We start from the raw sequence: 72,089 nt of genomic DNA, 5'->3' as shown, positions 1-72,089 counted from the left end.
GAGTTGACTGTTGAAAGCTCATCCCCCCCCAAATCTTGTTGGTCTTTAAGGTACTACTGGACTGGAATCTAGCTGTTCTACTGCAGACCAATACAGCTACCCTCTGAAACTATCTTACTTTCCTGTAGACTTTTCTTTGCCATCAAGTCACAGCTGACTTATGGCGACCCCATATGGTTTTCAATGCAAGAGACATTTGCCATTGCCTGCCTCCACGTCAGGACCCTAGTATTCCTTGGAGGTCTTCTGTCCAAATACTAGCCAGGGTGAGAGCTGAGAGTGTGTGACTGGCCCAAGGTCACCCAGCAAGCTTCTATGGCATGAGAGGTGATTTCAACCTGGGTTTCTCAGGTCCAAGTCTGACACCTTAACCACTACACCATTCTGGTTCTCATAGACTTTCTTCCCAGCTCTATTCTTTTTGGGCTACCAGTAGGCCTATTTATCCTTGTATTACCCAGATAATCTCCCTGTAGTATGAATTCTGTCCACAACTAGATACTTGGCTGTGCTTAGATTACAGACTTGCTCATGAAACATTTACCTTTCTTCAATGCCAGCCCACCACACCCTGTAGACAATGCTGACTACTCAGGACACACAAATAATATCATCTAAATCAGGAATGTCTTTTTCCTGAAAAAGAAGCCCTGAAAGGTGCAACAGGTCAATTATATTTAACGGATGATAAGTGATCTATTGATTGTGACATTGTATGTCCTCAAACAAAAGAGTTCGTACTAGAAAAGAGCCATTACAGAGGTGTTACATAGCACTGGATAACAGTACCAGACCTTGTTCTAGGGTTTCCAGGTCCCTCTTCGCCACTAGCTGGAGATTTTTGGGATGGAGCCTGAGAAGGGCGGGGTTTGGAGAGGGGAGGAACTTCCATGCCATAGAGTTCAATTGCCAAAGCAGCCATTTTCTTCAGGTGAACTGATCTCTATTGGCTGGAGATCAGTTGTAATAGCAGGAGATCGCCAGCTAGTACCTGGAGGTTGGCAACCCTACCTTGTTCCTATTGCAAACTTTCCATGTTAGCAGGCAGCAGATGTAATGCTGAATGTTCAGTTTTTACCACCACCCCAGCATCAGGGGAATACTGCAATCCTACCCTGGGATTCAACAGTAATGGATTTTATGAACCTTAAATTCTAAAGTATCTTTGTGAAATTTTCTTGATGGATTCTACAGAGAACAAAATTACAGCACAACGGTGTACGATTTTTATGCAGGAATGGAACAATTTGGCAGGTTCAAGCAGGTGAACTTTAAAAAAGGGAAAACAACCCAATTTATTTTATTTTCATGAAAGTGATGAAAGCTCTTCAGTCAAAACATACATACAGCTCAAATGACACACATATACAATCTAGGAAATACTTTTTACAGATAAACCTGCTCTTTCAGTATTGCAACATTTAACAGGCTAACATCATTGGCAAATTACAGAGAATTTTTGTAAAGACTTTGATAATAAACAATTTTTATGGAAAAAGTATTAAAATAAGGAAGGAAACTAGAACATATTAACTTCTATAAGTGGACTTTGTTTCCTTCATGTACCATACCAGCTTAGATTATTTAATATAAAATTGATAAAATTAGGATGCAAAGTATCACCTTGAAAAATAACAGGTAAAATTGCATTGGATGATAGGTTGGAAAAAAGTGTGAAATCAAGGTAGAGTTGGTATACTGGCTGTTGATTCTGTGTATATATAAAGTCCAGTCAAGTCACTGCTGACTTTTACTTAGACCTAAGATACTTCTTACTAAGCATAATACCATCTGACCTACCTACTAGATTTAAAGAACTGTTCAAATATGCTACAACGGCTGCAAGAGTTGTTTTGGCAAGAACTTGGAAACAAACATCTATACCTGGCATAGAAGAATGGAAAGACAAGATGCTTGAATCTGCAAATATTGCCAGAATGACTTTCATGATGAATTTAACAGACAATGAGTCTGTGGAACAGTTCAATGAGAAATGGCAGCCATTTAATAGTTATATATCAGTCAACTTATAGATGAACATCGTATAAGAAACTAGACAATATAACCAGTTATATGAAAATGTAAAAGGTTTCTGAATATATTTGACCAATAAGAATGCTCGTCTGTTGCAGTATGATAATGTAAAATGTTTCTGAATATATTAGATTAATAAGAATGCTCATCTATTGCAGATGGATTGCTTTTACCCCTCCCTTTATTTCCTTTCCTGTACCCTATATATACAATAAAAATTAAAAAAAGTCACTGCTGACTTTTGGTGACCCCCAAAAAGGGGCTTTCAAGGCATGTGAGAAGCAGAGGTTGTTTTCCATTGTCTTCCTCTGCAGTCTTCCTTGGTGGTCTCCTTTCCAAGTACCTACCTTGCTTAGCTTCCGAGATCTGATGAGATCAGGCTACACCATGCCACCTTCCCTCCCTTTGTTAATTTTACAAAGGTATTAATGGTTTCCTAGTGTTGAATGGCCCAGGCTAGCCTGATCTCATCAGATCTTGAAAGCTACGCAACATTGGCTCTGATTAGTACTTGCATGGGAGACCACCAAGGAAGTTCAGAGTTGCTATGTACAGGCAGGCAATGGCAAACCACCTCCATTTGTCTTTTACCTTGAAAATTCTATGAAGTTGCCATAAGCCATCTTTGACTTGATTCCACTTTCTACCAGATCTGGGAAAGCAAGCATGTCTTTGCCTGTGTGGTGTCCAGTATTCCTTATTGGCTAGTAGAAATTAAACTGGAAACAACAATATCTTTTAAGGACAGCCTACTCATTTTTCTTACTTAGATGAACACCAAAGGGTAAGATTTTATTGAAACGCATCACTTATTGATGACTGATTCATACAGTTTGTGAGTGAGCAATATGTCTATTTAAACAATTGTCTGCTAAGTTGAGCAGCTATGCAGAAAGGATGGGGAGGTAGTAGACCACAATTGGGCTGTGTCAAAACGTGCATGTGCAAAAAACAAAACAAAACCCAGTTGTGATGTACTGCATAGTTTGAAAGGAATACAGTGAATGACCCACAAACAGTTTGACAAACTTTCGAACATCATCGAAAAATCATGCCTGTGTTCTCAACTGATGAACAGGGCACAAGCCAAGCAGTTGAGTGTTTGTGCATCCCTAGTGCTGGATGGCAATGAAGCCACACTTGTGCTCATGACAAACCCCTGCCTCCCCATTCCATCCAGAAGAGCCCACAGAAAAGCATTATTTAAAAGATGCTTTACTTTTTTTGTTCAGTGGTTGCCTGCCTTGTCCGTTTTGCCTGCCTGAATACCAATTCTTCCAAGTGGAGGGAAGAGAAACCAAGTAGTTATTGTTTTGATTTGCATTGGAAATAACCTGAATATGCACATTCTTTCACTGTTGCTTGCAAAACGTAGTTCATGCATAGGGGAAGACGTTGTGGTGCTTGAGGTATTCTGCAATGTTCTGTTTATGTTATGTATCACAGTGCCCAGTGAGGTCTCCCCTTGAAGTCTGGTAATCTATTCTATTCATGTTTCTCACTTCCTCTTGCTGTATGAGAAGATCAAGCCTAGAACCAGAACAGCAATATTTTCTCGAGGAAAACTGGAAAAAATTCACAGGCAAAGATAGGTGGTTTTTGACACTGCTAAAAAATGTTTGCAAAAAATAATGAGCAGTTTTATAATAAGTTCAGGCAATTGGATGAACCTGCTTCCAGCTAGTTGGAGAAAAACCTTAATAAGGACCTTACCTTCCTGAAGGTGGCTAACAAAGGCCAGGACTAAGTGTGCTGTCAGTTTGGAGCCATTGAAGGTGTTGCATGGAGGTGCCAGTTAAGCATTTATAGAACTGGGTAATAGAATTTTCGGAACAGGCTTGTGCCATGAAATTGAAGCCACATGTTGAAGTAATAAGCTAGTTGCAATAGAATTTATGGTTTAGCTAAAAAATAAAAATTAAAATCTCTGAAACATATAAGTTATAGTCATTGCCACAAGGGTTTGTTCTCTCTCTGATATTTTTTTATTGTGTATTCTGGACCACTGCATTTGATATTCCACAAATTTGGGGTTGGATGTTATCAATATACTGATGACACCCAGCTCTGTATTTCAATAATCAAGCCTCCACAAACTGATGTCTGGGTCCTGGGCCAGTGTTTGCATGCAATGTTCAAATAAAAATCCAATAGAAGAAGAAGAAATGGTTTTATATGCCAATTTTCTCTACCTTTTAAGAAGAATCAAACCAGCTTTTAAGAAGAATCAAACCCCACAACAGACACCTCGTGCTGTAGGTGAAGCTGAGGGACCTCTGAGAGAACTGTGACTAGCCCAAGGTCACCCAGCCGGCTTCATGTGGAGGAGTGGGAAATCAAACCTGGTTCTCCAGATCAGAGTCCTCCGTTTCTAACCACTACACCTTGCTTGGAGGACAAACTAGAATGGAACTCAGAGAAGACAAAGTGATTCCTAGATGGGTTTGCTTTGCCCACCCGGCATGGGGGGCATCTTTCGTACAGATTTTATGAAGAGTTTAAAAGAGCTACCGGACTCAGCTTCATTTTGACAGAAGCAATGGCCACAAATGCTTTCTTACACCTGTTTCTTCTTTGTAAAATATCTTCCTTTCGAGACTCAGCAGTCATGGCTTCACTTAGCCATGCTATAATAACTTGAGGCAAGACTATTATAACACGTCACATGGGGCTGCCCTCAAGACATCTCAGAATTTCAGCTACCTTTAAAGGATTAGGTGTAGATAATGGTGGCTGTACTGGTAGGAAGAATCCAAAGTAAAACTAAGTGTTGCACGGTGATGGTACTGTTGATGCATTTTTAATATATGGTGTTTTAATGAGGTGGTTTCTAATTATATCATTGGAAGCCATCTTGGTTCCTTCACAGGTGAAAGGTGCCCATCAATGCTGTAAATAAATAAGGGTCAGACCAAAGCAACTTCTTTTATAGGGCAAGACAAAACCTGCTCAGGGTCAGGCGAAAAAGCCTGGGATGCTATTTTTATCATTCAATATTTACTATTGTCTATCAACCAACTACAGCAACTACAGCAAACAGAATTTAGCCCTGACCTGGATAACCCCAGGCTATCCTGATCTTGTCAGAAGCTGAGCAAGGTCAGCCCTGGCTAATATCTGGATGGGAGACCTCCAAGGAATACCAGGGTCATCACATGGAAGCAGGCAATGGCAAACCACCTCTGAACATCTCTTGCTTTTAAAACTCTAAGGGGACATCATAAGTCAGCTGTGGTTTGATAGCCTGGAGTAATATCAGAATATTTGCTCTGATTGGGGGAAAGTTAGAATCCTGGCTGTCATTGTTTGCTTTGGATTTTGTAAAGGTAAAGGAGAAGATGGCCAAAAATGAGGTAGGGGGGAATGATGGATGACAAGGGAGGCAATGGGAAGTCAGGATTATTGAAACTCCTGGATCTGATGAATGAGTTACCTGAGTGGCAGGCCTGATTAACAAAGGCTAGGAGATGGCTGATGGCCCCTCACTTCACTTATGTTTCCCCGCCCCTGAAAAGGCTGCATTATAATGCAGGTACTTGGATGGTCCTAGGAGTTGGATCACTGTTCTGTAAACCTCTATAGTTAATCATGGCCTAAATTTTGATAAGCCCTCACAAAGCCAAAGGATAGACCCATTAACAGAGGAGTCTCCAGGCCCCCAAAGGCACCTGGCTACTTCCTCATAAGTTTAATACCCTGATTGCCTGCACCTTATCTTAATTTCACAACCTTCATATCAGATATGGAACCTCTTGCAGATAGTCTCAGTTAGTTTATGGCCCGAGAAATCATAAAGGTGACCCAAAAACAAGCCAGAGTTGCCTTTGGGATTACAGCAGGGTTTCTAACTGCTTACTGAAAAAGGTCCTGTCCCTTTAATAGAGGCACATCTTAACGCAGTGAGGGGGTTTGTGTGTGTCAGCGAAGTTGGGAGCAATACCATAAGGGGTCTAGACTCTGCCAAGAGAATAAACTCCTAGCAGAGTCACTCAAGGCAGAATGGCTACAGGCAACCAAGATCAAGTTAATTCGTTCCATAGTATTGCTATGTATGGGTGTGAAAGTTGGACAGTTAAGAAAGCTGACAAGAAGAAAGTAGATTCCTTTGAAATGTGGTGTTGGAGGAAAGTTTTACAGATACTGTGGACCACCAAAAAGACAAATAAGTGGGTTCTAGATCAAATCAAGCCCGAATTCTCTCTGGAAGCTAAAATGACTCAACTGAGGCTATCGTACTTTGGCCACATTATGAGAGGACAAGACAATAATGATAGGAAAAGTCAAAGGCAGAAGGAAAAGAGGAAGATTCAACATGAGATGGATTGACTTTATTAATGAAGCCATGGCCCACAGTTTGCAAGACCAGAGCAAGGCTGTTAACAATAGGATGTTTTGAAGGGCATTAGAAAAGAGTAAGAGTCTAGTAGCATCTTAAAGACTAACAAAATTTCCGGCAGGGTATGAGTTTTCATGAGTCACAGCCCACTTCTTCAGATACCCCTCATGATCTATCTTGAAGCACTTTGATTCATAGGGTCACCATGAGTTGGAAGCTACTTGACGGCACTTAACGCACACACAATGGGGTATTATTTACCAGGTGATGCTATTTACTTCCATGCCATGAGAAGTTTCAGCTGCTCATTTCCACACATTTAGCCTCTGTTAAAGGGACAGGAGATGGACTGACTCAATAAAGGAAGCCCCAGCCTTCAGTTTGCAAGATCTGAGCAAGGCTGTCAAAGATAGGACATTTTGGAGGACTTTCATTCATAGGATCGTCATGAGTCGGAAGCGACTTGACAGCACTTAACACACACACACACACACACACACACACACACACACATACACAAAGGGAGAGGACATTTTTCTCTAGGCCTAATGAGAGAGTATGTTTATTCCACATTGACTCAATTTGTTTCATGGCAGAGTGGGAATTTTAATCTCTGTGTCCCAAATTTTAGTTCACCATTCTAATCACTATACCACGTTGGCTCTCGTTTTCCATTTTTCAGAAGATGAGCAACTTATCTAAATGAGTTCAAGAATTTGAAACCAGGTCTCTAAGTTCATAGCTTTATCCATGGTGCAGCAGTAGCACTATCTGTCTATACACTGTCTAATGCGCTTGCACATTACTATTTATTATCAAAAAGCTCTGAGAACCACACTTGCTCTTGTGAATAAGCCAAGCATCTTTCTTCATCCATATGTACATACAAATGCACATTTGTTCACAGATGGAATGTAAAGAAAACTGATGTATTGCTGTAAATATAGGACAAAATATACATAATCTTTTCGACAAAATATACATTATTTTGTAGAGGATGTCACAAGCATTGCTGTTTATTACTCTATACTTTTTGGATCTGCCAAACGATTGCTTGAAAGTATATTCTACCATAGTAATGCAGAATTAAACCCCATTTCATTCAGCAGAACTTACTTCCAAATAAGTGTGCATTGGATTGCAGCCTTCTTTACCCAGAGGAATCCTACAAATCATTCCCATCTGTTCTGGTCTATCCTGTTATTCTTGTCTAGCTCCTAGATTATTGTTCCAGAAGAAACTAAAAGATCCTTTGGAGACATGATAGTCTGTCATACTGGTGTAGCAGCTGTGCCTATTAATTCCTGACCCCCCACTGCTGAAGTTCTATTGACTCATCATGTGAAAAATGAGTTTCCGCTACATGTTTACGCTTAAAATCCTCCGTTTTCTAAAGTGCGCGCTATTAGTGCTTAAGATGAATAGGTGGATTCTATCATCTGCCTGTCATAAATCCTTATTAAGATTTACGGGAAAGGCCAGCCGTCCTCTGAACACTCACACTATATTTTATCTATTTTAACATTGTCAAATGGTGCTTAGCTTTGTTATGGACATGCTCATTTCCTTTTCTAGTTCGGCTTCATTTCGTATTTAAAGGAATACTCAGCAACAGCAGATGGATTAGCACTTCCTTAATCTTACTCCTGAGTGTGGTGCATGATAGACAGCAATAAATTCCCCTGACTCTTCCAGAGCACTTCACAAGTTTAAGGAACTGCAAGCATAGAAAGGCCTTCAATAGGGCACGCTTAGAGGTTTTACCGCTCGCAGTCTCGAAAGGCCCTTTCAATGGGATCCCATGTAGGAAAAGAGTACCATATTTTTTGCTCCATAAGACACACTTTTTTCCTCCTCAAAAGTGAGGGGAAATGTCTGTGTGTCTTATGAAATGAATGCCGGCTCTGTGAGCCCAGCTGGCTCTGTGCGGCCCCGCCTGCCTCCCAGCTGGCCGTCCAGGCGGGGAACGCCGGCTCGCGCCGTCCCGACATGCATGCATGGCTCTGTGCAGCCCTGCCCGCCTCCCAGCTGGCCGTCGGGGCGGGGAATGCCGGCTCGCGCCGTCCCACAGCGCGCGCGGCCAGCCGGCATTCACTCCATAAGACAAGTTTTCAGAGGAGGAAAACAAGATTTTTTTGTTTGTTTTCCTCCTCTAAAAACTAGGTGCGTCTTATGGTCAGGTGCGTCCTATGGAGCGAAAAATACGGTATGCTCCTGTGATCAAAAGTCTATTGAGGATCTATCCCACATCACATACCAATGTCCAAGACAGGAGGATGAGTGTAACCAAATTTTGCAGACCATATTATTCCGCTTCCCAGGAAGGTCCGATCAGGAGAAATTAGCCACATTATTGAAAGACACAGACAAATTCACTACTTTCCAAAAGGCAAGATTTTCTGCCGCCATCATGAAGCATAAAAAGATGATGGGGCATGCTGACCATAATATCTCTTACCCATAATGGCTCTACTCTGGGTCACTTGTCATGTTTCATTTGTCTCTGGATTGTAAGATCTTCCCTTCCGATTATTAGATATGCATTTTAATGATGAATTTGTATTTGCATTTAAATATTTCATAGGAAATGTTTAATTTTTTAACTTATGTTAAATTATGTCATTATTTTTAAAGTGGTTGATTTTATTGTGGCGGAATTTCCCACCTTATTCTGTATTATTGCTATGGCATTTTGTTTTTGCTAATGCAATGAAGACTTGATGATGATGATGACAGCCATAAACTGGGGAGCCCAGGACTTAGATCCCTGCTCAGAGAGATTTGACTGTGTTTGATTGTCCTTAAGGCTGCTGTGGCGCAACACCCTTTGAAGGCCCCTTGTTTTACCAAGGGAGATGTGCAGTTTACCCAGGGGGTCCAGGTCCCAAACCATTCAAATTTACTCCCCAGCTTTGTTCCACCCACACCCCATCAAATAACATTCCTTTTCTCACCAGCTTCATCACCAGAAGGTTTTTAGAGGAGGGCCTGTTTAGTCTTCTGGAAACTGAACTGTCTGTTTTTCAGCCCATTCCTGGGGGTGGGGGAGGAGGGGTAAGATCCACGGTGGCCGGGAGCGGCGCAGCCGTGCCACCTCCTCAGTGGCTTCCTGGAGGCTTTGCAGAGAAAATAAAAGAAATCAACAAAAAAGAGAAATGGGAAAAGGGGGGGAATGCCCCATTGCAACGAACAAGGCTGTGCTACTGAAAAAGATGGTGCAGCCACATCGCAGCTTGAGGGGGCGTTCCCACAGTGAAAGGGGTTTGGAAGTTGACTAACATCAGCTCTGCCTCCGGGAACACACCGGGAATGCCTCCCTGATGCTGGTGCCTGCTGCCTCTTCTGGGATTACACTCCCAGCATGGCTGCGCTGGCAGCGGAGGCTGGTGCAGCTCCATGGGTCCCAGAAAGTGGGATTATATTTAGCTTAAACTCTTTTTTTCCTTCACAGTGCAGATAACTGAATGAAGATAATTGATTCCTATGTTGCAATTTTCAGTGCATTAGTTAGAATATATAGCCCAAATTGAAGCCGTCCATCAAATAAAATGAAAGCATGTTCTCTCATAATGTTTTGTGATTTCTAAAAAAGAAAAAGCCACTATTATTGCATCAGATGCAGCGACGATATAAATATTTCAAGTTCTGAAGCAATAAATAATAAACTTCCGACATGAACTGTCTGATTATGGCCAAAGTCTAAGTCTAAGAAGTGGTTAGTAAAACCTGAATAGTTGGAATCCATTCTGAAGCCCTGATGAGGACAGCTCTCCTTTCTTTTTCAGTATCCCCTAATTTCCATCAGTACTGTTTCCCTCTAAACCACTCCCACATATTATTGCTTTTCCTTCATATTTCTCTGAGTGTCTCACAAGATCCCACACCTATTTTTCCACACAGAATCGATCTGCTTCTATTTTCTTATTCAAGGAACTTTCCATGTGAATGAGCTTCGAAGTTAACAGCAGCTGAACTGAGGCAGGGACAAACCCTGATTGCTGAGACTGCTCCTTGATGTAAAATATAGCATTAAAGGGCACATTTAATTAACACCTCAAGCCATTTGATCCTGGATAGATGCTTGAGGTTGTTAGTAAGTCAGAGGAAGCCCCTCCCTCCTGCTCCCAAATACTAGTATGGGGTGAAAAAACACTATAAACTCTTTAATCCCAATAGCAGCGCAGTATATAAAAAGCCTACAAATAACTGCCATTCTCATTAGTGTCAATTAAAAAGGTTCCATTTAAAATAATCTAATGAGTTCTTACTGTGAAACTGACAGGCTAATTGACAGAAATGATTTTAATGGACAATATTTCTGCTGCTGGCCAATCCAGACTATTAATAGCAGCCTGCAAATTAATACCTGCAATTTTCTAAGCTAGGTGGCTGGTTCAATGGAAGGTATAATTAGGGTTTGTCGAACTGTGCTTGGCCGTGGAAGCACCATGAATTGTGGGGCATTTATTCTGGAGTCTAGTGATGCTTTCAGAATCGGAGGCTAGAATTCAAAAGAGCATAGCTTTTTGACCTTCCCAATAACAATTCATAATCATGGGTGTCCAGCCTCCGCTAGAGGCTCAAAACCCACCAAGGATTAGAGGGGTGCTCAGTGAACAAGGCTTCTTCGCTCTCAAGGTTCTCCTTGCCACAGGGAGACTTCAGCTGTGGCACTGAAGCAGGGGGAGAGAAAAAGTGAAAGACCTCTGCTTTTGGTGTATAAAGAGTGGCAGAGTGACAGAACAGAACCTTGGTGAAAATCCTTTCCTCCCTATATATCGTAGTGCCCAGCAACTGGTTGGACAATATCTTGCACAAGCAGAAATGCAAGAAGGGATACCAGATCTAGCGCAGTCTTTTTCATGTGTTTCTTCTTGCTCAAGAGTTCCAGCACAAGTGGAAATTTTGCACTGAGTCCAACCCAATATTATCCCAGTATCAAAAGCAGGGATATCTGCCTATGGAAGAAAGTGAAAAAGTGTGTCCTGGATCTGTGCACTCACCCTCACTTGTGTGTGGGCTTCTTTGCTTCTGGAAACGCTGGTTGTTTTCCTCCTCAGTGCTGCTTTCATGGACATCCCGTCAAGACAGGTAACTATCACCCTTCCTAAATGCTATCCAACTTCCTCCCTCTTCTCTAAGTCAGCTCTCATTTGCTTTGCGTGTGTACATAATTGGAAATATATTTCTTATTTCTATTATTTTTCTTCTTTAATAAAACCAATTTCAATTATAAAACTGCTTGCTCATTTAAGAGTTCTCACCTGGGACAATCCTGGTATACATAGGTTATCAATCCCAGTTATCCCCTCTTGCTCTGTCTTCAGCTAATTCCCCCAATTTAAGTGGAGACTGCCTGCCAATGGTAACAACACTTCCAAACTAAGCCAACCTTACACCATTAGGAATGGGACCTGAACATTGCCCAAGTGTTTATAACAGGTTTATGCACCCATTGTTCTGTTCAACTTTTCTTTTTCTCTTTGGTCCATGCAAGGTCTGGCTTCCTGACATGGTGATTTTAAGCCAAATGCATGTGCTTTGCCCAACACCATGCACTAATATATACCATAGAAAAGTAAAGTGGGAAATCCTCAGCACTTGGAAGAGAGGTTCAAGAGCTGTATTTGGATTAAAACATCACCATTTGATGTCAACATTTCTGATAAAAAAATATCCACCCCTCTGTCCAAGCCCCTACAATCAGATAAGCCATCAAACAGTCAGAGAACCTTTTCCAGAGGGGTTCCTCTGTGTATTTCAATTTCATTTCGCCTTCCGTGTTTGACAGAACAGTAGTTGCCACCTCAGAGACCAATTTTTATGTTTATGAAAGGTGTGTAGGGCAATACAGTCCCAAATGAAGGAAAAATTGTTCTATTTTTATTTTCCTAGTAACCTATAGGGGTTTCAGTCATAAGAACACTTTCGTGTGAGCAACCACTATTGAATAAAATGGGACTTACTTCAAGGAAGTAAGTTTGCTCCCAAAGACATTTGGATATTACTTTGGAAAAGATAATCCATAGAGAAGAAATTGATATACATTTAGTATACTGGCAGTGTAATCCTAAGGGGGGGGGCAAAGCGCAAAGGGAGCCAACTGAGCTATACGCCAGTGTAAGGCTCAGTTATGCTGCTCTTAGGCACTGACACAGCACCGCAAGTGAATGTCTGTTGGAAAAACCGAAGCCCAGGCCCCTGTGCTAGCATGAAGCCTGACTGCATTTAGTCATCTTTCAAAGTGTTTTGAGCCTGGGAGTGCCCCCTGTCAGAGGCCAGTTGCGCCATAAAAAACACAGGACCAATTGAACTAAGAAATCAAGTGCCCCCCCCCCACTGTCGCGGGCATGACCATGAGGCTCAGAGCAGCTCAGCATGCCGACTACAGGTGCAACCAATCAACTCCCTCCCCTATGGTGACCAAAGCCCTGTGCCCAGCATCCCACCAGTCCCCCAGCTTTACAAAAACCCTGGCTAGGACATGGCATGAATTATGACGTAGAAAGCATGGCACAGAACTGTCTGACATTTCCCTGCTATGCAGACTTGGAGCGAGTGCCAAGGCACTATGGTGGCAGGAAAAGCACAGAAAGGGCACTTTGTGCTACTGGGTGAGCCCTTCGTGTCAGCTCTCCAAAGGGGAGAGCAAAATCCATACTATGTGGCTGATCTCTCCCATTTCACAACCCTTAAAGGGACTCCATCTCCGTAGACAGGACCCAAAGGGGCAGGTGAACTCTGACAGGTAAGCTGGGGCCTGATTACAAAACGTGCTTGGCCGTTCCCTTTGCTTGTTGCCTGGAGTCACCCTGGTGATGTCACCTCCCACACCTGAGCCCAGCAGCATCGCAGTTGGGCTGGGGCAACAGGAGCCACCGCCTCCCGGCATCATGGCCCCTCAGGCACAATGGGGATTGGTGCAAGGTAAGTGCTCCGGGAGAGCTGCCGGCGAAGGGGTGCCCAGTTTTCACTAGGCTGTAAGCTCATTCATAGAATCATAGAGCTGGAAGGGGCCATAAAGATCATCTAGTCCAACCCCCTGTTTAATGCAGGATCAGCCTAGAGCATCCCTGACAAGTGCTTGTCCAGCCTCTGCTTAAAGACTGTCAGTGAGGGGGAGCTCACCACCTCCCTAGGTGGCTGATTCCACTGTCGAACAACTCTTACTGTAAAAAATTCTTTCCTAATCTCTAGCCAGTACCTTTCTGCCTGCAATTTTATCCCATTATTGCGAGTCGTATCCTCTGCTGCCAACAGGAGCAGCTCCCCGCCCTCCTCTAAGTGACAGCTCTTCAAATACTTAAATAGAGCAATCATGTCCCACCTCAACCTCCTCTTCTCCAGACTAAACGTTCCTTTGCCAGACTCTGCCCCAGACAGGGTGTTTTGTTGGGGATGGGTGTGGTGGGTGGTGAAGCCCCTCCGTATTAAGTGGAGTAGGTTGCCATGCAACCCTTGGATTCATTCTCTTGCAGTAACAGAGCCCCGTACGGCAGTCACGGTGGATGGATCATTAGTGGTCGCTGAGCACTTCAATGCAGGACAGGTAGCATAGTTGGGATGGCATCAACCTTTGAGGGGGGTTGTGGTAGCATTTCGTCCCATTGGCCAGAGAGTGAAGTCCCTGGCAGACCATGATGGACATGACTGCTACCAGCAAGGCACTTGTTGCCACTTGTCACTGCAAGTGTCTGTTTTGCTTTTCTGCAGGTGAAGATTCAACAGAGCAAAATCTGGCTCAGCTCAGTACTCCAGCCCTACACTCTGCTCAGCCTGCCTTCTGAAGTCGATTGTTGTTCTCAGCCTGCCGCTCCATATGAGGCTCCACCCCACTTGGATGCCTGCTGGGCCAAAAGAAGTACAGTCCATCAAATCATAGAATCAGAGATTTGGAAGGGGCCACACAGGCCATCTAGTCCAACCCTCTGCTCAATGCAGGATCATCCTAGAGCATCCCTAACAAGTGATTGTCCAGCCTCTGCTTAAAGACTGCCAGTGAGGGGGAGCTCACCATCTCCCTAGGTAGCTGATTCCACTGTTGAACAACTCTTGCTGTAAAAAGCTTTCCCCTAATATCCAGCTGGTACCTCTCCACCTGCAATTTAAACCCATTATTGCGAGTGCTACCAACAGGAACAGCTCCCTGCCCTCTAAGTGACAGCTCTTCAAATACTTAAAGAGAGCAATCATGTCCCCCTTCAACATCCTCTTCTCCACACTAAACATTCCCAACTCCCTCAGCCTTTCCTCACAGGGCTTGGTCTCCAGGCACCTGATCATCCTCGTCACTCTCCTCTGTACCCGCTCCATTCCCTATCCACCTAACCATCATGGGCAACCCTGTCAAAAGTCCATTTCCCTGTGGCTCATTTGAAGTGGTCTCTGGAGTCCTCAGCCCCTTCCCCCATTTGATAATCAATGAAGTCTTGTTTTGCACCACAAGTTGTTCTCTGTTAGTGTGAGGCATGCATGTTTGGTTAATGACATTCCAGAACTGTTTTGGGGAAACACCTGGGAGTTGTTCTTCACATAATTGCTGCACACCTGACTATATATGACAGTTCTATGGAGTGTGCTAAGGTAGTCCCTGGACACTGCCAGAATATCGGGATTCATCAGAATCCAATGCAATCTGTGAGTGCTTGGGTCCCAGTAACCTCCAAGGTCAACTCTGCTTAGCCTGGGCATTCAGGGTTCCTTGTCGGAACTCTACTACACTGAACTTCCACATGGGGGGTTGGTGGAGTTCTGAACACCATGGCGTATCATCACACGTGATTACAGAATTACATGAATACAAACATAAAAAAACCTATATATACAAAACTGTAAACTCATGGATCGTTAGCAGCTCTAATTAGTATCTGTGAGGTGGCATCTCCTTAATGAATAAAATACATAACAAAGGTTCCAGTAAACACACAAAAGGCTTTCCATCTTTTACTACTCTCCAGTTAAAATGACTTTTGCTTGCTTTAATCTCCTTTTTCAATCTCATCAAGGAAATAGATTAACACAGAGGTACCGAATTCATCTTGTACAAACCGATTTGTTTAATTTTGGTTATTTCTCTGAAATAAAGTCTAGCGACTGCAGGCTGATTATGTATCACTTTATTTCTCTACATTTGATTACGAACGCTAATGGAAGAACTGTTTCCACTGAAAAAAAGCACTACGTGTGAGATGATATGAAAGTTCTGCCTCTGGTGTTACATTTGTGATGGTCCATTTACATGGGTAGACCAACTTTCAATATTACACTCATCAATTGATGAACCTTATTTGTACACTAGGCCTAACTTCAGCAAAAGGCCTTCATTTCTTCTTTATTTCAATTGAAGTTCATTTAGAGTTTCCAGGTTCCTCTTCACCACCAGCCGGAAATTTTTGGGGCGGAGCCTGAGGAGGGTGGGGTTTGGGGAGGGACTTCAATGCTATATAGTCCAATGGCCAAAGCAGCCATTTTCTACAGATGATCTGATCTCTATTGGCTGGAGATCAGTTGTAATAGCAGGAGATCTCCAGCTGGTACCTGGAGGTTGGCAACCCTATGTTTATTTCATATATTCATCTGGTGTATAAATATATTAAACATATTAGAAAGTAAGTAAGTTTAAATAAATTATGAAGAACTCACAGAGAAAGCCTGTAACCAAAAAGTAGTATTATTAATGTTCTGTGGGGAACACTACAAAGGAGCCCCTAGCCTGCAACTTTTCATTTCTTGAATCTTCACAACTACAGAGGACTTACCACACAACTCAATACAAATTTCAAACCAGCAGAACATATATTTACAGGCTGCTTGAGGAACTGGAAATCTGCAGAAGGCATAGACTAAAAAGTGTTGCAGAACTGCTTGCTAATGGTTAATAAAATAATAAGTTCGTAGCATTCACTTGCCATAATTGCAATCTTTCAAGGCAAGATCACAACAGTAAGACAGAAAAGTGGTCTGAATAATTACTGACGGTATAGAAAAACCTCATTCCCTATGAAAAGTGATGTACTTATTACAGTGAAGAAAATATATATGCAGTAATATGATTATAGTAATCTGCACCCTATTTACGCAAAGATCAAAGGGAACGTTAAGTAGAAAATAGACTAAAAAGTCATTACTACATCAAATAAACACAAAAATCAATACCTGTCTCAATATGTAGAGCCAGACATGTATATTGTGTTTGAATCCCAGATCTTTACAAATCTGTTTATCCACCTGTCTGTCTAGCTGTGGGGCAGATTATGCCTGACCACTGAATGGATGAAGGATGAATCTCAGTGAGAATACTAAATAGGTGTTTCACCCACAACTTACATGTATGCTTCAGTCAGAATCTAATGCAATCAAGTCCTTAGTATTCTCAATCAGCCTTCTCTTACATTTGTCAGATGGCTGGAGTTTGCATGGGGGTGCTGTGGCTCAGTGAAAGAGTCTCTGCTTCGCATGCAGATGGTCCCAGGTTCAATCCCCAGCTTCTCCACTTAAAAGAACCAGGCAGTAGGTGATGTGAATGACCTCTACCTAAGACTCTGGAGAGCCACTGTCCATCTAAGTCAGTGGTTCCCAACCTTTTTTTGACCAGGGACCACTAGGACTTTTTTGTTCGGTGCAGGGACCCCAAGGTTCAAAATAAAAATTCAGAGAATTTGAAAATAAACTTTAATCATAACTGTTAGTTAAACATTAAACTTAGAATAAAATTTGAATATATATTTTTATAATAGAGAACTTTTAATTGAAAATATTAATGTATTATGGGTTTATAACTTTGTTTCGTGGAACTTAATTTAGTTCTCGCAGACCCCTGGGGGTTCACGGACCCCTGGTTGGGAACCAGTGATCTAAGTAGACAATACTGACTTTGATGGACCAACGGTCTGATTCTGTATAAGGCAGCTGCATGTGTGTTCATGTGTGGACAACATCCTGCTTAGAATTATGCCTATCTTGGCAGGGCAAGCCCCAGAGAAGTGAAGTTAATGGACTTCTGATTAGGTGCATAGATGCTTCATTTGTGAAGGGCTTTTCCTGTTTTAAAGGATTTCAATGTTTGTCTGCTACTTTAAAAAGCTACGAGGAGGACCCAGCTGTTACTAGATTGGTGCCTTATCTCTAAGGATTAGGGCTGTTGAAAATTTTTTTTGGGTAAAATTTGGATTTGGCAAAACCCGGCCCATTTTGATCCGGGAAATGCCGAAGTCCGACCTCCCCCGCTTCGGTTAGGTGGAATTCGGGGCGAGATTTGAGTTAGGGGAAGAAATTCGGCTGAATACCACCGCCAGCATTCTCAGGAGTCCCTGGAAGGGGGGCAGGGGTGTTTAAACTGCTCCGTGCTGCCAGCCTGGAGCAGTTTAAAAACTCCCCGCCCAGCTTCCAGGGAGTCCCTGGAAGGGGGGGGAGAAATGCTTAAACTGCTCCACACCTCCCGGGCTGGCAGTGCGGAGCAGTTTAAGCATCCCTCCCCCTTCCAGGGACTCCTTGGAAGCCAGCGGGGGGTCTTTAAACTGCTCCGCGCTGCCTGGGCCGGCAGTGCGGAGCAGTTTAAAGACCCCCCTCCCGGCTTCCAGGGACTCCAGGGAATTCAAAAAAAGGCGGGAAAAGGCAGGTTCAGGGAGCCGAACCTGCCGAATTTATTCGGTGATCGCCCGAACTCGCCAAATTCGGCTCATCATTTTCCCGCCTTTTTTTGAATTCAGTTCCTCCCAAACTGAAAACCGCCGAATCGGGGGAAATTCGGCTGTTTTTCGGTTCAGGACGAACCAAATCAACAGCCCTACTAAGGATACTGATTTTAGTATTTGGTGTTAGAACAACTCCAGGCATTTTAGATGGAACAATCTTCCTCAGTTTCTTTCAGTGTGGCTTGCGACTTGGTTATGGGATGAAGGTGGCTTTATTATCCCTGGTAGATAATCTACATCTACATTGACAGGGGATGACACCTCTGATGATCAGAATAGATCTTCCAGTTGTTAGTAATATTGTAGAAAGCCACATTCTCATGAATTTTCTTTGGAGGCCATGGTCAAATGAATGAAACAAACAAATTAAAACTGAATCCACACATGATAGAGGTGATGTTTGTAAGGAATTGTCTAATTCTACAGGATATTAATGGTGTTATGATATCCGAAGTTGAACTATATTTATCTGAAAAGGTTTGGAGCCTACGGGTGCTGCTGGGTCTCTCTTTGCTTTTGGATGAACAGATAACCACAGGTATGTCTTACCAGAGACGTTTACCTTAATTCTCTCCATTCTCACTAACCTAAAGGCACTACCTTCTCATTTAAAAGGCATCACTTTGTGGCCTGTACATTGACAGTACAAAACAGTAATTTACTAGCCCAATAGCCTAACATTAACTGAAGTAAGAGAATTATGATGTCATAATTATATCATATCACATTCAATCTCTCCAGGATCCAACTATTTCCATGAAAGTATAACAAATACATCAGTGAATCTTACTGGTTCTTTAAGGGACTCACACTGAAGTAAAAAAAAAACACCTCATAAATTAGGAAATGGGGCTTACAAGCACTCATTTCTGCCCGGTGTGGGAGTGAGATATTTATTTGGCCACCTTGAGTTTCCTGGCCAGCCAGGCTCCCCTTCCTCCACACTCTGTTCCTCTCACTGGGTCACTGCCACCATCAAACCAATTTTTAGGTTTTACTCAGCCTGAATCTCTTCACTTAAAGGCATCGTGTTTGTGTTTCCCTCTCGTGTCACACCAGCTACCAAAGGGGCCAATACAATTAGTTGAGCACGCTATGGAAGTAGGATTTAATTGCTGCCCCTCCTCTTTCTGCTCCTAGCACATGTGGACTGCAGAGGGTCTTAATGTGGAGCACTAATCCTGGAATGGAAGACATTTCACAAAGCCCTAAATACTCCTCAGTCCTTTAACAGATCAGAAAGCTGTCTTGTACCCAGTTACAGATTATAGATAGTGGTTTACAGAGAGGAGAGAAATGCTGCAATGGCACATTGCTACATTAACAGGTACATGACACCAAGCATATTTCTGTGCCACTAATTATGCCCATTCATTCATAAGAATTGCAGCATCTGCAGCATTGCTGGCCTATTCTTTCTGAAAGTAATCTGCAAATCACTGATGATGTGGAAACTATAGCTTAACAAAACATTGGTTAGATTATTATTTATTTATGTCATAAATTATTGTATTAAAAATTGGAGCAGGTTACATTAAAAATACCCTGACCAAACAAAAACAATTGAAATGTCTTAAAATACAACCTATGAATACAAGCTATCCTAATTAGGTTATTCTATTTCCTGTTTCCCTAGATTAATTTTGCTGTGGATAGCCGACCCCAATCTTAGAACTGTTCTGGGGGATGCTTAGACACAGATTTTGACACATCAACAAAGACTATTGCAGAATTGTGGCACAGATGCAAACAGCTGAACTCTAGGCAGTTACTCTGGTTTAAACCCAGCATGATCAATGGACTTAGGCTGGAGTACCCCTGCATAGAACTGCACTATAATATTTGGTAGGGTGGATCCTACTGACCAGTCCACTGAGTAAGTTCGGAGACTTCCTACAGCCTAAGGAACCTGTCTCCAACTTAAGTCGCTCTTCCATTGGCCACTCAAGTACCTGGAAGGCTCTTAAGGCTCGAGGGAGGTTCTGTGGAGGATGGCTGGATCCACCTCCCTGTCTACGTGCTACACATGTACGTTTGGTGGACACACAGATAAGCAGATTTGTTGCATTTGCTCTGAAATGCTGTTCAGGGATGGAGGAAATTTTTGAGCATGAATGAGTGTATCTCAGGAGCCTCTGCAGCTATCGTTAATATGAAGTATAAACATGGCAACAAAATCGTTCTTAAAATATGGACACTTTTGAAATTTAATCTTGAATATATGCTTGAGTGGGTCTTTTGATTGTGCTCTAAATCGTCAAACCATTAGTGAACTTTCTTTGTACCTCTTTGTAATCCTTTATTCCTAAGACTGCAATTCTATGCATACTTACTGAAGAGTAAATGACATTGGATTCACTGATACTTATTGATTAAAATATTCATACTCCGTCTTTCTTTTTGGTTGGAGGTGGCCAGGTTTCTGACTAATCATAATATGAGTTCCCTAAATCCCATATAATTGCTTATGAAAGTCCATATTGGAAATTAATAAAAATAAAACTAATTTGCTTTTTAAAATTCTTATATCAGCAGTTCATATCACAGCCAGTTTCAAATGCTGAATTTTCCATTGCAGTTAGTTAAACTGTTAAAGAAAAGATGTACCATCACAATATTAATGCAACACCAAGTGCTGCTTCTCCCTTGATAAAGATTTCATGCGATTTTCGGTCGCTCGCATTTCCTTTAACCTCTTACTTTTGTAAACGTCCCAAGGCCTTTACTGGTCTATAATACTGTCAGGGCCGAATTCTGCTTTTTCTTCGCGCCTACCCAAACCTTTGTTTTGCTCCCACGTGGTTTTCCCACCTGCTAGTCTTTGTTATTGTTGAAACACCATTGGAACTTTCTAGAATTTTGAATGAATACTAAGTAGACAAGGAGAGAAATGAAAAAGAAACGTAACCCCATAGCAAGGACTTTGACAGTGCAGCAGCCATAAAATCCATTTCAAAGATTACAGCCGGCATTCCTGGTTATGTTAATGACCCCACTTATGTCAGTGAGGCAGAACTGATGTAACATTTGCTGGTAGAGGGTCCTGCCATAAACTTGTGCTCTGGGAATTTAGCCCGCCTGCCGTCGCCACCACTGTGGGGGTAAATGCTGTCAGATATAGTCAAAAGGATTGGGGAAGGTAAGCAACTAATGCTAACTGTCGGCTGTTGATTAAATAAGCTCAACTTTACATCATGGATAGTTAATTTATAAGGAGATGAAAACATTGTAAGTGTTGTGGGCCTAGCACTGTAGACTCGGTCAGGATATTGACTAGGAATGCCAGCCTCCAGGTGAGACCTGGGGATCCCTCAGTATTTCAGCTCATCTCCATACTACAGAGATCACTTCCCTTGGAGACAATGGATGCTTTGGAGGGTCAACTGTATGGCGTTGTACCCCACTGAGGCATCCGTTCTTCCCAGGCTCCATCTCCAAATCTCCAGGAGCTTTCCAACCTGGATCTGGCAACCCTATCACTCCATCTTCACTAGTGGCTGGGGGCGGGGGCGGGCAATCTTAATATTGACAGTGAGAACATTCAATCCATAGGTTCATCATACTAGCTAGTCTGACAGACTCCATTTTCTTACTTTGCCAACATGGAAATAACCTGACAGAGAAGCATCATTTGCAGCAGGTTCCATTGTCACTACAGTCACTACGGCTACTGAAGAAAAAGAGTCCTGGGTCTTTATGGATTGAATGGACAAGAAAATTATGTCAGCTTCATTCATCATTATCCGGGCTGGTTCCTACCAGTTTACCCCCACCCCCAGTCTCTTTGGACTCCCTTCCTTAATACAGACACTGTTCCATGCAGTTTTTGTCCACACAGATCCCACTGTCCCTGGCATAACCTTTCCAGTGAGAAAGCAGGTAGGATGCAGCCCTCTGGCTGTATCTTGGTGGCTGTACACCTGACACCTAGCAGAATGTTTGCTTCTTCACAGTTCTTATCCTACAGGGGTTGAACTAAAGGGGGGAAATACCACCTTTTTCAGATTGTCATGATAATGAGAGATGTACTTGGTGGATTGTTTCCCTGAATCATTGTGATGCACTTGATGCATTCCCTTAATTTCTGTATCCTGTTGTATGAACAGGCTTTTGATATAACAGTTGATAGGATATTTTTTTAAAAAACCAATAAGCTATAGAAGTAGGTCACCTTTGCAAGGATGAGAAGCTATTCACATTCACAGAAGTGCTCTTCCATTAGGGGTAGCAAAGGGCAGTAGAAACAGCTACTTCATCTCCAGGTGTGTTGGGGTATTTAAAGATACAAGACAGACTTCTGGGTTGTAGCCTGGCATGCCATACTGTGGGCAGTATGATAATATAGTGTCTGATTTCTATAAGCAATTTCTTGATGTTTTGTGCTTCCTTTACAAAATGCATCCCACCAGACTTACTAGCTTACTGGTGAACGTTACAAGGACCATCATGTTTCTTATGATTAAACATTTTGGCAAAATTAAGATCTTCTTTGGTTTGGAACCAATGATCATTATTTATCCTTTTCTAGGTATAGATGAGGACAAAATGTTTAGACAACTCAATGGAGTTGCTGAAACTGTAGATGCCAGTACATTCTCTTTCTTCTGTATAATGAAAATAGAGGTTGTTTTTATTTAGTATCTAGTATTATGTAATTTGTCAAATACTTCACCAGTAGATGAAGTGCTTCGTTATAAATGATGTCACTTGGTGCATGAAAATGGGGACCTAAGTAGCATACAATTAGCAAAAAGGTCATCGACTTGATTATTTTATGCTCCTTGTTTCAAATTTTCCAGCAAGTGAATCAATAAGTACAGATAATTATCCAAAATACAAGCTTGAAGATATCTGCTGAGTACTCTCAATTGTAAGAAATACCTCCCTGCGAAATGTGAGACTTAATTAAAATGGAAGAATCAGGCAACCTCACTGCTTTTCACCCAGCTACTGATTCAGAATTCAGATTGTGAAGCCTGAAAATCCAGGAGCTCATACCATATAGGAGTGGTTCAATTACAGTCTTTGTAGCTTTCACAAAGATCCTATAATTGTCGTTCTTTCATGATACCTGCACCACAGAAAGGTGCTTAAAAAAGGGTTTTGTAAATCGAGATTTTTGTCCTTTGTGGTGATTCATCTTCTACCCAAAATTCAAAGAGGTTTTTTACTGGCTTCAGTGGGCATGAGCACAAAATGTCAATCAGTGAAAACTCAGGAACTCTCTATGTTCCATATATGCCTCACTGATAAAAAGCTATAACTTCTGTTATACAAGAACAAAACCCATAAAGCTGTTATTCTTTTTGTAAATAAAATGTAGGGTTGTTAGGGACAGATTTTATTTTATTTACCTAATTTATAGTCTGCCTGTCTAAGTGAGACTCAAGGCATATTACAAAACTGAAAAACAGTTCTTTCAACAATGCAGTAGGACTAGGATTACAGAACAGGAAAAACAATGCTAACAGTGTTACCCAAATTAGATAGTCTCCCCTTTTTGTTGGGGTAATTAGCTGGGAAGACTATATTTTGCAAGAGGCAGGGGTAACCAGGACCTTTTACCCTTTGTATACAGAGGTCAAATCCCAGTGAAAAACTCTTAATAAGGAGGAGGTTTGTTTTAATTGGTTTTTATTGTAAAAATAACTTTTAAACACTCACCCAGCAAAACATACAAAACCCAATACACTAACGAACTAGGAAAATAAAGGTGGACACAATAATCTCTAGAGGGAGATATTTACCTGATCCAGAGAGCAAGGGTCAAAATGGCAACTGCAGGAAGGGAAAAAGATGAGGACCCACAAGCAAGCAAGTGAGGATGTGAGCAGAGTTGAACACATACACTGCCGTTGTGAGAGGGCAGATATTAATACCAAAAGAGGAGTTGGAGATTTGGTCTCACTGTACCTGGCAATGTCTGGAAATGGCTTGTCATTGCCAGTGACAAAGGCTTGAATGCTCTAGAATGGATTAGCAGGTGAATGGAGAATAGACAGGAGATGATGCAGATCTGAAACAATATCTAAGTACTTCTGGCTAAGTACCTCAGAGCAGAGCTATAGAATTGGAGATGAAGGCGAGGTCTGGGAAACTATCTGGCAGGGTGAGTCAGAGGGCTTGGCTAGCAGCTTGATGAGATTATTGTGTCCATCCTGATTCTCTGAATGGAGTTCTGCTGTTGATGAGATTTAATGAGGTTGTCTTATGTACTGCAGGAGGGCTAAAAAACCGCTAAAGAGATCTGTCGTTTGTCCCTTTGTATCCTGGTGTTCCAAGGAACACCAGATGTTCCTCCATGTGGAAACATGGTAAATAAGCCTGAACTTTGCCCAGTTGGCTTCTGTAGCTTGGCACAAACAAGATGGATTCCAGGAGACCCTTGTTTGTTTCTGGCTATACAGCAGTGTTCCATCCTTGCACACTAGCTCCAGTCCTGAACACCTTGCTGGGTGTACCCGGGTGTGTGTGTGTTAAGTGCCTTCAAGTCGCCTCCGACTCATGGTGACCCTATGAATCAATGTCCTCCAAAATGTCCTATCGTTGACAGCCTTGCTCAGATCTTGCAAATTGAGGGCTGTGGCTTCCTTTATTGAGTCCAAGGAATTGAGTCCAAGACTCCACATTCCTAGTTTGACACTCTAACCACTATACCACAGTAGTTCTACACCATGTGCTCCCTCACCGTTCTTTCCCCGAGACCTGATTTTCTATATACAACCTGGGTTAACTGGCAGGTCAAATGCATGAAGTGGTCCCATATGTAGAATAACTGAGAATAATGATCATGGTTAAGAAGATCTCTGGAAAGGCAGACTACACCGTTTTTCAATAAATACAAAACAATTGGTCTTCCCAAACTTTATCTAATAGATTTGCTTTCTTCTGGCTAATGTCTGAACCATACTTCACTATATTAATCTAAACACAATTCTTGTAATGCTGGTCCAGATACAATCTCCTTCCTGTATACTCAATGACAGACCAACACAAATGAAACATATTTAAGAAAAAAGGTTCATACATGATTTGAGAAGTTTTTAATTACCTCTTTACTCATTTACAGAGAAAACTCCTCTTAAAAGAAACATGGCACTGTTGTCAAAGAATATAAAAACTGTAGAACAAACCTTTTCCCCCTTTTAATTAAAAAACAAACTGTGTTCTCATGCATATCATTCACTATCATCCTTCATTACAAATTAAAAACAACTAGAAGGCCAGCAGGGTTAAATTCCAGTTTGACAAGCAGAATGTTCAGCAAGCAACTGTAATAAGTCCCCTCTTCCACTCATTCCCACTGCATCCAATGGTGACGCTTAACCTACTGTGCATACTCTGCAGCATCTATCTTCCCTTTGCAAGGTTACAGCCCTGTGCATAAGAAAAGCCCTGCTGGATCAGACCAAGGACCATCAAGTCCAGCAGTCTGTTCACACAGTGGCCTACCAGGGTTGTCCACACCTACTGAGGTTAGTGTGTGAGGTACGGGGGGAAGGGGACAGTATCCCTTCATTTCTAGCAGTTTCTACATTCTTGCTGAAGAAAACTAAGAAGTAAATCTACCAGGAATACGGTGGTGCAGGTAGCATGTTAGAACCACTTGCATGATTGCCATCAAAAAGTCAGCTCATGTTGAGTAGAAATTATAATCATTTTCTCCATTTAGATTCCAGTTCCGGATTCAGTTAACTAGCTGCTTACTAACAGCTTCAATTTATGCATCCTAAGTGAATGCGTGAATGCAGCTGGACACTATCTTGAGCGTGTTAACTCAGAAGTAAGTCCCACTGAGTTCAGTGGTGCCTATTTCCACAGCCAGTGTGTTTCAGATGTAACAAATAACTGTATATGATTACAAAAGGCCATGACAATTAAAAATTGTTTCCAGTTAGAAGATACAAAGTAACTGTAGTCCTGTACAGACAAGGAGTTTGGACTAGATGACCCTAGCGGTCCCTTCTGACTATGATTCTATTATTCTAAGCCCTGTTCACATTACAGTGAACACACGTACAACCTGCATTTATGTGTGCATACCTGTTTGTAAGAAAGAGCCAATGCACATTCATAGCATAGCAAATTCAATTTATCTGAACAATCATTGAACAGTGCAGTTCCTAGTCACACCGCTCTTTCAAAATGGAATTACATTTCTTCTTCAATAACCATAATCCACACCTCTATGTCCTTTAATGACTAGATCAAAAAGGAAAAAGCTGACTGCAGATCCATCAGGGATCATGTGCATAGTTAATTAAGCCTGAAATAATAAATTCACAGTCTCTAAAAAAACAAGGTAAACAGCCAATTAAAGCAGGACACAGTCATTACTCTCCCCGTTCATTAGTCAAAAAGCATAAAACTATCTTAACGTTTCCTAAATAATGTTCTTGTATTAAGATAAAGTAAAACACTTAAAGCATTAATAGGGTGCTTTACAGTACAGTAGTCAATAAGTCACTGTATGAGGTCCATGTAAATAATTTATGGCTCTATTCAGTAGAAAAGCTATGCAGTTTTCTGTGGCACAGAAACCCCCCTATTGTAAAGACTATGCAGGCATCCAGCCAAATTCATTCAGACAAGGACATAAATTCCATGGGTTACTTACTTCCTCCTACTTATTCCTTCCTCATCCAGAGTGGTGCTGAGTGCCTGATGCCAGAGGCTGAAAACCGTTGACTCTTGCCGCTTGTCGGGACACCAGGGCATGGGCTGTTTTTGCAATTTCATTGTTATAGCTTTCTCTGGAAAGATTATACGAAACCACAACCATAGATCAGGTTTGAAGGGAGAGCCTTGTACCAGAAAAGAGGGATCAAGAAGGCGGTATTTAGAATTTCCATCACTATATAGGTGTAACAGCAATAATTCAACAGGTGAAGATTTTCCTGGGAAGGTAATATGGGAATGAGAAAGACAACCTGATGAGTCTCTGCTTGCCACAGCTATTAATATGACCAGAACCTCTGTCGGGGGGGGGGGGGGAAGGCACCTCTATTCTCCAGTGTTCAAAGGTCACATATTCAAAGGTTACATCCTAATGTGGAACAATTTGTGCATTAATGTGAAATTTATCTACATATTCTTTCATGTACTAGAACCACGGAGTGTTTTGATTCTAAAGCAAGGATTCACCATGTCATCCTAAACAGAGCTACACCTTTCTAAGTCCATTGATGTAAATGTGTTTAGGTATGTATTGTTAATCACTCAGCCATCCTCAGAGCTGGAAAAGCAATAAGTCCTTCCCACTCCTCTTTTACTTCAGTATGGGTTTGTTGTAGGGCTGCCAGCTCCGAGTTGGAAAATACCTAGAGATTTTGGGGTGGAGCCTGAGGAGGGTGGGGTTTGGAGAGGGGAGGGACTTCAGTGGGGTACAGTGCCATACAGTCCACCTTCCAAAGCAGCCATTTTCTCCAGGTGGACTGATCTCTGTCGACTGGAGATCAGTTGTAAACACTAATGACTGTGGAGCTTTTCAGTTTATAGAACAGATGTCGGGAAGGAGCACATGACAGAGGGTTATAAAATTACATACGGGGTGTATTGAGAACTTTTCCTCCCTCTCCCATAATACTAGAACTCACAAACACTCAGGGGGTTACCACACTTGTATTCCCAGTAATGTATTAAGAGTTTGAAAATGTTATAAAAAAATACTGTTCGCACTTTGTTTGGCCCCTTTAGCTGTGAAGACATCTTCCAACCATTTATAAGCCGTGGTATCCAAAAACCCTTTTAAAGCGATGTTTTTTATAACGTTTTCAAACTCTTAATACATTGCTGGGACTACAACGTGCGGTAACCCCCTCAATGAAGTTTATAAGAAGTAGATTTAGGACACTCAAAGAGGGTTTAGCTTGTGGAATCTGCTGCCAAAGCATGCAGTGATGGCCAATAATTTAGTTCTCTTTAAAAGGGCATTAGTCCATCAATTGCTATTATCCACAATGACACAACAGCTAAATGAAAACTCCATATCTGAGGCTGCCACTCAGCATGGTAACCATCTATTTAGGGAGGCAACATGAAGACATTTTGGCCTCTGTCCTGCTTGAAGGTCTTCCAGTAGTATCTATTTGGCCACTGTTTGAAACAAGATGATAGATTAGATGGACCAGTGGGGCTGTTTTTATCACTGTAAAAAAGCACTGTAGGTAGATAGTAATGCAAAAAATACAACCTATATATCCATTTTTGTAGGCACCATTTTTTTTAGTGCACTTTTGAGTAAAAAGCAGCCTACAAAGTTAATTGGTTCTTGTAGGTTATCCGGGCTGTGTGACTGTGGTCTTGGTATTTTCTTTCCTGATGTTTCGCCAGCAGCTGTGGCAGGCTTCTTCAGAGGAGTAACACTGAAGGACAGTGTCTCTACAAAGTTAAGTTTGACAGCCTTGGGTTGGGAAATACTGGGAGATTTTGGGGATGAAGCCTGAGTACGGCGGGGTTTGGGGAGGGGAGGGATTTCAGTGGGATATAATGTCTTAGAGTCTAGCTTCCAAAGTGGCCATTTTCTCCAGGTGAACTGATCTCCATTGCCTGGAGATCAGTTGTAATCCCAGGAGATCTCCAGCTACCACCTGGAGGTTGGCATCTCTATTACACAGTAGACTGAAACAACCATAAGGTGGCAAAATTCAATGAACAATTACTCCAAATATAAACAAGAATACTCACTGGAATAAGATGTTCTTTCTTACAGTTTCTGAAATCTTGTCAGCGAAGGTACTTCATGTGCATCCTGTAACAGACACTCCAAAGGGTGTGGCACTACTAGGGATTTGTATTTTAATATTCTCTGGAAAAAATGCTTAATTCATTAACTTATTTTACTATTTTCAATTTTTATTTTGGTGGAATATCCACCGTATTCTGTATAGTTTCCATGGCTTTTTTTTTATAATGCAATAAAGACTTGAGGAGGGGGAGGAAGACTAGGGATGTCAGCCTCCAAGTGGGACCTAGGGGTCCCCCAGAATTACAGCTCATCTCCAGACTACAGAGATCAGTTTCCCTGGATAAAATGGATGCTTTGGAGAAGGGACTCTAAGGCATCGTATCCCACTGAGTTCCCGGTCCTCCCCAGCCTCCATCCACAAGTCTCCAGGAGTTTCCCAATCTGGATCTGGCAACCTTATCCCCCACCCATCCCCTGCCAGTGGCCAGGGGGGACTGAGCAGCCCTAGACACTATCCAAAATATCACTGATCTTATAGAAGTCAAAATAGGGTTGCCAGATCCCTCTTTGCCACCGGCAGGTGGTTTGGGGGGCACAGTCTGAGGAGGGCAGGGTTTGGGGAGGGACTTCAATGCCATAGAGTCCAATTGCCAAAGCAGCCATTTCCTCCAGGTGAACTGATCTCAGTCGGCTGGAGATCAGTTGTAATAGCAGGAGATCTCCAGCTACTACCTGGAGGTTGGCAACCCTAGGTCAAAGGGACCTCCCAAAATTAAAGTCCCACTAAGAGGAAACATTGGGCAGACTGAAATGGATGAGTAAGCTTAAACAGTTGATAATGATGTGAAACAAAATGGGACTTTTGGATACTGAAAGGACAAGGCTGGATTTAATTTCAGGATCTGGCTTAGCTGCATTTAAAATGGTGGGGGGAGGGATCACCCTATGTGGAGAGAATGTTTCAAAATGATCTCCAAAAAGTTGTTTGTTCAAACTGAATAGCAGTTGGCAGGTGGGAAGTGGTGATGAGAGAGGCTGCAAAATAAATGAATGTTTTCTCCTTTTATTATAGACAGGTAGTGAATGATGAAACTTGGCAGGATTCTATTTGGGTCATCAACTTTTAGTGCCAAATCCGTTCCTGAAATACAACAAAATCAGTGGAATTAGACAAATAATACCCATTTGCACTGCTTTCAAGTTAACTGCTGTGTCTCCAGAGGAGGGAAGCTATTGCCTAGACATTCATTTTGGTTTTGGGCTTTGACCTTAATGACCTCTGGAAATATTTGTTTGTGTTCTCCTCTTGGCTTCTGGCTTTGGAAAAGACAGGCACCGGAGCTACACCTTGACAATCTTCCTGTCAGTGAAAACAATTATTAGCTTCAGAAAACGCAAAGGAAGCGTGGTCAATATGGGAAATAAAATTAACACCCAGCTAGCTCAAGAAAGCACTTCATACAACGGAGTTAATCTGTGGAGTGCACTCGGAAGCAGCTTGCTTGGCATTGTTTTGCAGAGCTGGATAAAGGGAGGTTTTCTCAAGACAGCCGCTTATTGCCTGTGCACATGGATCATTGGGGAGGGGGGCTCTCATTGTGCTGACTGCTACATGGCTAGGGTTGCCAGGTCCCTCTTCTCCACCGGCGGGGTTTAGGGAGGGGAGGGACTTCAATGCCATAGAGCCCAATTGCCAAAGCAGCCATTTTCTCCAGATGAACTGGAGAATCTCTATAGACTGGAGATCAATTGTAATAGCTGGAGATCTCCAGCTACTACCTGGAGGTTGTATTCAATATAGTAAACTCAACTGTAATTATATGTAGTAGTCAAAGAACACAGTTGTAGGCCAATATTAACACAGTCAATCTCTGTATTATAACATCAGTTAGTATTTGTATTGTAACATACTATATATAGTAACCCAATTATTATACACTGTAATGTTACACTATTTATATCATAATGCAGCAGGGCACAAGTGTATTATAGGTCAGTGAGTATGTCCTAATAAAGTCCATGAAAATAAAGTCAACAGAAAAATCTTTGTTTCCTTGTTCCTTGTTTACAAGATTTCCTTTTTTCTTCATAAAATGATTGGTTATGTCCTTGTAATTTGTAGGGTAGAACAGGATGCCGGTAACTAGCCTGTTTCAAGGTTTTTTTCTTCAGCCACCCCAAAGGGACATAGAGCCTGATTCAGCATCTGGATATTATTATATATTCTCAGAACACTCAAATAGTTGTATGTATATTCAAGCACAGTAACATGTGAGGTATGGACCTGACAAGGACTGAGAACAAGAAAGAAACCTTGTCAGGTCCATACCTCACATGCTACTGTGCTTGAATATATATAAAACTATCTGAGTGTTCTGAGAATATATAATAATATCCAAATGCTGAATCAGGCTCTATGTCCCTTTGGGGTGGCTGAAGAAAAAAAACCTTGAAACAGGCTAGTTACCGGCATCCTGTTCTACCCTACAAATTACATGGACATAACCAATCATTTTATGAAGAAAAAAAGGAAATCTTGTAAACAAGGAAACAAAGATTTTTCTTGTTGACTTTATTTGGACATACTCACTGACCTATAATACACTTGTGCCCTGCTGCATTATGATATAAATAGTGTAACATAACAGTGTATAATAATTGGGTTACTATATATAGTATGTTATAAAACAAATACTAACTGATGTTATAATACAGAGATTGACTGTGTTAATATTGGCCTACAACTGTGTTCTCTGACTACTACCTGGAGGTTGGCAACCCTATACATGGCATGTGATAGGGGATGCCTGATGCTTCTCAGCACAGATTTCTGAAGTGACCAGGAAAAACAGGACTGGCTGTGATGCCAGTTTAGTCTGGAGCCTGAATAGGGATGCCTAAATGCTGGAAGCCTGCAGAAGCTGCCTAGAAATGGCAACCCAAACCCACACTAAAAGGGAGGTAAGTGTTTGATATTTATATAGCTCAGACATTTAATAAAATCTAGCTTAACCCATATATTGGTGTCTATTTTGTTGAGGAGGGGGCAATGTACTATGAATGATACCTTCAGACTCGGCGTTTGAAATCCCTTGAGTATTGGTCAGATCCAGACTGGCCTTACTATTTTAGGCACACTTTGAAGGGAGTCTGTTGCATTAAAAAAAGATACATTATTTTACTTCCAAATAAAATGTGATAGCAGGATCTGCCAAATGACTCCCAGACAACCCCAGACTCTGCACACCAGGTGCTTGGGATGGATTCATTTCAAGATTTGAGCCAGCATTCCAGAAAGTCCAAAGTTAAAAGCAGGGGAGTCTATTCTATCTTTATTCTGGGCCAGCAGGAAGTGTGAATACTCTTAGAAGAAGAACTAGTAATACATACATCACACACACAAAATATATAAGAGAGAGGGGGAGGGAGAGAGCCATATGTATGAATGGTACCTGTGAGATTAAACTCCACAGACTGGCCTCATAAATATCAAGTCTTGTATTTCTGAAGCTCCTATGTTGAGAGAGAACACTGGTGACAAACAAGATAAAGAAACCTCACACAGAGAAGGAATACAAAACAGAAAAAAGAGGCAAAACAGAATAAGAGCCAGTGACTCATAAAGCCTGGTACTTTTTCACATCTTACTGAACTCAGCAGCTTCTTCAAAGTGCTCACACTTCTGAGGGGAAACAACAACAACAACCCTTTCTATCGAACTGAATTCAACCCCAATGGCAACCAAACTACCACAAGAACTGATAACAAAGCTCAAGTCAGGTAGACCATAGCATATGACAGTATTTATCTCCTTGACTGAACTCGCTGAGTTGCTCCCCATTGCCCACAAAACTGATCCTTTTGCCTAGTCATTCTTTCTATGCATAACAACCATTTTGCATCCTGCTGTCGTGGATCCCCAGCAAACACACCGAACAGTTTCAAACCTCACAGGGGCAAGTCCAAAGGTAATCCAAAAGCCAAGTCCAAGGGTTCAAGCCAAGGTCCATACAGAACAAACAATTCACAGCAAGGTCAGACATGTTGCTGCCACACAGCTACGCTCTTCCCAGATGCTTATCAACAGCACACCACTCAGGCAGCCTGTAATGCCATGCACCTGCCAGCCACCTCAGATCTGCTGCTGTGAACACTCATCCCTGCTGTCCATGCTGGGTTAGTACCTAGCTGCCAGTCAAGCACTTCGTCTCCAATCCTGTAAGGTCCTACGTGTTCACCTCCTGCGCTGTTCCTGAGGCTCTGGTGATGAGGGGGGCGGGTGAGCAGACAGGCAGCTGGCTTTCTGAAGCTGGCTCAAAGCTAGAAGGCTGAGGAGTTGCTGCGCTGGTTCCTGGCTGCGGGTTTGGGTCTGGCCCCACAGGGGCTGCTTCTTCCTGTGCCACCTAAACTGCTGGCTGTGTCTAGAAGCCAGGGCTGCTGGCTGACTCTTCATCAGAGGAGTCATCGGTGTCCCCTGGACCTGGATAGGCCATGACACCTGCATTTAAAAGATTCGGTACAGACATTTTAAGTATAGAATTCTAGCTATGAATCCTGTAGACCATACTGTGGTGTATCTTTACCCTAAAATGTTGCACTTGGAAACCTTAGGTATTGCTTATGGAATGTAGGAACTCACAGTTGTGGTTATTTTAACAAGAATCCTGTTTACAAGAATTAAACAGATTTAACAAGAATCCCCCTCACCTCTGCAGGAGTATATCGTATACCTTGCAGTTGTGGACAAGTTTACATCGGGACCACAAAACGCAGCATACAAACAAGGATAAAAGAACATGAAAGATACTGCAGACTTGGCCAACCTGAGAAATCAGCAGCGGCTGAACATGGACTGACACAAACAGGACACAGGGTCTTATTCCAAGACACTGAAAGACTGGACAATTCTACCAACTATTTTGTCAGATTGCACAGAGAAGCCATTGAAATTCATAAACATCAGCACAACTTTAACAGAAAAGAAGAGAGTTTAAGAATGAATAGGGCTTGGCTTTCTGTCCTGAAAACCTCCAGACTAACAAAGACTACAGTCCACAATAGCCATGCAGATTAGTTTTGGATTTCACTCATTAACAGATCACTTCAGGATACAATGGTTCCATATTAACATACCACACCCTCATTAGCACATTATCTTGATACAGGACAATGATTAGCACATTACCTTTGATACTTTTTTCAGGACAATGATTCAGCTCAAACCCAACCCCTTTCTGACTATATATTACTCTTCCTACACACTTGACACTGAGAGACACTGTCCTTCAGTGTTACTCCTCTGAAGATGCTTGCCACAGCTGCTGGCAAAATGTCAGGAAAGAAAATACCAAGACCACGGTCACACAGCCCGGATAACCTACAAGAACCAATGAACTCTGACCGTGAAAGCCTTCGACAATATTAAGAATCCTGTTTATTTAGACAGCAAGCAGGCACACGGAAAACAATACAACTCAGCATTTCTTAAAAATGAAAGTAAAACTGTGGATGCTAGAATGTACATCCCATACCTGGAAAAGTCAAACAGCCAGTCCTTGAGCATTTAGAAAGGATGGATCTGATTATGGGTCTTGAGGAAGAAATAGAAATTAGTCCTTGAGGACTCACTTGAAGGTATACACGCATATATGGTTTCCTGGAAGCAGGGTGGCCAGCTCTGGGTTGGAAATTACTGGAGATCTGGGAGTCGAGTCTGGGGAGGGTGGGGGTTTGTGGAGGGAGCTCAGCAGCGATGTGACTCCATAGATGCCACCCTGCAAAGCTGCCATTTTCTCTAGGGGAACTGATCTCTGTAGTCTGGAGATCAGCTGTAACTCTGGAACAGCTTGAAGTCCCACCTGGAAGCCCCACCTGGCAACTCTACCTGGAGGTTTTCTGTCCATGTACTGACCAGACCCAGACATGCTTGGCTTAGCTGGGTTGTTTCACGTATCTTCTGACCAAAGCTTGGGCTCCAAAGGTGGTCCCTCCTCAAGCTAAATAAATAACAGTCAGGAGGTATTTGGGGAGAGAACATCTGGCAGTCATCCAGTCTAGTCTTAGCAAGGCCAGCCATATAAGTGTCTAGTCCCTGAGCTTTATTTTTTGCCTTAACGGTGTGTTAGCTCCCCCTGCTAGAGAAAGACACTATTTTGTAAAGGAAAATGTGTTTTCAGCTGCATCTACAAGAAAGCCTAAGGCTCATCTTTCCATATTTCTGATTTATAGTTTAGAAAATATATAGAAATACGGCATTTGGAAAGAACAGCTTTTTACATTTTTCAGATGCCAAAAAAAAAATGTTCAACAAAGTTGCAACAGAAACTGAAGAACTGGCATTTTGCCTCTGCTTATCTCTGTGTTAGCACATTCACTCAACTGGTTCTGCTTACAGGAAGTGTCTATGAGAGTTCTCCTCCCCACAAAATTAGTATCCATTGCTACATGCTGACCTGAGCAGCCTCCCCTTGCAAGCGGCTCTGGACTCTCACAAGCCACTGCTCAGTCCCCACTTACCAGAGCGGCTGCCGCACAGCCCAAATGTCCCTCAAAGGGCCAGGTAAGGCTAGCCCCAGCTGTAGGGTGGCCAGCATCCAGGTAGTAGCCGATAGAGATCAGTTCACCTTGAGAAAATGGTCACTTTGGCAGTTGGACTCTATGGCATTGAAATCCCTTCCCTCCCCAAATCCTGCCTTCCTCAGGCTCCACCCCAAAAACCTCCCGCCAGTGGCAAAGAGGGACATGGCAACCCTACCCAGCCACACCACTGCTGCCGGCCCCAGGAAGCGCAGCAAGACATGAGGCCATGAAGGAGACAGGTGGGTGGAAGAATGACAGGCGGCCACCAGTACAGGGGCCAAGTGCCCCAGACCCAGCAGGAACAGCAAGCCCTGTTGTGGCGAGAAGGGCAACGCCACAGCAAAAGACACCCAGCTTTGTCAGGGCCCCAGATGGCTGCAGGACACAACCAAGGGGGTGACATCCAGATGGCCGGTGGCCAAGTTCCTCCCTTGTCACTAAGAAAACTACAGGACCCAGGATGGGCCAGACAGAGGCAAGCCAACAGGCCCAGCCTTGCCCAAACCCTTGTGACAGGCCAGGAGGTCTCCTCATATAGCCTTCTGGGGGAGGAACCTGGGTGGTGCCTGGGAGGGGCCTGGAAGGAGAAGGGTGGAGCTGAGAAGCACCTTGACTATAAAGCCAAAGAGAAGGCTGAGGAAGAAGCTACACGGTGCAAGAGGTTCTGAGCTTAAGACAGTCTAGCAATCCCAGTGGGCGAGGACAGCTCTAACTCTCCCTCAGACTGATCTGAAGCTGAGGAGACTTCTCTTGTGAAAGTGAGGCAGGTCCTGGAGGGCACTCCAACTCCCCCTTCCAGGTCAGTGCTTCACACATACAGTAGTTTGTTCAGCTTCAGACAGAGACAAAAGCCTTAAAATGTGTAAAACAAGCTCCTAATATGGGTTCAACCACTATGACAACCCCATAAGATTTTCAGGGCAAGAGACATTCAGAGGTGGTTTGCTATTGCCTGTCCCAAGTAGGCTGAGAGAGTTCTGAAAGAACCATGACTGGCCCAAGGTCACCAGCAGGCTTCATGTGGAAGAATCAATCCAGGTTCTTCAGGTTAGAGTCCCCCTTTTAATCACTATACCGCGCTGGCTCTCTCTTATGGGGTTGACTATTATGGTTGCTGTATTATTGAAGCTTTTTGCTTATTTGGTTATTTTATTCAGTTTGGCTAAGCAGCCTGCAATAATGAGCGAAGAATAAAATAGACTTCAAAAGTATTCCTGCTTTACAGGTAGGAGACTCTTATATTATTTTGTGGGATTTGTAATACAAGATCTCAAAATCTGAAAAGTTTCAACCTTTCTCAAATTACTGTTTAGAACAGGAGTTGCAAATAAACTACAATAATATGGTGTTGCTACCTGGATCTCAGCAATCTCAGAATCTTTGTCAGTTTTTGCATAGGATGATGGGCATCCCTCAATGTGTTTCAGATGTGTCTCTCAGAGCTGAACTAGTCTACAAGTTGTTGGAAACTAGAGCATGGTTTAGTGTTTTTAAGCTAGAATAAAGATATTCTATCCATCATAGAAGCAGATGGATTGATGTTTTCTCTCAAAAAAGGTGTTTATTATTCAGTAAGGATGAAGACCATTGACACTAGATTACAGCCTCTGGGGCTTACATCAGAAGAAATTCTCCAGCTGGGTATTGTCAAGCTACTATCAGGCACTGTTTTACCGAGCTTGATTATGACAGTATGGTAATTCATGCTTGTAGAGTTTGTTCAACTCAGTTCTTAGGTATTTTACCACCTTCCTATATGAGATATTTAATGGTTCCTCATTATGTTAGGGCATTTGCTCTAGCTTGTCTTAATGCTAACTCTTCTGAAGTATTGTGTGGGAGGTTCTGTAATTTTCTATATTCCATAGTCTTTGCCCTTGTGGCCTGGCTAAAAGTAATACTTTATCTCATAAAATACTGGAATGTTCCCGTTTTACTGTTTTAGGAATTGATGGATTTTACCTGTTTTATCATGTCTATCAGTCAATAATTTCCCAAAGAGTGTTATTCCCTATCTGATGCTAGACAGTGATCTGAATATAGCCTTATCAGTTGCTAAATTCAACATATTTTCATCATATTTTCCTTTAGAAATCAATTTAGTGCTATTTAAGTCATTGCTCAAGATCTATTAATCAGAGGAGGTCTGAAGAGAAAATGAAGGAACAAAGGAAGTTTTAAGGGGGTGTACCAATTTCCCCCCTGATATTTTTTGGGTTCGGTTTTATCAAACCTCTAAGTTTTTGAAAAATCTGGAAAACCCAGATTTTTTGAAAATTTTCAGATTTATAAACTTGAACCAAAAAAACCCACCCCCTGTGATCTTTCAGAACCATGCTGCCCCCTCTTCTCCGGTGTTTGGAGTAGCGAGACGGCATGGATTTCTTTCAGAGGCAAGTAAGAAAGGGGGAGGGAAGAGGGGAGGGAGGGGGAAAATGGTAGTGGAGCCAAAGCGACCTGAATAATACAGAAAAAAATTCTGCCTTATTTGGGACCCACTTTTCCAGCTCCCTTTATTGCTACCTTTTTCATACTGGTATTCCCCTCCCCCCTGAAAATACCGAAAAGGTATTTTTCAGGTTTTTTTAAAAAAATTCAGTGTTTATTATCTAATTAAACTGCTTATATATACTAATCCAGAGGATTTGGGTGAGCTTTATTTCTGTCTATCATTTGATCCAGGTCCAGCTGTGGACTTGGTTGAGTTCAAAAATGCTTGGGCTTAGTGGTATATTGGGGATGATACACTGAAGCTCAATCCAAATGAGAGAGAAATGTTGGTGAGAAGTGGTCTGTCTAATCAGACAGTAGATATTTCGCTTGATCTGAAAGAGTCATGCACACCCTGAAGGATTAAGCAGAATCTATCCGTGAGGGAGGGGGACAGTCTTGGACAATTCAACTGTAACCCCGACTGCCTGTTATGGGCTTCAGATGATTCACAAGTGGCATGTTTTGTTGCATCTTGGCAACTTGTCCATTGGACGGTTATAATACATGCTGTGTAAGAGTGCTCTTCATAACTGTCTGGAAACATCAATTGAGCATGGTGGCGAGATTTTTAACTAATGCCATGTATCATACATTTCACATAGAATGAATTTGAGATGCTGGTTTTACTTTTAGAGCCCCAAATGTTTTGGGTTCAGGATACCTTAGAGCAGTGGTTCTCAACCTTCCTAATGCTGCGACCCTTTAATACAGTTCTTCATGTTGTGGTGACCCCCAACCATAAAATTATTTTCGTTGCTACTTCATACCTGTAATTTTGCTACGGTTATGAATCGTAATGTAAATATCTGATATGCAGGATGTATTTTCATCACATAGGGAGACATTTTAGATGTTACGTTAGGTTTGCGTAAGGCAGCTAATTGGGCTCATGAACATTCAGCAATTCAGGGGAACCATATGCTCTGCCTGGGATCATTGGAGAAGCCAATACAGTAAATAAAAACAAAATACACCAGTAGGAAAGAAACACCCAACCCCAATTCGTTCACAATCAAAATCTCCCTGTCCTTGGAAGGAGTGAGCCATGAAGGTGGTGAGCTGTGACTCACAAAAGCCCATATACCCTTGCCAGAAATGTTGTTAGTCTTTAAGGTGCTAGATTCTTGCTCTTTTCTACTGCTACAGACAGACTAAGAGCCATCCCGATCTATCTCCTTGGAAGTTTTGCAAACGCACAAAGCTGCCTTCTACTGAATCAGATCCTCAGTATTGTCCACTCAGACTGGAAGCGGCTCTCCAGGGTCTTAGGTCAAGGCCTTTCACATCACCGAAATTCTGATCCTTTAACTCAGCTGTTTCCTAACTGTGCTCCATGGAGCACTTGGTGCTCCGCAAAACATCTCCTAGTGCTCCGTGAAGAGACTGGAAAGAAAAATGCTACTGTCATTGCTAGGTGAAAATTAATGACTAATTTCTCTCCTGAAAAGTGCTCCATGATGCAAAAGATTTGGGAACCACTGCTTTAACTGAAGATGCCGGGGATTGAACCTGGGACCTTCTGCATGCCAAGCAGATGCTCTACCACTGAGCCATGTTTTGCTCGTCCTTCCTGAAGTACCGAGACTTTGAACAGAATGTCCTGAGGGGTTGCAACGTCCCCTTTTGTGAATGCTGCCATCACCCCCCACCCCCAAAGGCAGTTTTCAATGCAGAAATCGCGGCAGGGAAGAGAAGGCAGAAACCAAGCACAAAAGCTGAGCCCGACCTAAGCCTCTCTCACGGAGCCCGCAACGGCTCCCCCTCAGACAAGAGACCCTGGGGAGGGGGAGGAAACACCGGAGGGCTCCAATTTGCCCATCTTAGCTGCCTCAGGGAGCGAAACTCATCCCCGGAGTCCCCAGCGCAGAGCAGCCTCCTGTCCCCCACGCTGCGTGAGGAAGAAGCCACCGCGGCGCCCGCCAACTGCGCGGGAGGAGACGAGGGAGGGAAGGGGGGAACGTTGGCCTCACGTGACGCGGCGTGGCCAATGGCGAGGTAGGTTTCGAGCCTGGTGAGGCGGGAGGGGAAAAGAGTGAGAGAGCAAGTTGCTGACTGAGGCGGCTTCCTCCCTTTCCTCGTCTGGGGAGCCTGAGAAGGGGGGGTGGGAGGGGGAAGAGCCCTGCGCGGGGTCTGAGGGAGTTTTCCAATGGTCTTAGGCAACCCCTGTGAAAGGGTCGTTCGACCCCCAAAGGGGTCGCGACCCACAGATTGAGAACCGCTGCCTTAGAGAATACTTTCCCCTTTATGAGCATTCTTGGGTATTAAGATATGCAGATGAAAACCTGTTATGGGCTCTCCCACTTCCTAGTGGGAGAACTCATAATCCTGGTGGTCCCTTCCAACTCAATGATTCTATGATTCCCCGCTTGCAATTACATTGGAAGGGAGAAAAAAACGGAGCAGGTATTTTCCTACTAATGTCATGGGGCAAACTCAAGAACGGAACTTGCAAGATACTTTAAGTCAAAGAAAATTTATTTAACTCAAACCCTCTCCAACACAGAGAACCATACAAGGAAGATTTATACAGCTAAATACATCAGTATAACGGTGAACAGAAACTTGCAATAGACAGTCGCTATGAATTCAAGTAAAATAGTTCTTGCTTGCAAAATTGAACTGCTAAAGTACACAAAGTGCTAGATTGTTTCAATGTACTCTTGCAAAAAAGAAACAAACTGGACAATACAGAAACCAGGTTACTCTCTTCAGCTTGAAAAATATAGCCCCACAATAATAATATGATTACAAAAACGAAACCAGTCATACTAAATTCAAACCACCCCTTTTCCAATTAACAGACTGCTGAACTTGATGGGCCTTGGTCTGATTCAGCATGGTTTTTCTTATGTCCTTATGTAACTGTTTTGAGAGATCAAAGGGATAGAGAAAGTTTTGCGAGGTAACAAATAGGCATTAATAGGTGCCTTGAGCATACTGTGAGCCACTGAAGCACTGGTCAGTCAAGACGTTGCTATTGTTGGTTGATTTGAACATGCAAATACAGCGCAGCAAAACCAGAGGAGTGGTAGCCAACAGCAAACAAGGAAATCAGCATATAGGTCTGCAATACAACAAAGTTTAAGGAACGCTGTAATGAACTTTTTGAACTATTTCTGGAGGGAGATTAAACAAAAAATGCCATGTGGCTCCATCCCGAAGCAGCCTTGGAGCTATGATAAGGTTGGCAGAAACCTAAATTAAATTTGAGATCCAATTTCAAACAGAATCTCCAACCTCCAGAGTAAACAATAGATGGAGCTTGCCCATTAAATCATCATATTTTAATTAAATTCTTTGCGGCTTGTGAGTTCTTAAACAGACCAGGGTGATAAATGCATTGTAATTTTAATAGGGTTATATTTTGTGCAAAATGCACATAGAGTAGTGACAAAAGATATATAGTGCACCTCCACAAAATACTGCATGGTATTGTGCTGATAACTACACAGTGGGTTATATGACATGGTAGCTTCCTGGAGGATATAAAGGCAATACTGCTTGGGTTAATTTGAATTACAAAGGCTTGGGAAATTGTGAGCAAAAGAACATTTTGAGCACTTCAGTTGCCTTGCCTTATTCTTTGCAGACTTCAGTAGAATTTTTTTGAGATTATAGTGTCATTGAGGTTATCACTTAAGTGCATTTTGCATGCACTGTTGTAAATGTTCATAATGGAACATGATACATTTCTTTTATGGCCTAGTATAATCTTGAAGTACACATGAACAGTTGACTGCAGGCACCCCAAATCTTTTTGCACATAAGAAATGTAAGTAAGTTCAAACAAGCTAGAAAATATATGGGGAATTCCCCCCCCACCAACACAAAATCACTCTGGTTAGTGACACTGGGCCCTAAGGGTTACTTTAAAGTGGGGGTGTATTGTTGCACTTCTGATCAAACCCTTGAGGCTTATTTTGAGAAGGAGAAGAGAATGTGTCTAGTAGAAATGTTGCAATACTGGGTGAGGGGAGGGGCCATGGCTCAGTGGTACAGCATCTGCTTGGCATGCAGAAGGTCCTAGATTCAATCCCCAGCATCTCCAGTTAAAGGGACTAGGCAGGTAGGTGATCTGAAAGACCTTTCTCTGCCTGAGACCCTGGAGAGCCGCTGCCGGTCTGAGTAGACAATACTGACTTTGATGGCCCAAGGGTCTGATTCTGTAGAAGGCAGCTTCATGTGTTCATGGGACTTCAACCACCCTCACAATCACTGGGCAAGTGTGAATTCAAATCATGCAGTCGAAATGAGGTTCCTAGACATCATAATTGACTGTGCAGTGAAACAATTGGCCATGAAGCTGACCAAAGGTACTAGTGATCTTGGTTCTGAGTGGAGCTTGAGACCTGGTGCAAGTTGTAGATATTGGTGCACTGGTGGGGAACAATGGCCATAATGCTATGTTAACAATTAAACTGTTGTTAAGGATAGAATTATTAAGCAAACAGAGAGGAACAAAGACCACTGAGAGAAAATTAGCTGTGCTTCGGCAAAGGGAAGTCCTTCCTCACCAACCTTTTGGAGTTCTTTCAGATTGTGAACAAGCATGTAGAGAACAGTGAGCTGGTAGATGTATACTTGGACTTCCAAAAGGCTTTTGACAAGGTACCTCACCAAAGACTCTTGTAGGGCTGTCAAAAATTTTTTTTTTTTGGTACAGTTCGGATTCGGCCGAATTTGGCCCTTGTGGGTTCGGTACGTGCCGAAGTCCGAACTCCCCCACTTCAGATCCGTTCAATTCGGCGGGAATTCAAAGTTCGGAAACAAATTCGGCCGAATAAAGCCATTAAAAACACAACCGCGCCTTTCCGCGGCTCTGGGGGGGCATTTTTGGGCTTAGAGGTCCCAAACTTTTGGCAGAGCTTCAAAGGATGTTTATTGAAAGACTCCCCAAGTTTTGTAAAGATTGGGTCAGGGGGGGCTGAGATATGGGCCCTGAAAGGGGTCCCCCCCACCCTTAATGTTGTGCATCTCTCAGCAGAGCTTGCCGCCCACGCACAAAGCTCCCAGCCCGACAAGAGCGGAGAAATTAGCAAAACAACTGCAAACACAACCTTGTTAAACAACACCTTTGCAACACACAACTGAAACCTCCCCCCTCAAACCAGGAAGCGAGAGACTCGAGGGGGAACACACACCCCAGGCAGAACCGACGAAAGCCCCCTTTGGCTTCCCCCCCACCCACAGAAACTGCTCCCTCCCCACACACACACAGACTCTGCTTCCCCCCCCCCACACACACACAGGAGAAAAATTATAGATTAAAGCCCCCAAAGGGGTCTTACTGTGGCTGTCTTCTGTTCCATCAGGACGGGCTGTAATCCAAGATGATTCCAATTAGGCACGGAACGTTTTGCTCTGGAGAGATGCACACAGGATTGGATCGGCTGCCCCATTCATCCCAATAGGGGAAAGGGGAAAGCCCATATCTCGGGACCCCCTGACCCAATGTTCACAAAACTTGGGGGGTTCCTTGAGAAGCTTAATCTGAAGTTCCAGTGAAAGTTGTGTCTGCACCCCCAAAAATGCGCCCCCTGCAGCCATGGAAAGAGAAAAGGGGGGGAGGCGATATTTCTGCCCCCACTGAACCCATCTTTACAAAACTTGGGTAGTATCTTAAGAATAATTCACTGAAGCTATGCTAAAAGTTTGGGGGCTATATCCCCAAAAAAGCGCCCCCTACAGCCACATAAATGGAAAAGGGGGGGAGGAAAAAGGGGGAGAGCCCATATCTCGAGACCCCCTGACCCAATGTTTACAAAACTTGGGGGGGTATCTTAAGAACACTGGTCTGAAACTCCGCTCAAAGTTTGGGATTTGTACCCCCAAAAATGCGCCCCCTGCAGCCATGGAAAGAAAAAGGGGGGGAGCCCATATCTCGGGACCCCCTGACCCAATGTTTACAAAACTTGGGGGGTACCTTAAGAAGCTTCATCTGAATTTCCAGTGAAAGTTTTGTGTGTGCACCCCAAAAAATGCACCCCCTGCAGCCACAGAAAGGAGAGAATGTGCACAAGCACCCCCCACACACACACACGAGGATTTCGCTCTCTCTCTCTCTCCCTGGCCGGGCCACACATCAGCTGATTCCTCCAGTACTCAATCCTGACTGATTGGCCAGAAGAAGACCCAGCTTGCCCACCGATTGGCCGGGGGAGGAGAATGCTGCTTACTGACGGTTATGCTGCTTACTGACGGCCGAATTGGCCGAATTTATTCGTGAACTCCTGAACTCGCTGAATTCGGCCCCCCCGGTTGCCCGCCAGTTTTGAGTTCAGATCCGTCCGAACAGAAAAGCACCGAATCAGGGGAAATTCGGTTGATTTTCAGTTCGGACCGAACCGAATTGACAGCCCTAGACTCTTGTGTAAGCTTAGCAATCAGGTGATAGCTTCTCTTTTTATACAGCATGAAGAACATGTTACACTATACCAAACTAGGGTCGCCAACCTTCAGGAGAGGCTGAGACAACCTAGGAAAAACCAGAAGTGATGCCACACTTTTCTAGGAATAGTTTGTGGGTTTTTCCCCTTAAAGTAGCATCATGCTGCAACCCGATGGCCATTTTTTAAGATTAATTTTCTCCCACTGGTCGCAACAGCAGCCTCGAATGTGGTCCAGGACAGGGGATCTCCTGCCCCTGGCAGGGGTTTGGCAACTTTAGTGGGGTAAATGTAGAAATGGCCACCTGTGCTCTGATCAGCAGATATGACTCCATGGGAAATACCAAGCATACTTTTTAGAAACCAAGCCATTAACTAAAAGAAAATTTTAAAATAAAAGCAAACATTTAATAGAGGTTTCTGTAATTACTAAATCAAGATATGCTTCGTTCTTCTGCATTATTCACTTGGCTAAAAGGGAATTTTCTTAACGTTTTGAAAAGAGTGACTTTCTGCTGAATTCAGACTTGGCTTTGTATGTCAGGGGCTCTATTAGGACCAGTGGTGTTGGGATAGGTATAATACCAGGGTCAGAGCAAATCAATACAAGGGTAAATCCCATAGTGATTATTAGGGTCCCCTTTCAGTGGTTTGCCTGCAATACACAGTGCCACTGTTGACAGGTTTCTTCTGGTAGAAGCCTGATAATTCCATCTGGTCAGAAGTTTAAACAAAGGAAACTGCAGACGAAAGAAAGTCTAATAATGACGCTATTATTTTCAATAGAGTTTTCTTGGCATTCGCAGCGGTAAAATGAATCACATAGAGCAACATTTTTCATAAACCCCAGTCATCTTACACTCCCGTAAAAACTGATGTATACAAAAAAATGTTCAGTGGGCTATAGAATGGGAACAATAAGGGCTTCAGACATACAATTTGTCATCTTGGTTTTATATAACAACGGGATATAAGAATATAAATGGATGGTTTGGCAGGTGAAAAAGAAAATTGCCAAGAGAGACAGAGAGAAGGATATTGTTCTTAACTCAACAGCTGCCACATCACCAAAGGATTTTTTTACTGCTGAAATTTGTCTCATGTGAAGACAGAAAAATCTTGCTGAGATTCACTGCAGGTTGGTCCCATTATAATTACATTGGCTAAAGGCATGCAAAACCATAGTGGCATTAACCCCCTTCTTCTGATCTTAATAGGATTATTACAATGTTAGAATTCCCCCCCCCAAATACCCCTCTCTGATAACACAAGAATATTCCTTTAAGCTAGAGACCATATGGATCTCCTCCTACATAAATGTATGATTCATACTCTGGAGAGTGGAAGCTAGCAGCATATTTCTGGAGACATGGAATGAAATACAGGATTCTGTTTTCCTAACCTGTAGCATTTGTCTATATGTTCTTCATATGCAAGAAGTCTGTGCTCACAAGCAAATGATGAATAGCTATGCAATTTCTTCTTCTATCTAGAGAGGAAAATTCTCAACTGAAACATTGTGCTCCATTACACCTTACTCCAGAGTACAGTATATCATAAATTTTGCTGAGTTAGTTTTGTCGATCTCTAGTTTCTATATTTCGAATAACTTGGGAAAAGAGAATATATCAGGTTTGATCAGTGAAAGGTTAGCCCCCATTTCCCACACAATGTTCAAATCATGGCTCTGCAGCATTGCTAATTCTATTTAAAATAGTGCTGGTAAGACCCAATCATGAATTTTCCAAAGTCCCATCTGGTTTGGCCCGGTCTTTTTATTTAACAGAAGTGAAGTATTAAAGTGTTCTAATAATATTTCTTCTGAAGGCCCAAAACCTGTTGGGAAGTATTCCCAATTCCAATCTTTATAGGGGGAAAAAAGTTTCAGTGTCAAGAGCAGGCCAGAAACTTGATTGACACTGGTCAAGGAATTGTCAACATTTCATTATAACAAATCAAATCAGCATGTGCCAAGACAAGCATAGTGCAAGAACAATTAAATAAACCAGTAGCCACACAGCTTCTGAGGTAAATCATATTTCTCTTCCTTTAGCCTGGCAAAGCCATGAACAGCACGAGCCTATTAATCTTTACTCAGAAGTAAGTAAAGCTGTGTTCAGTGGGACTCATTTCCATGTGAATGTGCATAGAATGGTGCAGTCCTTTTCACACTTACCGGTACTATGTAATAGCAAACTAGATTTAATTCAACGGCATTTACTTCCAAATAAATATGCTTAGAATTGAATTGCAAGGATATTACTACTACGAGTGCACACATTGCACAAAATGGGAGATTCTGCCTTTCGTTCCCATTGTGAAAATGTATACTCAAGTGCCAGTCTTGCAGGCTAAGCAAGTTTGCACATGAAAAAGTATGTATAGGGGTTTTCTTTTCCAAAATGTTGATTGAATATGGGAAAAGGAGCTATTTTGAAATAATTGTTACCCACAACTCTGATTTATTCATTCATCAAATGGAAATATGAAAACACAAAGAGAGGGGGAGAGAGAGAATGGAGAACTATTAGAGGAAGAGGCATTAAGCAAAATATTTTTACAAGGGCTGATAATGATAATAATAACAGAAGAAGAATGCATAAAATCAACTGAAACCATTAAAGCATCATAACCATATCCAATGATAGTTAAGCAGGTTTACACTAATGAACTCAGAGTGCTTCACATGGTAATAAGAGGATAATGAGCATATCAAAAAGAACATGCATTAGCATCTGAATTTTTATAAAATCAATCTATCAAATGGTTCCCAGATGGCTTTGTGTATAGGAATTGAGGTGATTGGCAAGTGGCTCGATCCATTGTGGACAGAAAGTACAACTAACCCTTACCAGGCTGTAACAACTGATAACAAGTTTGCATTATAAAAAATAATAATAAATGGTCTGAAGGGAAATTGGAAGGAATAAGCTTGTTTTGAATGGGCTTCTTGCAGCTGAGTTGCTAGGATACATCATGCACAAAATATTTCCAGCCTCTGTATTTACTAGCATCCAGAACTGGTTAGTTCTATCTGTTATCTGGACTACAGTCTGACAAAATATTTCACTAAGCCAACCCCTTTTCTTCATTTTAGTATGCAGTATGATTGCCCAGGGAAGCATACTGATGATTCACCATTACCCACAAAGTTTACTGTAAGTAGGATTGCCAGGTCCTTCTTCGCCACTGGTGGGAGGTTTTTGGGGTGGAGCCTGAAGAGGGTGGGGTTTGGGGAGGGGAGGGACTTCAATACCATAGAGTCCAATGGCCAAAACGGCCATTTTCTCCAGGGGAACTGATCTCTATCGGCTGGAGATCAGTGGTAATAGCAGGCGATCTCCAGCTACTACCTGGAGGTTGGCAACCCTTACTGTAAGGCAAAGGCTATGGACTCTGTCAAGGGAAAACCTCTCTTTTATCTCATCAACACCTTAAAGCCTGCTGGGGAATAGTTACATTTGCTCCAAACAGCCTATGGGCTAAGGCCCGCCAGGAGTCATGTCAGGCCACGACCTGTTGAGTGTTGTTACCCATATGGCTAGGGTTGCCAGGTGGGTGGTATTGCCCACCAATCCACCCAGCCACTCTAGGGCTGTGGCTGTGTGCGAGTGCGGGAGCACACACATGATGACGGCACTTCCGGTTTTACTTCCAGAAGTCCTGCATCGCCACGGCTGTTTTTATACTCAAAGCCCCAAAATGTTGGGGCTTGAGTGTTAAATCAGCTGCAGTGATACAGCGCTTCCAGAAGTAAAACCAGAAGTACCATCATTGCATGTGGGCTCCCGCGCTTGCCCGCGGCCACTTCACCCCCACCCCCTAAAACCTCCCGCCAATCTGGGGGATGGGACCTGGCAACCCTACATATAGCCCAGAGGTGTTTATACTCTGACCAAGCATCCTCCTTTTAAGGGGTCAGAAGCCTATGCTTATCAGTGCTTAGGGCAAATATTATTGGGACTGTATTGTCCAATGTATACCAGGGTCCAAGATTTGATCTATTACCTCTTAAGGGTGTGCAGTTTCTTATTTTTATTTATTTATTGGATTTATATCCCACCGTCTTACCTGGTCAAAGCCAGGCTCAGGGCAACTAACGTCAACAATATATCATAAAAGACAATAAAAACATTCAGTTCCATACAATATTAATTAATTAAAACCAGCAATCCCAAGCTAAAACCAGAATCAAATGATGCTCATTTTTGACACAAGGTCCTGGCTAACCAGAAAGGGCAGTCAGACTCCCCCACTTGAGTGGTAAAGAAAAGGTAGGGGGAGGTAGGAGGCCAGCTCTGACGTAAACCATTATAATGAACAGACACTGGCTTAAAGTTAAGGATTTATTAAGAAACAAAATAATTGCCAAGGGAATTGGCAAATTGAATAGAGAATTTGAAACAGGCACACACATATGCACACTAAAGAAATTTCTACAGCTGCTATCTTCTATTAAATGCTAACCTAAGCATATGTTACTTGTATAAAAGGTAGAGTGGAGGGAAAGGAACAGGGAAGAGAAACATACAAGCCTGGTCCAGTGACTGAAGCCCACTGAGGTTTGCTGGAGAGTGCAGGAAGCCACCTAGGTAAAAGCAGGATGGAAGAGAGGAGCACGATCTTTACAGATTCCTGCGTTGGGATGGCAGAGCTGATGCAAAGTCACACACACTTTCCCCCAAGAAACGTTTTCACCTAGGAGTTTGGAGCCAGTAGCTGGAGCCTGTTATTGAGATGGGACCCAACAGCTGGACACAAAAGCTGGGATTCATGGGGCTAACTTTATACCCCAAAATGAGGGATATAAATGAGGGGGTGGAGGAAGATGACACCAAATTGAGAGGAACAGTGATCATACCCCAGAAGATAGAAATAGAATCCAACCAGATCTGAACACACTGGAAAAGTGAGTGGATGTGAACAAGTGCAATTCAACAAGGACAAGTGCAGAGCTCTACATCTGGGTAACAAAAATGAGAAGCACACGTACTGGATGAGGGATACACTTCTGAGTAGCACTGTGTTTGAACAAGATCTTGGAGTGTAGGTAGACTGTAAGCTAAATATTAGCAGCTAGTGTGATGCAGCAACAAAAAACACACGCTAATTTGACCTTGGGGTGCATCAACAGAGGCATAACATCCAAATCGCAAGATGTCATAGTCGTGCTGTACACAGCATTAGTCAGGCCGCACCTGGAGTATTGTGCGCCGTTCTGGAGGCCTCACTTCAAAAATGATTTAGGCAGAATGGAACAGGTGCAGAGGGGAGTGATGAGGATGATCGGGGCCTTGAGACCAAGCCCTACGAGGAAAGGCTGAGGAGCTTGAAAATGTTCAGTCTGGAGAAGAGGGCCATGATTGCTCTCTTTAAGTATTCGAAGGTCTGTCACTTAGAGGAGGGCAGGGAGCTGTCCCTGTTGGCAGCAGAGTACAGAACTCACAAAAATAGGTTTAAATTATGGGCAGAAAGGTACTGGCTGAATATTAGGAACATTTTTTTAACTGTGAGTAGTTCAACAGTGGGATCAGCTGCCTAGGGAATTGATGAACTCCCTGTCACTGGCAGTTTTCAAGCAGTGTCTGGAGAAACACTTGTCAGGGATACTCTGGGCTGATCCTGCATAGAGCAGGGGGTTGGACTATATGGCCTGCATGGCCCCTTCCAACTCTGATTGTATGATTTCTAAAAGTGGTGAATATAGAGGGAGGAATAAGATATTTCTCAAAGCAGATTGGGTTGGAGTCAAAAGTTTCAAACCTCTTTGGTAGATCAGTAAGAGAACAAGGAGGGAGAAATTAGGGATACCAATTACTTATTTGATAGTTTATTGTCCAAATGGAATACTAAACTTTGGTGTTAAGGTCACCATTTGTTTGGACTCAATTCCAGGGAAAACGTACTGAAGGAAATAAATATATAAAAACCAGAGATTGATGAATTGATGTGTCCATCCTAATGGGATGGACAGATCCTGTTTGCGTTTGTGGAATGTTGAATATAATTAACTGAAGACAAGAGCAAGAGTCCAGTAGCACCTTAAAGACTAACAAAATTTCTGGCAGGGTATGAGCTTTCGTGAGCCACAGTTCACTTCTTCAGATACAGCTAGAATGTGATTCCATTCCATCTATCCTTAAGAAGAGAAGAGTGAATTAGACACACAATGGCAATGTAAATGTCAAAAGGAAGTAAATGACATTAGCAGGTGTGATTGGATTAGGTGTGATATGCAGAAAGGTAGTAGGCATGGAGAAATCAGTATTGGTAATGAGACGGGAATACCAGATTTCTATTCAATCCAGGAGTATGCATTGTCTTGAGCTTCATTATTAGTAATTCAGCAGCTTTTGACATTTACATTGCCATTGTGTGTCTAATTCACTCTTCTCTGTTTAAGGATAGATGGAATCACATTCTAGCTGTATCTGAAGAAGTGAACTGTGGCTCACGAAAGCTCATACCCTGCCAGAAATTTGGTTAGTCTTTAAAGTGCTACTGGGCTCTTACTCTTTTCTGCTGTTATTGACAGACTAACACAGCTACCCATCATGATCTATAATTAACTGAGACTCTTACTACTTTTGAATTGGGAGGAGTGAGCTTGCTTGCTTGCATTTGTCCTTTCCCAAGCTTGGAGGTATTTGCATTAGGTCCTCTCTTCGAAGTGGTGTGATTTGTTGTGGGGTGTGTGGTGCTTCCCTTCTTCCCTCAGATTAGAGAAATACATTCCAATCTACTATTCCAAGGACAAATCAAGAAATAAAATAAAAAGGATGAATAGCCCTTCTGGGGGATCAGTGAAGGGATCCCAGCTATGAACTTAAATGCTGATCTGAGAGCCTGCTCATGGAGTATTCGTGTCTGCTCCTCCCTCCTCCACTTTGACCTAATCTTCCTCCTCCTCCCATTCTCCTCCAGTGGAAGATGAGTTGGGATGGAAATCAAGGTACCCACTCACAATAACCAACTCCCATTCAGTCTACAAAGTAAGCTTCAAAGCATAAGGCAACACATTGCTTTAAAACTTCAGAAGAAGAATTTCAGATAGGTAGTTCCTAGCTTTAGTTCTGCTGGGCACATTTTCTGTACAGAGGAGATCTAGGTCCAGTCCCTGACAACTCCAATTAAAGGATTTCTGGTAGGAGCTATGGGGAAAGACCAACCCCTGCCGAAGACCCAGAGAGCTACTGCTAGTCAAAATAGACAATGCAGAGCTAGGTGGACGAGTGTTCTGATTCAAAATAAAACAGATTAACATATTCACTCTCCCTAAAGAGCTCATAGTCATAGTAATTTGCATATGGTCCCAAGATGGTCCTCATTCAGACAGCTTAAAGGGTAACTACTAAGCTTTATTGGTAGAACAGCTTCATATGCCTTCAAACCATTCTCTTGACCCATATTAAATATGGAGTTGGGAAATAAGGTCAATGCCTAATTATGAATAGGCAGCAATCCTGGCCATCCTGCCTTGACAGTAGGGGGATATTAATATTGTATGTTTTTGTCTGTTTTTATCATTATTTCCATCTATGGGCCGTGGCATATTCTTGATATTTTAGACCCTAGCCAATCTACAGCAAACCATTTCAAAATAATTGTAAAATCCAGCAGTGAAAAATGTTTCACTGAATGGATGTTCATAAAATATAAATATTATGACCTAGATCAATAGGAAGCTGTTATTGCTTAATGACCATGAGATGATCTGCATGTTATAGTTTCAGGAACCAGGCAACATAAAAAGCTGACTTCCTTTTTGTCCAGAGTTCCTGGGCGATGCCTATTATTACATTATTTTGGAAGGGAAGATTTCCCTCAGACAATGCCTGAAGAAGGGGAATGACATGATTCAATATTTATAACGGACTAAACTAATAATAGAAATGCAGGGCATGGAAAATTACAAATCCTTATTTTGCTGTGAAGCTCTGTGAGTGACTGTGGGTTAGTTACTCTCTTTCAGCTTTATATATCTAACAATCTCGTTGTGAGGATAAAACTGAGGTTGAAAAAAATACCCTGAGCTCCATGGAGACAGGTCAGGACAATAACAGGATAGGCAGCATGAGTTATGTCAGGCTTAGTAGAGATACTTGAACTGTGGCTTATCAAAAGAAAGAGTGGGTCCATGTCTCCTGACTACGGTACATCTCTGTTGGAAAGTATATCTCTTCTGGATCCCAACAGTGTAGTCCTAAGCAGAGTTACACCCTTCTATGTTGACTGAATCCAATGGGTATACCTCTGCATAGGGTTGCACTATAAGTAGTTTTACTGACATTTGTTCATTGCTGCTGTTTCCTGTCCTTACAGAAATTTCCTTTTTGTGTGCTGTGCAACAAAACACCTACAGCAATAAATTTAGAGGGTTTGCTCCTGCCTGTCACTGTCTTTAGAACTGCCCTGCTGACCTATGATCTAATTTCACCCCTCAATTGAACACCTTTACCCAACTATCACAGTAAACAAGATTATATCTTTCTGCTTTCCCAGTGACAGAGCCTGAATCTGTAGGGAGTCAATGTGTGAAAGACAATCCACTAATAATCAACAAGGGTTGTTATTTTGATATCTGAGTGAGTTGTGTCATATACCCTCACTTATGTGGGTTTGTGTGAGACAAGAAGCCCCTTTATAAATGATTTTGTAACTATACTGAAACTCCTGTTGTCAAAGGAATCCTAAATGTTTTTCATGCACTCCATTTTTGTTATCAAGTCAAAATGTCTTGTATGCACATAGGGCTGAATCCAGCAAACTATTCAGCTGGCGAATAAGGAATTACCTGGAAGAAAAAAGGAGGGGAATAAAACCTAACCTAAAAACAAAAGCTGGGTACCCAAGGTTGGGTGAAAGGAAAATGTATATAAGTCTGTGTATAATACTGAAAGTATAATTTATTAGAAGCGCTATATAAAAGTTAAAATTATTTAAAAGCATTAAAATAGCACAATGGCATTTCCTGAGGTTGATAACTATAACCACATACCAAACGCGTTTCGGCCTATGGGGCCTTCATCAGTGGTTAATTAAAACCCTTTGTAAACCTGCACACATTTACAGAAATACATTAATGAATACAAATACAAACAGTTCAAACCCAACCAGGCATGTGTATATGTTGTAAATTCTATTCTCAATTACTCAAACATCTGGTATAATAGGTTCTTGTTGTAATACTGGTTAGTATAAGTCTCTCAAATACTATGTGTGCAGGTATCAACCTAGTAAAGCAGTGGGAATTACCACCTAAAAGTGCTATGCTGGGGATCATGGGCTTTGCACAGTCCAAAGTCAACTGGTCGTAGGGAACCAACCCACACAATAGATCTTGTGCTGGGGCCAGAGATGCCATTCTGCTGGTAAAAGTACATTTATGCTTATGAAATGGCACTTCCACTGGAAGAGGAAGGGGGGGGGGATTCTGCTAATTCCTTCCTTCTACTGCAGATGCCCACTTCACCCCCATGCTGGTCTCAAAGACCCCCTGACTCCCAGAATCAGAATTCAGTGGAGCTTGGAGACTGCAGTGGGATGGAAAAAACAGGAAAGTCCCATCTTTCTTTGCAGTATTTTTAATCCAATCTCTGTTCAGAAGAAAACTCATGCAATTTTTATTTGGATTGCTTGCAGTATGTGTTTTTAAAAAAGCTATGGGAAGAAACAACAAATTAGCATTAAATTATTACGGGCAAGAACAAGTTGATTTAAGATACCCATGAGATTGCTTTTCAGCATCTTAATCCTTAATCATGTTAAAGTTGGAATGGCAGATAGAACTGCTTAGTGGGATTAGTGAATGGTGAGCTAAACATCATCAGATCACCAGAATAGATGTAATTTTGATTTTTTTCATCTCCAGTCTTGCAATATGAGTTTCCCAAAGTATTTCATGATATCTTAATTTCGCTCATTGTGCAAGAAATATCACTGAGGATTATTGGGAAGAAATATTGGAATGAAAGGCTCATTTGGAAGGATTTAATCCTTCCAGAAATTAGGAGTACCAAAATAATTAATTGTTGCATGTGCAACATAATGACATTTAGAATCCTCCGGAAATTGAGTTGATACAACTTCCTTAATTTTAAAGGATAGTATAATGCTTAAGAATTTAATCTCCTTTGGGATGGTTTTGGACTCTAGTTTCTTAAAGTTGCAAGGGGGCATAACAGCTTTGCTTGTGTTAACAAATGTAATGAATGACTCATGACTAAATGTAAGAAGGATGTAGACAAGCTGGAACATGTCCAAAGGAGGGCAACAAAGATGGTGAGGAGTCTGGAGAACAAATCCTATGAGGAAAGGTTGAAGGAGCTGGGTATGTTTAGCCTGGAGAAGACCGAGAGGGGATAAGATAACTATCTTCAAGTACTTGAAAGGCTGTCATATAGAGGATGGTGCCGAGCTGTTTTCTGTTGCCCCAAAAGGTCGGACCAGAACCAATGGGTTGAAATTCTATGTATCATATATACACAAGTCACACCAGAAATCCACTAGAAAACAATTTTGTGTAAGATTTTCTTTTCATTTTATATTCCAATATCTTTCTTGCATACTAAGAAAGTTGCAATATTTCTAAAAATTCCAAACCAAAATAGTGCATAATTTTACAAGCACTATTTACAATTGCTATAATCCCCCCAACGGGTTTGACAGTTTTCCTGATTAGTTATGGCACAGTATATTGCAAATGAATAATATAATTTCAGGAAAGCATTGATATACTGTATTTACTCAAAGGAAAGGTGAACATGAATGTAAGACAACCTCCCCTAAAAATGCCTGATTGTAACTTGTATGTAAATGTAAGATGACCCCATCTTTTTTATGGCATTCCTGGAAAAAATATAATGACTTGAAGTAAATACTGTAGATATATCAACTGATATAGCTCCTCATGGTTCTCTATTGTGGTTGGGAGCATTTATTTCCCATGCTGTTTGCTGTGATACATCACCAATTTGGGTGAATTTTAGTTTTTCTGTTAATTTTGCTTGAGACTTTTTTTTTTGCCCAGTTACATTCTGTGATTTATACTCAGGAGTACATTTTGAAAATAATGTTAGATTCAGTATAAACCCCTTAATTGAGACATCAAGGGTCAGCTGGACCCCATTAAAAGTGGGAAGCACAATGTCCCTCAAGACCTCAACCTCTCCAACCAATACTACCTCCATCTTGTCAGGATTCAGTTTCAACTTGTCCACCCTTAGCCATTTAACCATAGCAGTAATACTCTGGTTCAAGATCTCTATAGAATCACTGAAGGATTTGAATAAAGAAATATACAGCTGGGTATTGTCAGCGCATTGGTAGCAGCCTATACCAGAACCACAAATTTCCCCTAAGGGCTTTACAATTGAATAGCATGGGGGAACCCCACAAGGCAAATTCCACACTGATGACTGGTCTCCAAAAGCAACCCTCTGAGACCTGCCATAACGAATGATTTAAACCAACACAAACCATATCCTCAAATCCCCATTTCACACTACCAGATATCTCAATAAAATGACATGATCCAAAGTATCAAAAGCCACTGATAAATCCAGTAAGAGCACCAAAGAGGCACCTTCCTTGTTTGCATTCAGAGGAAGAAGATTGACTAAGGCAGCATAGGGGGAGCTATCAGCTGTAGGGCAGTGTTCGCCCACCACACTACAGCTGATGCCCTATTCTGCCTGAGTCTCAGGCAGTGCAGGGGGTAAGCAAATCAGCTGTAGGATGTTTGGCTCCCCCACTGCCCTACAAATTATTGCCCTCCCTCAACATTGTCTGTGTGATTCTGTGGTGGCCTTAATTCATGCTGCTTTTCCTCTTGAGCTACTGCCAACAGCAGATAACCTGCTGATTTTTACATTTAATCCCCAAAAGAGGTGTTCACAGGCACTGAGCAGGGGATCAATCCCCACCCCCGTCCCTCTTCAAATAAAGCATGTGAGACTCCATTGGCTAGATAATGGTACCCATCCCTTGGGAAGACAGAATGGAGAGGTCATGCCTTGCCTTCATGCTGCAGGTTTTGTCATCTGCTGCCAACCCACTCACCCTCTCTAAAATATTGTGGGAGTAGTTGGTCACCATTTGGGGTCAAGTAGGAATTTTGGGGTTTCCCCCCTGATTGGCAGTGGGGAAGAAACTTTTTTTGCCTGCTGCATGACGTTCAGGTGTGGTAGGATTAAAGTCTGCTTCATCAGGCCTGGTCTTTGACGTTTAGGCCATAATTAGTTTGGCAGGGATGGGGGGGGGTGTTGCTCATGATGGTAGGGATGAGTCATGAGCACCCTGATCCATTGGGCATGATGGATGGCATGTCCTGAATAGGCCATCGCGGACTTTGTTGTGGGCTTGGGAAGGAGTGGCTTTAGTGCTGAGGAACATCTCTCTGAACCAGGTAGTGTCTTTATGGTGTATCAGGGAAGGGGAATGGGGCTTGGCACCTCTCAGAACATTATGCGTGTGCAAGTATAAAACTTGGGCGGTGGTAGCCCCTGGCTGAGTTTGGAGCAAGGGTAGATTTGTTTCTGTAGGCTTTGTTTCTGTTTGCACTCCTCTTTGCCCATTGTGTAGGTGGTCCTCTGTTGTGGTGTGCATGTTCTCGGAAACTCATATTAGGGTTGCCATCCTCCAAGTGGTGGCTGGAGATCTCCTGCTATTATGAATGATCTCTAGTTGACAGATCAGTTCACCTGGAGAAAATGGCCACTTTGGAAGGTGGACTCCATGGCATTATACCCCATTGAAGTCCCTCCTATCCCCAAACCCCATCCTCCTCAGGCTCCACTCCCAAAATTTCCAGGTATTTCCCAATTAGGAGCTGACAACCCTAACTCATATGAGCTGAGTGTCTATTAAGGATCCAGAAAGTGCCTAGTGCAAGAGGCTGCCTCAACAACGAACAAAGAGGAGCATGTGAAACCAAGATATAGAATCCAAGTTGATTTAAAAAAACAACACTACTCTGGTGGTCTCATGGTGGTCTTATCCACCAAACCAAAGGTTTACTGAATAACATTTTGAATATCCCTTCTGCAGCCATATCTTTATGATACCCACTGGACAGCAAATGCATTTGTAAATAGTCTTTGGCAGGGCAAAGCAAACAGTACTTTTTATGGGTAGGTCAATCCTAGGTAAGTTTTATGGGTACGGAAGTTCATAGTATAAAGGTCCCAAAAAGCCCCCACTGTGTGATAGCCACAAATAAGGACAACAGCTAGCATCCGAGGGTTATCTGCCAGAAAGGATTTACAGACATTACACCTAATAACAGTTCAATCTTGCTAGATTCGCGAGAAAGAAGTGGGTTATAAATTTTTCTTTTCCCTAGTAACATTTTTCCACAAAAAAGTATCAGAAACTTCTATTCTATTGACTTGCATTCACCAAAGAATTTAATTTTAAACCTGTCCTAAGATTTGCTTTAGGAGGGTAGCTATCTGCCTCAATGAGTTTGAAATTTATCCTCTCAATTTTGTTTTTGATACTTTTTTGTTATGGTTTCTCTTAGGAAACATAAATCATACTCGGTTTCAGTAAAAGCATAATACATAATATCTGATTACAGAGTATTATTTATTTTGGAACATTCTTCCAAAATAAGGAGTATTCAAATAAATGGCAGCTAAAATCTGCTTTCTCAACACTCTATTCAGCAAGATTAACTATAGGCATTGCTCAGAGGTCATTTTCTGAGATGAGTCATTCAATTATGACATAGATTGTTAGGATATAAATAATTACCTTGAACACTCTGCTACCTGAAGTTAGGGTTGTGGCTGGCAACCAGGGTAAGATTGCAAGGGGACCGTTTCAGCATTGTGCTGATGCTATGACATCACTTCCAGTGTGACCCAGAAGTGACATCATCATGCTGGGGCACCATTCTAGCATTTACCCAAATCTTTATGTAGGGTTGCCAGGTCCCTCTTTGCCACTGGTGGGAGGTTTTTGGGGTGGAGCCTGAGGAGGGTGGGGTTTGGGGAGGGACTTCAATGCCATAGAGTCCAATTGCCAAAGCAGCCATTTTCTCCAGGTGAATGAATCTCTATCGGCTGAAGATCAGTTGTAATAGCAGGAGATCTCCAGCTAGTACCTGGAGTTGGCAGCGATATCTCTATGGTTTAACCATGGAGTTCTAGGCGAATGGTAGCGCATCACCAAATTCAATGACTTCGCTTCCAGGTCATGCTGGAAGTGACATCATGGAATCAGCATGATGCTGATCCCCCCATTTTATCCAGAAGTTTTCACTGCTACACAGCTGGATGGCAGCAGAGAGAACAGGCAGAGGATGAAAGGTCTCCTGCTGAAGTGGAAAACCTGGTCTCTCTACCTGGACTTCTTTGAACTGCAGATGGAATGTGGGTACTCATGTACACTATATGTACATGAGTACAATGGCCATCTCCTAGTTTTAAACATCTGCAACATAGTTTGTAAAAATGTAAAGGGAAACAGGACCTAAAGACCATTAAAGTAGGATTGGGTAGGTTTGGCAAACTGTAAGAAACTGAGGCTTGACTCCTCTGGCAAAAGTTAGCAGATTTTAGACGTGTCAGTATAAGCAAATTTACTTGGAAATGAGTCCTATTTATTTCTATAGGAAAAAATTCAAAATTTCAGTAACAAAAAAGGCTGCCTAAAGCCAATGATGGCACCCCCAAACCTGCTATGTGAAATTTATATAATCTATGAAGTTAAGAGTTCTGCTACCTTACAATCATGAGAAATATGGACGTGTGGAAATGAATGGGCTTTTTCATTTTCTCCCTGATAATGTAGACTTGGATCATACTGTTGAAGGAATTTTGCATTTCCTCCTGAAGTAGATGTGCTAACTGCAATCCAAAATCAAATATTGTGGGCAAGGTAATTGAATGAGTGAATGAATGAATGAATGAATGGTGACTGGCAAACTTCAGCCTTTTGGGGGGGGTGGTTTGATAAAATTATCATCTAGACCCCCTTCAATTTGGCATCATGTCTGCTTTTGAAACTGAAACTCCCTTGATTGCCTCTCTCCTTTCACAGGTAGTGTGCATTGTTTATATTGGCTAGTTCCAAGGTGGCTTACAGTACCATCAAGCAATTTTACTTCTGGACCAATTTTTAGAGATAGGTACTGGGGCACTGCACTCCTGTGGTTCTTTTGTTACCTTACTGATACACTGAGGTGGTACTAGTAGACCCCTGCTTGAGTACTGGAACTTATGCATGGTTCCTTTATGTTCCCCATGATCTCTACATGAAACCTACTTGAATACTGGGAGCATTTATCTATGGGTGGGTCACAACATGCTAATAACACTAATCTCTGATTCTGCTTTTCATCAGAATAAAGTGTGCCAGTAGATTTTCTGAATCACTACATTGAGTGTTAGTTAACACTGTAGCCAACCGGGTTTTGGAGCATTCCTAAAGGACAGATTGGCATTTTGGGAGTGCTGTTAGATCAATGTCTTCAGATGGAGACCCAGCTCTCCTCTGTTATGCAACTAACTAGGTGGGGCTGATTTGCTATCTTTTGTCTTTGTGAGCAGGATTTGGCCATGGGTATCTGTGTGCAGGTTAGATTACTGCATTGCAATCTACATGAGGTTGTGTTTGAAGATGGTTTGGAACCTTCAGTTAGTATCAAATGTGACAAGTAGATTATCAACAGGAATTAATTATAGAAAACATGCCTCGGCAGTGTTGTGATTCAGAGGCATAAGGTACTTTGAAGCACATCAGGGACTTCTTGGGATCCTGACAACCATTTATTTTCTGAGGGAAGAGAGCCATAAAATGCAGTAAGAGGCCAGCGAGAGCAAAGATGTATTTCCACAGGGAGGCAAGATGGATAGCTGTTGTAAAATATGATCTGGGTATTGAGATGTGTGGGATGTTGATGGGGAGATTGGGGTGCACTTCCCTATGTGGAGTAAGTTACATAAAACTGGCTTGGGAGAGACTTCTTTGTTCAAATGCTGGAGGTCGGATTCCCCTGCATGGGGAATCAGTATGTGCATTTGCTCCACAGACATCTGGGGGTGGGGAGTAAACCTTCTGTATTGTCAAGTTTAGCTTAGTAATATTTTCCTGTTCGTTTCATTCAATCTGTAACAAGTAGATGTGGTAGTATTTTCCCTACCTTGTGCTCTAGTGTAATCTGTAGCAATAAAGTATTTTCCTGTTTAAGAGAGCCAACTGTAATTCAAATTCCTTCTTATGTGTCTTAGTTAACATGCTCACTAGGTTCTGTACATGTACACCATCCCCCGCCAGTATTTTTTGGGTTCTAGCTTATTAAACCCAGACATTTTCAAAAAATCCAAAAAAGCCAAATATATATTTTTTTGCTTTTCCAAATAATCTAAAATGTTTGGGTTTAATAAACCCAAACCTGAAAAATACATGGGGTCCCCTTCTATCTCTGATCTCAGAAGTGGCTTAGATCCATATCGCCTGTGGACTCCAAGATTGGGGGTGGCAGGGAACACAGATTTAAGCGCTGCGTGGGACCTCAGAGACTGCAGGTGGGCAGCATCTGACTCAGCCAGCAGGCAAGTAAGGGGGAGGGGAGGGAGGGGTAAAATTGCAGCAGGGCCAAAGAGGCCCCAAATAATACCAAAACAATTCAGCATTATTCAGGATCCACTTTTTTTGGCTCCCTTTTATTGCTGCTATTTTTTAATTGGTAACCCCCTCCCCCGAAAAATACTGAAAAGCTATTTTTTCTTTTATTTTCTAATTTGTGTTTACCAAATGCACACCCTTATTGGTCATGCTTAGACACTCATGCATTGGGGAGAGAGGACTAATTGGAAAAATCTGCCTTTGTACTTGCTCAGAGTCAGCCTTTACCAGTGTTCCCAAAGTCATTGGTAATGTGGAAGGCTTGGTTATTAACTTGGGGTGGTGGCATGATGAAAAGGAGCACACATTATGTGCACACAAATATGCAATGTGCGTGTAAAAAACACACAAATTTAGGGCAGGTTTATGACAGCCATTTCTAAAAGATAACTTTAGTTCTCTTTTATGCCCTGAAAAAGAATTATTTCAGGGCATAATTGAAAGAATGTATCATCTTCAAAGCTCAAAATGGTTTGGACCAAGGTTCCTTCAAGGACTTAGCACCCAGATGAGCCTGTGTGCTGATGCTGTTTGGAAACTTGTTCCATTTTTCTGAAATAGAGTGGTTTTGGTGTCAGGTTAACATTTAAGTTTTCCTCCAGACATTTTGCTGATTTGTTGTGAGCTTTCTTTTTATTTGCTCTTCTGCTTAGAACAGCTCTATAAGGAACATTGTCCATTTCAACTAACATGCCAAGGCTGCTTTGTTGCATCAGGCTGAGGACTTCATGGGTGCCATGACAACCATAGGTGTGTCTCAGATTTGAATAGGCCCAACATATGAAAAAGGACATAAGCTTCTTTTCTGCACAAAGTTGCTTGCCGGTGCTCTGATTAGGAGGCTGGGGTTTGTCATGGTCAGATCACTATCTTCTGAAGGCACACTTGAACTCACTGTCCCATCCCTGCAAGGGCAGTAGACCTATTCAGATGTCCCACCCTCAGACATTAATGGATTCTGTTGGTTTCCAGGCAGTTCTGGGTTTTTTTGAGAGACTCTCCGGGAACTCTGTGGATGCCCTTGTAGCTGACTGGGGCCATAAAGAGTTGCTCCATGGTGTCCTCTTCTATGCTCTGTGAGGCCCCCAACTTCTTGTTTACCAGGGAGCTGAGTGACATGAAGCAGACTGGAAGATGACTACAGCGACACTGGCAGAAGACTTGGGATGAATCAGACAGAGCACATCATAAAGCCCATTTGCAGGCTTATGAGATGGCAGTGATGGCAGCAAAGAAGACTTTCTTCTCTGCCCTCATTGCATCCACAGAATTTCATCCAGCTCAGTCGTTCAAAGTGATAACACCTGTAAGCAATGAAAATTTGGCCGCCAGAAGATTCTTTGCTTTTGCTGACAAAATCTCCCTCCGATTTGAAGTGTCAGAAGTGCCTGTTTGTCCTTTCATAAAGGATAGTTTCAGATTGATTCTGCCTATGGATGCTGACAGGGTCCTTGGGAGTGTGAGGGCAACCGCTTGGGGTGGGAGTGAGATAAATTTAAATAAATAAATCAGTAATAAATAAATATGATGTTTTCTTGAGAACTTCAAGAAAGGAAAGCTTCATTTCTCTTGTGACTGGCCATGCAGTGTTGTGTGTGCCAATTGAGCTGAACTTCATATAGGGATGTATAATCCTGTTTTTTTTGTTAATTTTACCAAAACAGTTGTTTTTCCCCCCAGTGGACTCTACAGTCAGATTGCTATTTTGTTCCTTTTACACATGATTGTAATTTTCTTGTACCTCAAAACATTAAATGATGAGGACAAACTGATTTCTTCTGCTTTTTCAGTAGATATATTTAAAGCCAGGCTTTCGCAGCAGTATTGCCTCAGCTTCTAAAAAAGTGTTCATAAGAACACAAAGAGAAGATGCAATGTGTTGTGACACGTATTTAACTCCTTTCTGGGAGAAAAGGTTGCTAAAAATTACAGACAATACACGATGTGGTAATGTTGACGGGAATGATTAATTAAACCATTGTGTCTTTTTTATAAGGATCTTAAATGTCATATAGTGATTAATTTAATGTATGTAGGTCACCATTTTATCTTGCAACACAAAGGAACCAGATATAGCACAATTGCTCATTCATTTTAGGAAAACTACCTAAGCAGCTAATAAAAGTTGTTCAGTTGAAGAGGTGCTGAATTGTGGTTGGGCATCTAACTTCCTTGTTAATCAGGAAAATATCTGTCCTAATCCTAAAACATGGGTTGAAATAAGCCACGAAAGAAAGCAGCTTTACAGGCCTCTCTGAAATTGCGAGGGATGGGTGCCCTCTGCCTCTCCTCAGGTAAACCATTCCACAGTGTGGATATAACATCTGAAAATAACCTAGCATGGGCTGAGTAGGAATGGACCAGTCTACGAGCAGAGCCAAGAAGAATGCAGTTGGAGTAACAGAACTAACACACAGATTTGCTGTGGGAGATGCTGTCCATTAGGGCTTTACAGGTGAGACCAGTGTCTTAAAGTACACCAGGAATCAAAGTGGCTAGTCCCAGACACAGACCCAGGGCTATTATTTTTTGCACATATTGAAGCTTCCAAGTCATGTTTAAAAGCAATGTATATTGAGCATATTACAGTGGTCTGTTCTAAAGGCTACAGTGGCATGTGTCAGCAGCATGCCAAGTCTCAAGAAGCCCAAATAGGGAACTAACTTAAGAGAAAGATATAACCGAGAGAAGGTTCTCGTGGCAACAATGCCAACCTGCTTTCTATCAGCAAGGCTGGGTCTGAACATATCCCAAGTTCTCTACCTGGCTTGTCAAATATAATTTTACCTCATCCAGTATTTGTGCACCAGTTCTTACTAGGACATTTTAATAAATATCTTGACTCTTTTGAATATAATGCTACCCTAGCTAAAGTTTGCCCTGACCTGGATTGCTGATCCTAGCCCAATCTCATCAGCTCTCAGAAACTAAGCAGGGTCAGCCCTGGCTAATATCTGGATAAGAGACCACCATTGATGTCCAGGGTCCCTATGCAGAGGCAGGCAATGGCAAACCACTTCTGAACGTCTTTTGCCTTGAAACCCTACAGGGTTGCTGTAAATCAACTGTGTTTTAATGGTACTTTCCACCACCAGCTAGAGTTGCCTATTCTGACTCGGGAAATTCCTGAAGATTTGGGGGTAGTACCTGGGAAGGGGGGACTTTGTAAAAATGAGAGAGCTCAGTGGGGATGTGATGCCGTAAAGTCCACCCCGCAGCTGCCATTTCCTCCAAGAGAACTGATATCTGTAGCCTGGATATCAGGTGTAATTTCAAAAGAACTCTACTCCCCATCTTGAGGTTCATAACCCAAACACTAGCCATAAAGTTCTATCAGCGGTTCTATCAGCGATGGGTTTTTTTATGATTTTATAGGAGGATTCAACAGGTATTTTTTGGAATAGTTTATATCCAAAGTGGTAGTAGCATGTTCATTAGACTTCCGGTGAACTAAGTCATTAGACTTCTGGTGGACAACTTGGTTGGGGTGTGGGATACAAAGAGGTCTGAACAATCTCAGATTACTGCTAAAATCCTGTTTCTGCCATTACATGGTCACTTCATCTTATCAGATGCATGCAATAAAGCAGGTAGGAGCCCACAAAAGTATATGCTTCAATAAAGCTATTACTCTTTAAGATGCCACAAAGTTCCTGTTAGGTTTTGCTGCACCATACCAATACAAGTGTTTTTTTTTTTGCCATCATAGAGTTGGAAGGGACCACCAGGGTCATCTAGTCCAACCCCCTGCACAGTGCTTGAAATTCATAACTACCCCCCCACTCACACCCAGTGACTAGAAGATGGCCAAGATGCGTTCCCTCTCATCATCTGCCTAAGGTCACAGAATCAGCATTGCTGACAGATGGCCTTCTAACCTCTTCTTAAAAGCCTCCAGGGAAGGAGAGCTTACCACCTTCCGAGGAAGCCTGTTCCACTGAGGAACAGCTCTAACTGTTAGAAAATTCTTCCTAATGTCTAGACGGAAACTCTTTTGATTTAATTTCAACCCATTGGTTTTGGTCTGACCTTCTGGGGCAACAGAAAACAACTTGGCACCCTCCTCTATATGACAGCCCCTCAAGTACTTGAAGACGGTTATCATATCCCCTCTGTCTTCGCCTCTTCAGGCTAAACATACCCAGCTCCTTCAACCTTTCCTCATAGGACTTGTTCTCCAGACCCCTCACCATCTTTGTTGCCCTCCTCTGGACATGTTCCAGCTTGTCTACATCTTTCTTAAATTGTGGTGCCCAAAACTGATCAAGTCACATCTGAGTTACAGTGACCCCTGGTGGGGTTTTCAAGGCACGAGGAGTTCAGAGGTAGTTTCCATTGCCTGTCTCAATGTCACAACTCTGGTATTCATTGGAGGTCTCCCATCCGAATACTCGCCAGGGTGAACAAGACCAGGCTAGCCTGTATTATCCAAGTCAGGGCACCAACACAGTTACCTCCCTGGAATTTGTCACCCAGCACCTTTGCAATGTTCCTTCTAATTTTTGGTTTTCAAGGCAGAGCTGGCTTTTCATTTTTCCAACTGCTGTGACACATAGATTTTTTCCCCCATTTAGTATAATGAAAGAGCTACATATATTAAAAAGTTACCTCTAACATTATTTCCCTGAAGGTTAGTCTGTCAAGAGCTCTGTTGCTTTTCTGCTAGATCTAGTATCTGCCTTTTTCAGTTTTTACCATTTCATCTTCCGGTTTTATTTTGACTAGGGTTCTGTCAACCTCCATGTTCAAGTAATTTAAATCTCCACTGCAATTTTATGGGCCAATCACATATTAGGAGAATATTGTTTCTGCCCTTGAAAACATATAGAACTTTAATTCAGTACTATACCCATTTGCGTTTTGCTGGGCAGTCTCTAGTACCCTTCAAATTTAGTTAGTGGAGGCATTCCTTGTTGACCCATGGGTGCTACCCCCTGCCTTCGTTTCTATCACTATCAATGCTAACACTTTAGACTTTGTAAGTGAACACAAAAACCCAGGGATTGGCCCCTCTAATGCAGATTATGTTCTGTAAAAGATTGCAAATAAAATGAATATACTTGTATTTGTCTTAAAATTATTATCTGAAAGTCAAACAGAGGAAGGAGGCCAATAGCTAAAGCGAGACAGAGGCAAAGGAGAGGGCCCATTCCAGCTCCAGCAACAGCATGTGGTATATCCCTGTGCAAGTTCCGTTGGAAGCACAGTAACAGGAAATGTATACCTCATAGCGATGTTAAGGAGGATGATAATGATACTTGTAAAGTACTTTAAAAGTTACTGTATAATAGAAGCATGTGTGTGTGTGAAAAGTGCCATCAAGTTGCAGCCGACTTATGGCGACCCCTTTTGGGGGTTTTCATGGCAAGAGACTAACAGAGGTGGTTTCCCAGTGCCTTCCTCTGCACAGCAACCCTGGTATTCCTTGGAGGTCTCCCATCCAAATACTAACCAGGGCTGACCCTGCTTAGCTTCTGCGATCTGACGAGATCAGGCTAGCCTGGGCCATACAAGCATACCTTGGAGATATTGCAGGTTCGGTTCCAGACCACCTCAATAAAGCTAATATTGCAATAAAGTGAGTCACATTAATTTTTTGTTTTGTTTCCCAATGCACATAAAAGTTATGTTTACACTATACTGTAGTCTATTAAGTGAGCAATAGCATTATGTCTACAAAAATGTAAGGCAATAATAATGAAAAAGTTTGAAATATTGCGAGAATTACCAAAAAGGTGACAGAGACACGAAGTGAGCACATGCTGTTGGGAAAATGGTGCCAATAGACTTGCTCGAAAATGCAGTATCTGTGATGCACAATAAAGTGAGGTATGCCTGTAATTAAATTAAAAAGACAAATTCTGTTCACAGTCTTGCAATCTAAATAATATCCCCAGCTAATCCAAGGGCATCTTTTTAAAGCAATAGTCTTAAAACTTTTGAATGCAAGGACTGGTCTCACCCATCTCTTTTCCTTATGCAATTGGATCTTTCTCAGTAATAATGAATCCTTAATAGGATTCATGTTGAATATACTTTTCTCTTCTGAAATTCCTGTCTCAAAAACTGATGGCCAGATTGATCAGGGATCCTGGAGGAGTTTTTTTTTTTCTTTTCCATTTTCTAGGACTGGAGGAGGGGTCACTGGGTATGTGTGTGAGTGTGTGTGGGAGGTATACATTTCCTGCATTGTGCAGGGGGTTGGACTAGAGGACTCTGGTGGTTCCTTCCAACTCTGATTCTACAATACTAGAAGGGACATGACCAGGCTTTCAAGACTGGCAAATGTAGCATGGCTAGTAGTAAATAGTCTTCAGTTACAGCCTTGTAGACATAAATAATTCTCTTAGTGAAGCAACAGGGAGACCAGAACCTAGCCTAGTCTTCCAAAGAGCTATTTGGATTTTCCAGTAAATGAAGATACACTTTTTTATCATCAGTTCAAACATCTCTTCCTCTGAAAACCCAGAAGGGCTGATACTGACATTTTTATATACCATACTCTGTTTAAAAATCAGAATGACATTTACATATCCTTCAAAATGCACATTAGTTTGTACCATTTATTGGAGAAAGGCCATTATTTATTTTGAATTGAAGGCTACCGTTGAAGGCCTGATATATCCCTAGACAAAAACAAGACTATTTTTCAAGATTTTTTATTCTTCTGTGGTGTCATTTTGAAGCAGCACTACATATATCAATCATGCCAGTGTTTATGACTCATACTGAAGTTGTACTAAGAGTTCAAAGAAAGGCTGTATATTCATTGTAGTCCTTGCAGGCAAGAATTTAAATTCTCTGAATAGCAATAAAGTTCACCATACAAGCTTCCTGATAGCAATTTTCTTTTTTGGGGGTGGGGAGTAACTTCCACAGAAGTTTCATAGTTGCCAGTAGAGACCATTGTGGTACTCACTTGACCAGAGTGTGTTGATTCAGGTTCATTGACTGCCTGCAGCTGTACAACAGAATACTCTTTAATCATCTCAGAAATCACAGTGGGGGTGAAAAAAGTTGGCCTGTTTCTAATAACAACAATAGGTGTACATTTACTTAGTACTAGAGATGGACGAGCTCTTACTTCCCAGCTGTCCTTGAACTGACGTTTGACACAGAAACACAAAGTGAGCACATGATGGTGTACTTTTTAAAAAACATGACTCGTATAGATCCTCATGGCAAAAAATTTTTGATGAGAAATTGTCATTGATGGGCATATCATGGGATACGATAAGAGATTTTGGGAAATCAGAGGCTTTCTTTGAAATAAAAAAGTGTTTTAAAGAGATTAATTACATTAGCACATCTTTTCCTGCTCGTCGCATTTGCTTGTCTCAGTTCTTTGGAATTCCTCCTCCATGTTGCTTGCCTGCTTATACCTATTTTTTTGACAACTCCTCATTTCTTAAGAGCTTTTTTTTTTTGCTAGACAAAATACTAACCCTTCCATGGTTATGCAAGGTAGATACATGAACCTACCATATTTGGAAATGACCTGTTTGTGTTCTTCTGGTTCTATTGATTCTCTAGCACTCGAGCTCCTGGAATGTCATTTTTATGAGGATCTAAGATCATGTTATATTATTCCTCTTCTAACAGATTGGACTAGTATCTCTGTTTCTGAGTTAATACCCTATTTATTAAGTTACAGTGATCCTAAGGTTACATTGGCAGTGGCAAAATTTATCTTAGTCCTTATATCCCTTAAACAATAGATTTAGAATTATGCTGTCCAAGATTTATGAATCAAGGAGCTTCAAAGAGAGTAAAGAAAGGAAAGGAATCTCTATTACCCTTAAACACCAGAAAAGCTTTCCGGCTAATTGTCAGGTTTCCCACCAGAAACAGAATCTTCAGTCTTTCATGCACACTGTGCAATTTCAAAATAATCAAAAATCAAAAAATGACCATGTCGAAGTTACAAGCAGAAATGCTATATGGCAAATGTCAGTGCTTCTCAAAATACTTCAGCATTTAACCCATGTGGCAGAGCTCGATTACAAGGCTCATATCAGTGAAGTTCATCAGCATCTCTAATTAATACTGTCAAATTTTAAATGCTCAGCAGCGTATTGTGATAACTTTAGCTAATCTGAAGCATCGTTTACATGAAAACTCTCCCATGAAGGAGAAGCCATAAAACCAAGAGATAGTTTGTCATGTGTGATGACTTCTTATATGCTTCTTCTTGGATAATGGGCACTAAATATGACTTCCTACTGTGCAGGCTAGGTGAAAAGCACAAGGACACAATCATTACACATACCAATATACATATTTCTGACACTTATTGTAAAACGGAAACTCTTTCTGTTGCCTCCTCAGCCAAGAACAGGGACATGAGATGCCAGAAAATGCAACTAGGTATCATTAAGGTCTGATTTGCAGAGGCTATTTAAATGCAACCCTCCCTTTCTAGTGTGAGATACAAACTAACAGGCCATCTTGGTGGCTGCGTATGTGCTGGGCAACCTCACCTTGCCTCAAAACTCAGCTCAGCATTGCTATCCTGCATCTCTTCTCCTTGCCTATAGGTTGACCTGTTTGGTAAGGTGTCAAGTCTCATCCCCTTTCCCTCCTGTCGTAGAACACTTAAAGATCAGCTGAGATTGTCCAGCAACCTCATTTAACCTACTGGTCATAACTAGGGTTGCCAACTCCTGGTTGGGAAATACCTGATGATGCAGGGGGCAGAGCCTGAGGAGGGTGTGGGGTTGGGAGAGGAGAGGGACTTCAATGCTGTAGAGTCCAATTGCCAAAGCAGCCATTTTCTCCAGAGAAACTGATCTCTGTCGCCTGTAGATCAGTTGTAATAGCGGAAGATCTCCAGCTAGTACCTGGAGGTTGGCAACTCTAGGCTTTGTGCCTTTGAATTCTAGTGGGTGGGGCAAATTCCTCCCTGGCATTAATGCTGGGAATTCTACATTGATATGCATGTGAATGCTATGGGAACAAGCCCCTTTTTTTGTCATGTCAACCTGGATGAATTGGTTAAAAACTTAAGGAACAGTAGTACATACAAAAATAATATACTTATACAAGGCAAAGGAATGGTGTCTGGTGTGACACTTGCTTCTGTGGAAAGCAGCACCTGAGTGCTCCTCACCTTGGAGGAATGGAAGAGACAAAAATTTGGAGACCTTGGGAAATCATATAGGGAGTTAATTTAGCAGCACAGGCCCCACAACTTCAAGTTTGCCTTATAAGAAACAAGCAAAACATTTGTTTCACTGACAGCTACTTTCCCCACAGCTGTCCCTAGAAAACATCTTTTTTTTAACCATCCAGAGCCAATTACAGCCAAGAAAAATGCTTCCCAGCACTGTCATGGGCGTTGAATGAGGCAGGAGCTGCCCAGTCTCAAAGTGAGAGTGAAGGTAGTCTGCAGAATCTGTAAGCATCACCAGGAAAGGAAGCTGAATTTGTCCAGGGTCCTTCCCTTGTGACTCGAGCAAGCAATAGTGTGTTTCTTGTGTGTGTGTGAAAGGGAGTGAATGACAGCACTAAAAACTAACATTGTTTCTTACACTGACTGTTGTGTAAATGGATCACTCTCTCACTAATTTTTTTACCACTCAAGGAGTACATATATTTTAATTTACTCTTATAGCAAGAAGTACAAAAGAACAATCCTAGCTAGAGATCAAATTTTTTCTCAAACTTTGTGTACCCTAAACTGAAGAAATGGAGAAAAAGCAGCATGGTATAGCCAGATCTCAACAGATCTTGGAAGCTAAGCAGGGTCAGTGCTTGGAAGGAAGACTCTGCAGAGGAAGGCAATGACAAACCACCTCTGCTTAATCATTTGCCCTTAAAGCCCCTTGCTGGGGTCACCATAAGTCGGCTGCAACTTGATGACACTTTACACACACACACACACACACACACACACACACACAACTGAAAAAAATAAACTTAAAAATATTTTGGAGTAGGCTTGTGCATATCAATAAACCTGAACCAAAAATAAACCCAAAATTAGCCATTTCAGCAACATTCAGGTTTTGGTTTTACAAAACGCCAAAACCTGGGGATCTTTCTAAAGCTGGGTAGGCAATTCCTGAAAAAACCAAACAATTATTTGGCTTTTTCATGTTCAGCTATTGGCCTTTGCTCAGATGCACAGCTCTGTGCTTTCTCCCATTTTTCTATCTTTTTTTTTTACTGGTTTTATTAGGGCCCCATAGTTGGGGCCCTTTTGAGGTTGGGGTCCCAAAAACCTGTTGTCAAAGTGAAGGTTGCCCCGAGTAGAGGCTTTGTTTCCCTGCACTGTGACCATCTCTTGAAATCAGATTTTTAATGACCATAATAAAGGACTGTTCACAGGATATCATTTGCCACCAAATGGTTTCTGTGCCTTATTTTTCTTGCATTTAAGAATTCGGATCAGTGAACACAGGGCGAGAATACGCTCTAAAACTCTTAGAGGCGCCCTCACCAATCATTACCTAGAGAAAGGACATTCGGATAATGACATCCTGTTTTTTGCCATTTGGCAATATAAACCTAGACAATATCAACATCAGGGCATCATCAAGATTCTCCATCAACAGGAATTAAAATACATCTATATTTTTAAAACGTTATCCCCTGTGGGATTAAACAATGAGTTTGATCTATCGAGTTTCCTTTAAGAGGTCACAATTTCATTCAGCTGTTATGAAGTAGTGGTTGAGATTTAAGCTTTACCCTCCGAATTTCAGTTACCAGCCTTCAGATTAAGTGAGACACCATACAGGTAAGCTGGTCAATACTGGTAAGAAATGCTTATTTGTCAGGCCTGCTTTCCACAGCTCAAAGCAGCCTGTCAGACTCTGACTGTTTTAGTTTCGATTCTACCAGGTGCCTCTCAAGGCCAACCTTGCTAACTGCTGAATTCCTGTTCCAGTGCTTTCTCCCGTGGGAACGACTCCTCAGTAGAAGGGGGGCCGCCTTGACCTGTTGTGACTAGTACTTTCCCTTATAGGCCTACCCTGTGCTCCCAATTGCCATTCGTGCCAATGTACCTGTAAGCTCTGCATACCTGTGTGTTTTCCATTAAATCTTTTGGACTCTTTGTCTCTAGATGCTGTTTGTGGGATTACCACGGGACAAGTGCTCACATTATTATAATTGCCTTCTATTATGTAAAAGCATCATGAATTGTTTTTAATTAAGATTGTCGGCTTTTTGTATCTCTGTAGAGGTTTTGGACCCTATAAAAAGTTCTATCAAACTAATTGTTGAATTTCAACTGATGAAGCTTA

The sequence above is a fragment of the Euleptes europaea genome, chromosome 1, assembly GCF_029931775.1.
Source record: "Euleptes europaea isolate rEulEur1 chromosome 1, rEulEur1.hap1, whole genome shotgun sequence".
NCBI classification, from domain to species: Eukaryota; Metazoa; Chordata; class Lepidosauria; order Squamata; family Sphaerodactylidae; genus Euleptes; species Euleptes europaea.
This window is presented reverse-complemented; position numbering follows the sequence as displayed.